The 72,089-nt window shown below is 46.8% G+C and overlaps 2 protein-coding genes and 1 long non-coding RNA gene across 3 annotated transcripts; all 3 read right to left on the bottom strand.

Annotated features, from left to right (window-relative positions):
• Window positions 1–2,839: 2,839 nt before the first annotated feature.
• Window positions 2,840–3,911, bottom strand: LOC109740424 (transcription repressor OFP1-like). The gene has a single exon (XM_020299489.4). The coding sequence runs from the start codon at window positions 3,808–3,810 to the stop codon at window positions 3,043–3,045; it is 768 nt and encodes a 255-aa protein (XP_020155078.1). The 5' UTR covers window positions 3,811–3,911; the 3' UTR covers window positions 2,840–3,042.
• A 25,355-nt stretch (window positions 3,912–29,266) lies between these two features.
• Window positions 29,267–33,766, bottom strand: LOC141041173 (uncharacterized). Its single transcript, XM_073507289.1, has 3 exons — window positions 33,166–33,766; window positions 32,623–33,027; window positions 29,267–29,421 (listed from the first exon to the last, which is right to left on the bottom strand). Exons 1-3 carry the CDS (start codon window positions 33,764–33,766, stop codon window positions 29,267–29,269), a joined length of 1,161 nt encoding a protein of 386 aa, XP_073363390.1.
• A 2,963-nt stretch (window positions 33,767–36,729) lies between these two features.
• Window positions 36,730–37,630, bottom strand: LOC120974647 (uncharacterized). The gene is made up of 4 exons (XR_005769995.3): window positions 37,511–37,630; window positions 37,116–37,431; window positions 36,936–37,037; window positions 36,730–36,860 (listed from the first exon to the last, which is right to left on the bottom strand). It is a non-coding gene; the product is annotated as an uncharacterized lncRNA (long non-coding RNA).
• Window positions 37,631–72,089: the final 34,459 nt, after the last annotated feature.

Raw genomic sequence — 72,089 nt, 5'->3', positions numbered from 1 at the left:
TGGCGTGAGTTGTGAAACTATTCCACATTGTTTTAAATGAAGGCCAAACTCGTAACTCAAATATTCGCCTCCACGATTAGATTGTAGAAACTTTATTTTCTTGTTACGATGATTCTGCACTTCACTCTGAAATTCTTTGAACTTTTCAAATGTTTCAGACTTATGTTCCATCAAGTAGATAGACCCATACCTACTCAAATCATTTGTGAAGGTCAGAAAATAACGATACCCGCCGCGTGCCTCAACACTCATCGGACCAGATGCATCGGTATGTATTATTTTCAATAAGTCATTACCTTGCTCCATTGTTCCGGAGAACGGAGTTTTAGTCATCTTGCCCATGAGGCATGGTTCGCAAGTATGAAATGATTCATAATCAAGTGATTCCAAAAGCCCATTCGCATGGAGTTTCTTCATGCGCTTTACACCAATATGACCTAAACGACAGTGCCACAAATATGTTGCACTATCATTATCAACTTTGCATCTTTTGACATCAATAATATGAATATGTGTATCACTACAATCGAGATTCAAAAAGAATAGACCATTCTTCAAGGGTGCATGACCATAAAAGATATTATTCATATAAATATAACAACTATTATTCTCTGATTTAAATGAATAACCGTCTCGCAATAAACAAGATCCAGATATAATGTTCATGCTCAATGCGGGCATCAAATAACAATTATTGAGGTCTAAAACTAATCCCGAAGGTAGATGTAGAGGTAGCGTGCCGACGGCGATCACACCGACGTTGGAACCATTCCTGACGCACATCGTCACCTCGTCCTTAGCCAATTTTAGTTTATTCCGCAGCTCCTATTTCTAGTTAAAAATCTTAGCAACTGAACCAGTATCAAATACCCAAAGGCTACTACGAACACTAGTAAGGTACACATCAATAACATGTATATCAAATATACCTTTGTTCACTTTGCCATCCTTCTTATCCGCCAAGTATTTGGGTAGTTCCGCTTCCACTGACCATTTTCTTTGCAGTAGAGGCACTTAGTTTCAGGCTTGGGCCCAACTTTGGGCTTCTTCATGGGAGCGGCAACTTGCTTTCCATTCTTCTTGAAGTTCCCTTTCTTTACCTTGCCTTTTTTCTTGAAACTAATGGTCTTGTTAATCATCAACACTTGATGCTCTTTCTTGATTTCTACCTTTGCCGATTTCAACATCGCGAAGAGCTCGGGAATCATTTTCGTCATCCCTTGCATATTATAGTTCATCACAAAGTTCTAGTAGCTTGGTGATAGTGACTAGAGAATTTTGTCAATCACTATCTTATCTAAAAGATTAACTCCCACTTGATTCAAGTGATTGTAGTACCCAGACATTCTAAGCACATGCTCGCTAGTTGGGCTATTCTCCTCCATCTTGTAGACAAAGTACTTGTCAGAGGTCTCATACAACACTCGTCGGCGAGGCCCGCCGCAAATGTTGTTATACACCTGTCTAGCAAGGGTTGTCTTACCTAACCCACCAGTTCCAATAGTAGAGACAACTTTGACCTGATTTGTAGATTCACCTCCCTTATCAATCAACAACCTCACAAGCTCGTCTCTTGGGGGATCGATTTCGACAAGATCTGATGCATCATTATATATTGTGCAAAGTCGTGGGTCAAAGGTTAAGGGAGATTTCAATGGGGGGGGGCATTGCCCCCCAGCCTTGGACAGATCGGTGAAGAAAAAAATAGATGAAAATTTAGCCTTTTGCCCCCATGTGTTCACATTTTATCTCCCCCACCCCACTAGAAATTATGGCATAGCTCAAGGAAGGAGAACGGTGCCGGAAGACGTCGCCTTTGGAGTGGCCGCCGCGGCGGCCAAGGGTTTCCCCCGGAAACACGCCCAGCCACCAGATCCGCCCGGTGGAGCACCGGGGACGATGACCGCAGCCACCAGAGGGCAGGGCCGGCACGGATCCGAGTAGATCGGGGTCGGGGAAGGGTCTTCTCCAAGATTTGCCAGCAACCACCGCGGGGATGCCGGACCGCCGACGACAGCCACCCCCCCCCCCCCCCCGCCGCCCACACGGCCAGGGAGGTAGCCCACACAACAATCGTCGGCGAGGCCTGCCGCAAAGGCCACGCTGCGCGCCATCCGTCGGAGCCGCCGCCCCGGGCGCCGAGGCTCACCAGCAAGCCGGATCCGCCAGATCCCCGTCGCCACCTTCCTAGGTGTCACGCACCCGCGCCAGCGAGCACCTCCGGTGGCGGCGGAGGGAGAAGATGGGGAGGGGGAACGCGGCGGCGGCCTAGGGTTGGCCCTCGGGTCGCCTCAGAGGAGGCGCCGCGAGGGAGGGGTTTCCCGTTCCAAAGTCCAATGTGTGATGAGACTTGGTGCTAGCCTCTTTAATTTGCTCTTGATGTCCTTGACATCCTTGATGATCTTATGACGAGTCTTGATGTTCAATATGTTTTTCTTGATTTTGCGAAGAATCTCCTTGAAGCTTTCCGACTTAGAGCTGGACTCATGGGATTGCAAGAAAAATCTGCTAGGATTCCCGAAGATACTAGGCCTCCTTCGGTCCATGGGATTGGAAAATCATGGGAATAGAAAAGTCAAAGAGAATGAGATGACATGTATCTCAGTTCCTATGGAAAAGAGATGTCACTTGGTTCATAGGATAAGAACTTTTTTCATCAGGTCTAAGCTAATGTTTTTTTCCATCGAAATGTGAAGGATGGGAATCAATGTTACATAGGAACAAAATCTATTCCTACAAACCAAATGGCTCTTTAGGAAATTTTCCTTTAGAAATCATATCAATACAGAATTACTACAAAACTCCTACAAACCAGGTGTTCGGGATAGTTATCAGAAAGCAAAAGTTGAATATATATTTTCGGAAAGCCCCTTACACTGTTACACATATCGATTTATTACCACTACAAATTAACACAATGACAAATACAGTAGCAAGTAGGACTATCAGTATATCACACACAGATAACTCAAGCGGCACATACACATTATTCACAGATCTGTACATCCCAACAACACTTGATTTACAGCCCGCAATTGTTCCTCATATCTCAACACCGTCACGGATAATCTGGAGCCAGATTCCCCTGAACACCTCCGTGATTACTCCATGGTACTCCCTCGAGTTGAACGACAGATAGCAATCAAGGAGGTCCCTCAGAGCCTCTGCTCCACGCATGTCGGTCCCGACGATCATCTCCACCATGCTCTCCCTGAAGTCCTTGTGCGGGTCCGTCGACGCCACCACGACGGCGATGCTCCTCCTCGCGCTTCTCCGGCGAGCAGTGCACCTGGCGCTAACTCTGCCACAGCCACTGCTGGATAGACGAAGCCTTCTGCTCCTGAGCCTCGGCGAGCTCGGGCACGTACTGCTCGCGGTCGTGCTGTGGTGCGCACTTCTCGACGCGATCGGCGCTGGCCTTGTGCGAATTGGACGTAGTTGCAAGCCTTGAAAATCGTCGACGACGGCGGCGGCGGCACTTCTCGATGATGGTGACTGATGACGATCGTTGGGGAATCGGATGCTTGTTGCCCTTGGGCTGAGGCAGAGAGGAGAGAGACGCAGCTTCTCCGGTGGCATTTTCTTTGCTTGTAAGTAGGAGGAGTAGGATTGGTGAGGGGGTAATGGAAGAGGTTTTGGGGTGCTGGCTCCATGGCAGTAGTAGTGGCTTGATGATGATCTCCTTGGTGTTCTTGTAGCTGTAGAGCTTCTTGGTTGGCTTGGCGGTCTGGGTCTCTTCATGTCCCTCAGCTTGTAGAACCAAGAGTTTGGCACGAGATGGGACAGTCTGAACCTGTAATGGCTGCCCATCTCTCCTCTCTCTTCCTCTGTTCAGAGCATTGGTGTCTTTGAACACTGCATGTGATCGAGCTCTATCTATCTTGTAAGGAGGGCATGATAACTGGCATTGGCAAGTGGATGTGGGCAGATGGTTCTGGCATAAACAAAGGATAAACCGGTGAATTAAGAAATGAGCAAAGAGGTTAACACATGCCTACCATTGTACCAAGAACTGGTCCAACAAGTTCGCTTCCATTGAAATTAATTTGAGCTGTCAACTGCTTTGCAATGGCAACTGGATGTGATCAGATGCTTCTGGTATAGAAAAGTAAAACTGGCGAATTAAGAAATGAGCAAAGAGGTTACACATGCGTGCCACTGTACCATGAATCAGTCCTGCAAGTTTGCTTTCCTGGAAATTAACTTGAGCTGTCAGCTGCTTTGCACGCGGTTTTAGTGCTGTACCGATTCCATCATTATGTGATTGTAGTTGCAATGATGGGCAGTGATCATGAGATTGTGTACATAATATAAAGTGTACACTAAGTTCATACACGATTGAAAGTGCTAAGAAAATCATATATGGCCCCAATGATTCTGCCTGGTTTGCTAAGTAACGAACATGATATGCTTGTTACCCCGCAAAAAAAACATGATATGCTTGTTTACTTGGGTATGTTCTCCAACAAACTTATGGAATTACAGAATGTTATAGAATAGGGCGAAGTTTGTGAGTGAGGGGGTTTGGAGCTCGAGCTCCATCGCGCCTTTTTTAAAGTAGGTGCTGCAATTTCTGTGTTCGGACCCCGCGTCGCCTCCTCTGGCGACTCGGGGGAAACCCTAGTCGCGCCGCCGCCGGCCACTCCCCACCCCTCCCCCTGCTTCACCGCCGCCGGAGGGAACGCAGGCGAAGCCGTGCGTGACCCAGGGAAGGCGGCGGCGGGGCTCTCTTCGTCGGCTCTGTTGCCGCGCCGGTGTCGCAGCCGCCAGGTGGTTCTAGATCCGCGCCGTTCCGGGGCGGCGACCTCTCGTCCTGGCGGGAGGGCCGCGCGACAGAGGGCGTCGGTGGCGGTGCTGCTCGGCGGCTGTTGCCCTGTGGCGGGCTGCGGGGTCAGATCTGGACCCCTCAAGGTGCGGCGCCCTGCGCGAGTTCGTGGCAGCGCTGGGGGCTCTCCACGGCCATGGGGGCGCGGTGCATGCCGCCCGTGCTCCGGTGGTGCTGCCCAGGGCGCGCGCCGGCGTCGCCCTGTGGCTCGCGTTGGGGATCCGGGCAAGGCGTGCTTGGCGGCGGGGATGGATCTGGCTGGTGGTGGTCGGGGTGAGATGGTCAGGATACGGCATGACTGGATCTCCACTCTGGTCGACGCTGGTGCTCGCGGTGAGCGATGGCGTCACCAGAGGTACCTTTTTGCTTGCTCCGGCGGGGACACTCGTCGACGAGTTGCAGGAGGTGGTAAGGTCTCGTGCTCTTTGCTTTGCCAGACTGGGCGGCCGGCGTAAGCGGTGAGGTTCGAGGTGCGATGCTTCAGGCGAAAGCCTGGTGTCGGCCTTGTGTCGACAGCGGTGACGGTGACGCCTTTGGGCGCCATTTTTTTCCTTCTTGGAGGAGTCATTGTGAAGCTCCCGCAGCTCATCCTTACAATGTGCTCCGGGCGAAAGCCTAAGATCCACGGTTGGATCGGACTACGACGATGTCATTGATGTCGTTACCCCCTTGGGGGCGCAGTCTTGGAGCCATTGATCCGTTGTTGGTCGTTTCTAGTCTTGGCTCGAGCACGATTGGTCAGGCTGGGGATGTGGGGTGTCTGGTGGTGGTGGTCGAAGCGATCTATGGGTATGGCTACTGCCTTGGTCATCCTGGTGCTATCTGCTGACCTCTCTTTTGGGGGCTCGTGGCGTCGGTGAAGTCTCGGAGCTCAGTGCCCTTCGGCGACGCATGAGGTTTGGTTGCCTCGCATAGTGTTCTGGTTCTCTCTATTTGTGATGGTGGCCGTGGTGTGGCTCAGAGGAGGTGTAGGGCTATCTCGGCGAAACATTGCCCTTCGGCGCGGTCGGCGGCTCTCTCTATCGCGTCGTGCCTCGGCAGTGGGATGCCCTTCGACGGTGGTTGCGACTCTCCTAGCTCTTCAAGGTGCAGAGTGATCGCAATGCAGCAGGCAACTTCTTCTCTACGTCTACTCGGTGTTGATTCTCCCTTCGACTGATCCAACAATGCTAGTTTCCCGTTTCTTCTCGGTCTGCTTAATGGTGTTGGGTGCTAAGTTCTTGGTGTTGGCTAATTGTCATAGCTTGTTTCTGGTTCTTCTCTGTTGTTCCTTATTCCTTCTTGTGTGTGTTGGGTGCTACTTCCTGTAGCCGTTGTGTTGTATCTCAGTCCCTCTTATGATAATGAAAATGGTTCAGGCAGGCGTAAGCCCGCCGTAGCACCGTAAAAAAAAAGTCTTTAAAAATTTCACATGTACATACTTTATTTATGTATGTTTAAAATTTCAAAGATGCTTTAACAAATTAGTAACACAATTGTGGATTTCAAAATAGCAAGCAGTGTGCTATTACAAATCCAGTCTGTCTTTCTCTCCTTAGTTCTCGCCAACCAGCTCCATCCATCTTCTGGCATGTGGAGCAGGTGAGGCTACGTGTCATTCTTTGTACAGTATAGATACATCACTAAACCATTATCCAACGGTTATTGACTTTGCCGTGGGCACGACCAACCTGAACAGCGAGGTTTGAGTTTCAGCGAGCAATCGAAGGACCAGCAAAAACTATGACAATGCAATCTGAATTGCCGATATAGATTAAGTGCGGGGTAAAGGTGGGGTTCTTGATAGAGAATCTGAATAAGGAGGTACTCTTATACGTCTCGCAGATGTGAATTGTAGCAAAGCTAAACAATATCTAAACAAAAATAAAGTCTAAAACTCATGAATGTGAGAATATATATGGAGCCCTAAGACAAGGGTGAATCCTTACTTTTTTTTTAGGCAAACCCACAAAGCTTTATTAAGAAAAAGGGTTTCCCCCCGCTTTGTATTACAAAGCAACCATCCGATACAACCAACGACAGGGGCTGGGGCGGAAGCAGCACAAACACACCCAAAAGAAAGGAAAGAGAAAAAAGAAAAGAAATAAATGCCGATAACGGCGGATCGACAAAAACGACGAAGCCTCGTGACCGCTGCGTCCACCGAAGATCGCGCACCAAGCTCCGAGACTCCAAAGTGCCGGTACCCGACAAAGCTTTATTCACCCGTCACGAGGTTTACAGGGACGAAAACAAGATCTCCGGGCTGGCCTAACCAAGCATGGCGGCCAGTACCCAGCGTTAAAGCATGCTTTGCAAGTTTGTGAGCCTCGACATTGGAGGTTCTAAACTCATGACTAAACAAACTTTACTGTGAATGATTGTCGACCAAATGCACAAGGAGCTGCGCAAGGCGTTGTGAGATGGGTCAGCCCATTTTAATCTACTATATGTTTCACATATCCCGGTTTGGCAAACTTTTCGATGGTTACAGACGGCTTTTTACCAGTCTTTTCCCTTCCCTGGTTTTACTTGTTTCTTTGTAGTTTTTTGTTACTTTTTTCATCAAATCACAATTTTTTAAAAAATCAAAGATTTAAAAAAAATCAAAAAATGGTTGGATTTATAGAAAAAACAATTTTTCCAAACATTATTCATGTTTTTGAATTTTTTGGGGGAATTTCAAAAAACATGTCACATTTTTTGAGAATGTTTGGAATTTCAAAATGTTCATGTTTTTTTTAAATTATGGTTTCTAAAAAATCACAATTCATAAAATTGTTTACAAGTTTCAGAAAATATTCACAAATTTATAAAAATGTTCTCAAATTCAAAAAGATTTCAGAATTTCAAAATTGACTGTGTTTTTCAGAAAATGTATGGAATTTTAAATTTCAAAAAAAATGTGCTTCGGAAAATGGTATTTTTTTCAATTATACAGTTCCTATAGTTAACTACGCGTGGAGATAAATCGCTAACAGGGAACTAATACAGTATCACGCGCTACAGTACTGCGGGTTGGCCCAGTCGGTCTCCCATGTGGTCATGCACCCTATTGAACGAAGCGAGCAACACATAGGAGCCCTCCCTCTAATACAAGCAAATCCTTAAACAGATCCTTATTAACCCCTCAAAAAAGCGGATCCTTATTATTATTATTATTATTATTATTATTATTATTATTATTATTATTATTATTATTATTATTATTATTATTATTATTATTATTATTATTAAGGATGATCGGTGGCTTGACCTCTTGAAATATGGTCTATCAAGCTAGCCAACTCAGCCAGCATTAGTTGTTGTCAATAATGTCCAGATCTTTCTTATATGACTGGTTAGGAAGTTTTTTTACCACATTGAATGCAACGTTGGAAAAATGTTTTTATTTCTTTTCTTTTTTGTTGACCCAAATTTTCTTTCTCTTGTTTGAACATTTTCTTTCATCTTTTCTAGTTAGAAGACATGCTAAAAGTCTAGATAACTTACGCCTAAAAACATCGTGGTAATTTTCACCTGGTAAAAAAATGTTCAAACATATCCCAATAAATTATGTGTAAACATCATACTAGTTTACGCACCATAGACCTGATAACATTTGACCCAGAGAAAAATGTTTGTTAAAACATAACCCGATAATTTCTATGTAAGTAACATTGACGAAGTAAATGCTCTATTTGGAGAGGAGGGGGGAGTTATTGAAAACATACCCCTCGTAACTACTGTGTAAATAACTTGGTAATATACAAACCACAGACCTGATAACTTACTTGTCAACACTCGTGGTAACTTTGAAGATTTTTGTTGTTGAAATATACCCCAGTGGCTTATATGTAAATAGTACGGTAACATACAAAATGCAGTCCGATAACTTAGATACAAACAGTATGGTAACTTTTGACCCGAAGAGAAAAGTTATGGAAAATATACCCTAAGCAACATATGTGTAAAATACATGGTAAATTACGCACCATAGAGCGTGGTAACTTTTTTGACAGGAAGAGAAAAGTTGTTGAAAACATACCCTCGATATTTCTCTGTAAACAACATGGCAATATACGCACCGCAAACTTGATAAATTATGTACAAACATGAGATCTAGTTTAGAAGATCTCGTTGTGACAGTTGGAGAAAACATTTTGTATGTCCTGATAATTTTCTCTGTACATCATGATAATTTATGTACCACAAACGTGATAACTTACATAGCACAAGCATGGTAACTTATACTTCAAAAAACATTGAAACATATCAACATGAGCACAAGCGTGGTATGTTCTGTGTGAAGAGCATGGTAATTTGATTTTCATATTTGAAATAAAAGTTGTACAGTAGCGCGATCCCAACCAAATGACAGCATAATCCAGTTTAAGAACAATAATTAAATCAATTTTTAACAGTACTAAATAGACGCAGATAACATCATTTAAGTTCAACAATGTACTTATTGACATGGTTCAACAAAGTATCAAAAAGAGGCAAATTAACACATGTACAAGTTCGACTAAATAGAGGTGGTAATAACATGAGATCTGCCATGCAACCCTACTAGCTAACTAGACATATCTGCGGGCAGACTGAGGGTCATAGTCTGGAGTAAGTGAACCATTGCTGCAAGCAGGCCTATAGTAGACCATGATCTCGTCACGATCATACTCGAGGTAGAACGTGCTCTTTCCCCAGCTTCCACCTCGTAAGCAGTTGCAAGGGCTCTCCAACAAGGGCAACTAAAATAAGTGGTGTTTAACTCGTTAGTGACAAGACAATTGAAGTGTTGGGCCGTCATCATCTTCATGAGAGTGCACTGGAATGTAATGGTGGCATCAAGCGGAACCTGAAACCTCTCTAAGAAGTTACGCCTTGCCCCGCAAGGGATGACCTGAGCAAAATTGAAAGAAAGAACTAGAAGTTAGACAATTTTGGGCGCAACCGTATACCGTAAGAAACTCAATCAAAACATGTTGAACTAAAACATACCGTCTTAGTGAGGAAGTCATTCGAAAGATCTATGAAGAACTTCTTATCCTTTTGACATCTCACTGAACCACATATCTCATATGGGGCATCCATTTACTGCTTTCATCATGTTGGCCAAAATAAGCATATAGAACACATGCACAGATATAATGCAACATAAAACACATGTACCTAGCTAATTAAGCAACTACTATGAACTAGCCCTACTCGGGCATCTAGATATTTACACATACTTGTAATTAAGCAATTCTACAAACCATGCATAGTTCAAACATAAAACATGCATAAAGTTAAACAGTTCATACGAAATAGGTAGTGCTGCCCATCTAGCAAGCTAGTGGCCAGAGGGAGCGGCCTCATGGTCGTCCATGGTGGACCTACGACGCCCCTGCTGACCCTCCTCCTCATGCTCCAAGGCATCCCAGTCTATGGGATCCTCATCTGCGCTCTTCTTGGTTGCATACTGAAGTAGCATCATCTTGTTAGTCTCCACATGTTTCTCATCTCTCGCAAACTCCCTCACCAATGGGTCGAGGAACTGCATCTCGGCCTGGTTGTTCCCCTTCTCCTCAGCCATAGTGCATATCCTTTTGTACTCCAACGCGAAGAACTTCGCGTACTCACGACACTCAGGGAAGTTCAGAATCACCTCTTCCTGATATAATTCAACATCTTTGGCATCATAGGTGCGTGCCGCTAACTCTGGACGACATTGTTATTCCTAATGGTCGCATAGTACTTAGTCCCCTTCTGTCGGAGTCATCTGTGACGGTGCATATATATACCTAACGAGTTAGTAAAAAATTTGGACATATTGACGACCACCTGCAAAACGTACAATCTACAATGTAATTAAACATACACTACAACTACACTAAAATCTTACACTACAACTACACTAAAATCTTACACTACAACTACATTAAATTTTGACACTACAACTACACTACACAGAACTACACTAAAACTACACGAAAAACTTATATTATAATCTTACACTAAAAATTCTGCACTACTCATACACTTAAAGTTGTACAGTACTCTTACACTACAACTACACACTAAAATTTACTTGTGTCCTCAACAACTTTAGTGAGGTTCTCAATCTCACTACTTCCGTTAGTTGCAAAAAGTTATTTTTTTGGAAAGGAGGACCCCGGCCTCTGCATCAATCGATGCATGCAGCCATATTATTAAATAAAAACGTAACCAAGTCATGAGGTCCAACAAAGCTCATAAAATGAGAATAATTTGGAATAAAATCTGAAAAACGCCACAACCAGTGATAAAGAACTGAAAAATGCCACATCCGGCGATACAACAACAAGCTACGATGCCTACACACCTAGCCTATTATTAGCTCACCACCCAAATCGGCTGAATATAGCCCGTGCTACCGTCTCCCAACGATTGCACCCAATAACCAAAAGCTCCCTGAAGTCCACATGAGTGACTAAGGACCACATACGGATCCAAGTTGTACCTCTGAAGATAACCTGCAAAAAATTGGTGAATTGTGTCCCATTAAAAATCATATCATTTATAGTGTTCCATATAGCTCAGAGTAGTGCACATACTCCTATCCGAATATGTTTAGGTAAGTGTGCGTCCACTCCATTAAGCCACGTCCCAAATAACGTATTTATACTCCTTGGGTGTTGAATGTTAAAAGCTATATGAATTGATCGCCATAATAATTTTGCTAAAGGACATTCGAGAAAGTGGTGTTTAACCACTTCATTTTGATCACAAAAACAACACCTAGAACTGCGAACCCAATTCCGTTTTGCCAAGTTATCTTTGGTTAGAATGACTTCTTTATAGACAAACCACATAAAGATTTTAATACAAAGCGGAACTTTAATCTTCCAAATATGTAACGAGCTCGACAATGGCCCGGAATCAATTAGATCCGAATACATGGTTTTCACTGAGAATATTCCATTCGTAGTTAACTTCCAGTGAATTGTATCTGGCTGATCCGCTAGGTGAACCTCCATCAACATACGAACCAGGTGCAACCAAGCATTCCAACGTTCCCCTACTAGTGATCTCCTAAATTGGAAATTAAGCGGTATCGAGTTTAATACTGTAGCGACATAATTCTCCTTACGTTGCACAATATTATATAAGGAGGGATATTGCAAAGCCAAAGGCATCTCCCCTGGCCATGTATCCTCCCAAAATCGAGTAGTATGACCATTACCAACTAGGAACTTCACTCGTTGGAAAAAAGTTGCTTTCGTCCTCATTAATCCCTTCCAGAAGGGTGAGTCTGTTGGCCTAGCGGTGACTTGGGCCAAAGTCTTAGAGTGTAAGTATTTATTCCACAAGATTTGTACCCACATACCCTCGGTCTTAGTAGATATTATGTATAGCCACTTGCTAAGCAGACATCTATTTTTGACCTCGAAATTCTCGATCCCTAACCCACCCTGGTCTTTTGGTCTGCAAATAATATCCCATCTAGCCAGTATGTACTTCTTTTTGGCCTCATCACTTTGCCAAAAGAATCGGAATCTATAAAAGTCAAGTCTTTTCCGTACCCCTACCGGTACCTCAAAGAAGGATACGAGGAACATCGGCAAACTCGTCAAAACAAAATTTATCAAAACCAACCAACCTCCATACGACATGAGCTTGCCCTTCCAGCAGCTCAGTTTCTTTTCAAATCGATCCTCTATAAATTTCCATTCCTCGTTCATTAAACGTCTATGATGAATTGGGATCCCTAGATAATTAAAAGGTAAGGATCCCATTTCACAACCGAACAAATTTCTATAGTCATCTTGTTCCTCTTGGGCTCTCCCAAAGCAGAACAATTCGCTTTTATTGAAGTTAATTTTGAGCCCAGACAGTTGCTCAAAAAGACATAATACAAGCTTCATATTCCTAGCTTTTGCAAGATCATGTTCCCTGAATATAATAGTATCATCCGCGTATTGTAGGACGGAAACTTCCCCCTCTACAAGGTGAGGGACTTGTCCTCCTACTTGGCCACTCTCTTTGGCCCGGCCAATTAGTACTGCCAACATATCCGCTACAATGTTAAACAGCACAGGAGACATGGAATCTCCCTGTCGTAACCCCTTACGTGTCTGGAAAAAATGTCATGTATCGTCGTTGACTTTTATTCCGACACTACCTTTTTGTATGAATGAATCCACCTGAGATCACCAAGATTCATTGAACCCCTTCATATGTAAGGCTTGCTGCAGAAAGGGCCATTTGACCTTATCATATGCTTTTTCAAAATCCACTTTGAAGATAACGCCATCTAATTTCTTCTTATGGATTTCATGTAGAGTTTCATGTAAGACCACAACCCCTTCAAGGATATGTTGTCCTGGCATGAAAGTAGTCTGTGTTGGTTGCACAACCGAATGGGCTATCTGTGTCAACCTGTTCGTGCCAACCTTTGTAAAAATCTTAAAGCTTACATTGAGAAGGCAGATCGGTCTGAATTACTCAATGCGGATAGCCTCAACCCTCTTTGGAAACAACATTATTGTTCCAAAATTAAGGTGAAGGAGGTTTAGGTGGCCATCGAACAAACCATGGAACATAGGCATCAGATCTCCCTTAATGATATGCCAGCATTTCTGGTAGAATTCGGCCGGGAACCCATCCGGCCCAGGAGCTTTATTATGCTTCATTTGCGTTATTGCATCAAACATCTGTTTCTCCTGAACGGAGCAGACACCAGCTTGTTCTCTTCTAAGTTAAGCTGAGGTATGTCCCCGGTCGCACTCTCATCTAGAGCAACAAAGCTTTCTTCTGGTGCTCCAAAAAGTATCTTATAATATTCAAAGATGTACAATTTGAGGTTCGCGTGTCCTACAATTGTACCCTCTTCTTGTTCGATTTGTATTATCTTCTGCTTTCTATGTTTCCCATTAGCTATCATATGAAAAAAATGTGTATTATCATCTCCTTGGACGATCTTAGAAACCTTTCCTCTAAGCGCCCATTTCATCTCCTCCTCTCTCATAAGGGCTTGTAATTTTTTCTCGGCCTCATTCTTAATATCTCTCTCCGACATATTAAGAAGGGTGGATTCCGCTTTCACATCAAGTTCATTAATAATTTGTGTTAGCCTCTTCTTTTCAGCTTTATAAATACCACTTTGGTTTTCGGCCCATCCCCTCAGGAATTGGCGCAAATGTCTAATTTTGTTTTGCCATATTTCCACATGTGAAGTCCCACTAGACCCTGGCCCACTTTGTGGCAATAAGATTTAGGAAACCCTTCTTCTCGAACCATCCTAGTTCGAAAGAGAACATATTTCTGTTGCCCACATGGGTAGATTCCCCGGAATCAACCAGCAATGGGGAATGGTCCGAAGTGGCCCTCTGTAGAGCACGAACCGTTACCAGTGGAAATTTCTGTTCCCACTCAACACTAGTGAGGACCCTGTCCAATTTCTCATAAGTAGGAATTGGTAAGGAATTAGCCCACGTGCATTGCCTACCACAGAGTTCAATCTCCCTCAAGTTAAAACTTTCAATGATCATATTGAACATGAATGACCACCTTCCATCGAAGTTGTCATTATTTTTTTCATCTTGTCTTCTAATGATATTGAAATCTCCTCCAACCATGATAGGCAACCTCTCATCCCACAATTTTTTACTAAATCTGCAAGGAAGTCAGGCTTAAGGTCTGGCTGCGTTGCACCATATACGGCCACCAAAGCCCACCTGAAGCCATCGATTTTCGATCTCACTTGAAATTTGACAGCAAATTCTCTGTGAACCACATTTAGAACTTCTAAAATTTCGCACTTCACCCCAAGTAGGATCCCTCCAGATCGCCCCCTTGGAGGTAGACAGTGCCAATTGAAATCAACCCCCCCTGAAATGGTGTTTAGAAACTGGGAGTAAAATTATCTCTGCCAGTCTCTAATAAAGCCATGAAATCCATTTTTTGCTCAATCCATGTATCACTAAGGAATCTTCTTTTAGCCAAGCCGCTAGACCTCTGCTATTCCAGAATATTCCTTTCATATTTCATCATGTAATTTTTTCTTTTGTTTAACTCTCGCACCCCTACGCACCGCTGATGTGGGATAAACTTTCCTCTTCCAGGTTCTTTTGGGTTTATCTTTCATCACCTCAGTGAGAAGAGGGTTGGTGTCAGTAGAAACAAAGGCATCTGGTTGCAAAGGAGCCATATACCCCCTCGGCAATCACATCCTCATCCTTGCCTTCTAAGCCCTCCATGGTGACTAAATCCTCACAGAGACTCTGAAGCGCTGATACTCCTAGATCCTTAATATCAGTATCATTCATGGGTTTTACCGCCGCTAAGTTTGAATTAAATCCAGAGCTCTACCTCTTTCCAAATCTAATAGATCATTGATGGATTTAGCGGTTTCTTTGCCATTACTACCGAGAGATATCCCTAAATTGCTGGGTTTATCAAGAATTTCATGCTCAGAAAAGTGCAGAATGGAACAACTTGTATTAACTGACATACCTGTATGCGCTTCGATGTCTCGAAGCTTGGCGGCCCTCATAGCATGCCCCATCTGTATGTCATCCGCGTTCGGCCGACCCTGTATCCGGTGACTGGACCATCTGTCACCGGACATAGGATCTGGAATACCTCCAAAAGCGATGACGTCCTCTACAGTGACTCCATCCGGGCTGTGACCGCCTGTCGTATGCCCGAACGAGTCCGAAAAAGTGGGAGGGATGGACCTCCCAGCCTGATCCACCGCGGTACCATTACCCGTGACGGTCGAAGCACTGATCACCGCCGATCTGCTATCATCACTGACCGACCTGGACACCACCTGTGTCGAGCTGGTCGGGCATGGCGACGAAGAGCAAGATGGATGCGTAGAACTCTCCACTGTGGGAGAGGGAGACATCGCCGTCGGTCGTCCCTCCATCGCTACCACCGCCATAGACACATCCGTCTCCACGAGGAAGTTTGGGCGCCGATGCGGCGTCAGCTGCGGTGAAACCTCATCCACCATCTGTCGGTGCTCCTCCACCACCACCACCTGTGCTGGAAGATCATCATCAGAGTCCTCCATCTCCACGCGTGAAAGATCGTGGATGTCGCCTCGAGGGGGGGTGAATAGGCGCTTTAAAATAATTACGGTTTAGGCTTGAACAAATGCGGAATAAACCTGGCGGTTAATTGTCAAGCACAAAACCTACAACAACTAGGCTCACCTATGTGCACCAACAACTTATGCTAAGCAAGATAAACAACTAGGTGATAGCAAGATATATGACAAGAAACAATATGGCTATCACAAAGTAAAGTGCATAAGTAAAGGGCTCGGGTAAGAGATAACCGAGGCACGTGGAGACGACGATGTATCCCGAAGTTCACACCCTTGCGGATGCTAATCTCCGTTTGGAGCGGTGTGGAGGCACAATGCTCCCCAAGAAGCCACTAGGGCCACCGTAATCTCCTCACGCCCTCGCACAATGCAAGATGCCGTGATTCCACTAAGGGACCCTTGAGGGCAGTCACCGGACCCGTACAAATGGCAATCCTTGGGGGCAGTCACCGAACCCGTACACTTTGGCAACCCTGGGGGCGGTCACCGGAACCTGTCAAATTGCTCGGGGCAATCTCCACAACCTAATTAGAGACCCCGACGCTGGCCCGGAGCTTTACACCACAATGATTGAGCTCCGAACAGCACCAACCGTCTAGGGCGCCCAAGCACCCAAGAGGAACAAGCTCAAGGGTACCAAGCACCCAAGAGTAATAAGCTTCTCAACTTGTAACTTCCACGTATCACTGTGGAGAACTCAAACCGATGCACCAAATGCAATGGCAAGGGCACACGGAGTGCCCAAGTCCTTTTCTCTCAAATCGTACCGAAGCAACTAATGCTAGGGAGGAAAACGAGAGGAAGAACAAGAAGGAGAACACCAAGAACTCTAAGATCTAGATCCAAGGGGTTCCCCTCACATAGAGGAGAAAGTGATTGGTGGAAATGTGGATCTAGATCTCCCATCTCTTTTCCCTCAAAAACTAGCAAGAATCCATGGAGGGATTGAGAGTTAGCAAGCTCGAAGAAGGTCAACAATGGGGGAAGAACACGAGCTCAAAGGATAAGGTTCATTGGGGAAGAAGACCCCCTTTTATAGGTGGGGAAAAATCCAACCGTTACGGTCACAGCCCGCACCGAGCGGTACTACCGCTCCAAGGAGCGGTACTTGTTGGAAATATGCCCTAGAGGCAATAATAAAATGATTATTATTATATTTTCTTGTTCATGATAATTGTCTATTGTTCATGCTATAATTGTGTTATCCGGAAATCGTAATACATGTGTGAACATATAGACCATAACATGTCCCTAGTGAGCCTCTAGTTGACTAGCTCGTTGATCAATAGATGGTTACGGTTTCCTGACCATGGACATTGGATGTCATTGATAACGGGATCACATCATTAGGAGAATGATGTGATGGACAAGACCCAATCCTAAGCATAGCACTAGATCGTGTAGTTCGTTTGCTAAATCTTTTCTAATGTCAAGTATCATTTCCTTAGACCATGAGATCGTGCAACTCCCGGACACCGTAGGAATGCTTTGGGTGTACCAAACGTCACAACGTAACTGGGTGGCTATAAAGGTGCACTACAGGTATCTCCGAAAGTGTCTGTTGGGTTGGCACGGATCGAGACTGGGATTTGTCACTCCGTATGACGGAGAGGTTGAAGGATATATGCCCTAGAGGCAATAATAAAGTATTATTTATTTCCTTATATCATGATAAATGTTTATTATTCATGCTAGAGTTGTATTAACCGGAAACATAATACATGTGTGAATACATAGACAAACAGAGTGTCACTAGTATGCCTCTACTTGACTAGCTCGTTAATCAAAGATGGTTATGTTTCCTAGCCGTAGACATGAGTTGTCATTTGATTAACGAGATCACCTCATTAGGAGAATGACGTGATTGACTTGACCCATTCCGTTAGCTTAGCACTCGATCGTTTAGTATGTTGCTATTGCTTTCTTCATGACTTATACATGTTCCTATGACTATGAGATTATGCAACTCCCATTTACCGGAGGTACACTTTGTGTGCTACCAAACATCACAACGTAACTGGGTGATTATAAAGGTGCTCTACATGTGTCTCCAAAGGTACTTGTTGGGTTGGCGTATTTCGAGATTAGGATTTGTCACTCCGAGTGTCGGAGAGGTATCTCTGGGCCCACTCAGTAATACACATCACAATAAGCCTTGCAAGCATTGTGACTAATGAGTTAGTTGCGGGATGATGTATTACGGAACGAGTAAAGAGACTTGCCGGTAACGAGATTGAACTAGGTATCGAGATACCGACGATCGAATCTCGGGCAAGTAACATACCGATGACAAAGGGAACAACGTATGTTGTTATGCGGTCTGACCGATAAAGATCTTCATAGAATATGTGGGAACCAATATGAGCATCTAGGTTCCGCTATTCGTTATTCACCGGAGAGGTGTCTCGGTCATGTCTACATAGTTCTCGAACCCGTAGGGTCCGCACGCTTAACGTTACGATGACAGTTTTATTATGAGTTTATGTATGCTGATGTACCGAAGGAGTTCGGAGTCCCGGATGAGATCGGGGACATGACGAGGAGTCTCGAAATGGTCGAGACGTAAAGATCGATATATTGGACGACTATATTCGGACTTCGAAAAGGTTCCGAGTGATTCGGGTATTTTTCGGAGTACCGGAGAGTTACGGGAATTCATATTGGGCCTTAATGGGCCATACGGGAAAGGAGAGAAAGGCCCCAAAGGGAGGCCGCACCCCTCCCCATGGACTAGTCCGAATTGGACTAGGGAGGGGGGGCGCCCCCTTCCTTCTTTCTCCTTCTCCCTTCCCTTTTCCTACTCCAACAAGGAAAGGAGGAGTCCTACTCCCGGTGGGAGTAGGACTCCCCCCTTGGCGCGCCTCTCCCCTTGGCCGGCCGCCTCCCCCTTGCTCCTTTATATACGGGGGCAGGGGGGTACCCCATGGACACACAATTGGATATATGATATTTTAGCCGTGTGCGGTGCCCCCCTCCACCATATTACACCTCGATAATATCGTTGCGGAGCTTAGGCGAGGCCCTGCGTCGGTAGAACATCATCATCGTCACCACGCCGTCGTGCTGACGAAACTCTCCCTCAACACTCGGCTGGATCGGAGTTCGAGGGACGTCATCGAGCTGAACGTGTGCTGAACTCGGAGGTGTCGTGCGTTCGGTACTTGATCGGTCGAATCGTGAAGACGTACGACTACATCAACCACGTTGTGTTAACGCTTCCGCTTTCGGTCTACGAGGGTACGTGGACAACACTCTCCCCTCTCGTTGCTATGCATCACCATGATCTTGCGTGTGCCTAGGAAATTTTTGAAATTACTACGTTCCCCAACAGAGGTATCTCTGGGCCCACTCGGTATTGCATCATCATAATGAGCTCAATGTGAGTAAGTAGTTAGTCACGGGATCATGCATTACGGAACGAGTAAAGTGACTTGCCGGTAACGAGATTGAACGAGGTATTGGGATACCGACGATCGAATCTCGGGCAAGTAACGTACCGATTGACAAAGGGAATTGTATACGGGATTGATTGAATCCTCGACATCATGGTTCATCCGATGAGATTATCGTGGAGCAAGTGGGAGCCAACATGGGTATCTAGATCCGGCTGTTGGTTATTGACCGGAGAGTTGTCTCGGTCATGTCTACGTGTCTCCCGAACCCGTAGGGTCTACACACTTAAGGTTCGGTGACGCTAGAGTTGTAGAGATATTAGTATGCGGTTAACCGAAAGTTGTTCGGAGTCCCGGATGAGATCCCGGACGTCACGAGGAGTTCCAGAATGGTCCGAAGGTAAAAATATATATATATAGGAAGTCCAGTTTCGGCCACCGGGAGAGTTTCGGGGGTCACCGGTATTGTACCGGGACCACCGGAAGGGTCCCGGGGGTCCACCGGGTGGGGCCACCTATCCCGGAGGGCCCCATGGGCTGAAGTGGCGTGGGAACCAGCCCCTGGTGGGCTGGTGCGCCCCACCCAAGGGCCCAAGGCGCCTAGGGTTGGAAACCCTAGGGGGCCGTTGCCCCCCGAGGGGACATGCGCCCCCTGGTTGGAAACCCTAAGGGGGTCGTTGCCCCCCGAGGGGCCGCCCCCCCTCTAGATGGGATCTCCAAGGGGGGCATGCGCCCCCCTAGCCCCTATATATAGTGGAGGGGAGGGAGGGCAGCCGCACCCTAAGCCCTGGCGCCTCCCTCTCCCTCCCGTGACACCTCTTCCTCCTCCAGTAGCGCTTGGCGAAGCCCTGCTGGAATCCCGCTGCTTCCACCACCACCCCGTCGTGCTGCTGGATCTCCATCAACTTCTCCTTCCCCGTTGCTGGATCAAGAAGGAGGAGACGTCTCTGCTCCGTACGTGTGTTGAACGCGGAGGTGCCGTCCGTTCGGCGCTAGGATCATCGGTGATTTGGATCACGACGAGTGCGACTCCATCAACCCCGTTCTCTTGAACGCTTCCGCTCGCGATCTACAAGGGTATGTAGATGCACTCCTCCCCTCTCGTTGCTAGTAAACTCCATAGATTGATCTTGGTGATGCGTAGAATTTTTTTAATTTCTGCAACGATCCCCAACAGTGGCATCATGAGCTAGGTCTATGCGTAGTTTCTATGCACGAGTAGAACACAAGTTGTTGTGGGCGTCGATTTTGTCAATTTACTTGTCGTTACTAGTCTTATCTTGATTCGGCGGCATCGTGGGATGAAGCGGCCCGGACTGACCTTACACGTACGCTTACGTGAGACAGGTTCCACCGACTGACATGCACTAGTTGCATAAGGTGGCTAGCGGGTGTCTGTCTCTCCCACTTTAGTCGGATCGGATTTGATGAAAAGGGTCCTTATGAAGGGTAAATAGAAATTGGCATATCACGTTGTGGTTTTGGCGTAGGTAAGAAACGTTCTTGCTAGAAACACTATAGCAGCCACGTAAAAATTTGCAACAACAATTAGAGGACGTCTAACTTGTTTTTGCAGCATGTGTTATGTGATGTGATATGGCTAGAAGAATGTGATGAATGATATATGTGATGCATGAGATTGATCATGTTCTTGTAATAGGAATCACGACTTGCATGTCGATGAGTATGACAACCGGCAGGAGCCTAGGAGTTGTCTTAATTTATTCATGACCTGCGTGTCAACTGAAACGTCATGTAATTACTTTACTTTATTGCTAACCGTTAGCCATAGTAGTAGAAGTAATAGTTGGCGAGAGAACTTCATGAAGACACGATGATGGAGATCATGATGATGGATATCATGGTGTCATGCCGGTGACGATGATGATCATGGCGCCCCGAAGATGGAGATCAAAAGGAGCAGAATGATATTGGCCTTATCATGTCACCATTTGATTGCATGTGATGTTTATCATGTTTTACATCTTATTTGCTTAGAACGACGGTAGCATAAATAAGATGATCACTCGCTAAAATTTCAAGAAAGTGTTCCCCCTAACTGTGCACCATTGCGAAGGTTCGTTGTTCCGAAGCACCACGTGATGATCGGGTGTGATAGGTTCTAACGTTCGCATACAACGGGTGTAAGCCAGATTTACACACGCAATACACTTAGGTTGACTTGACGAGCCTAGCATGTACAGACATGGCCTCGGAACACAAGAGACCGAAAGGTCGAACATGAGTCGTATAGCAGATACGATCAACATGAAGATGTTCACCGATGATGACTAGTCCATCTCACGTGATGATCGGACACGACCTAGTTGACTCGGATCATGTATCACTTAGATGACTAGAGGGATGTCTGTCTGAGTGGGAGTTCATTAATAATTTGATTAGATGAACTTAATTATCATGAACTTAGTCTAAAATCTTTACAATATGTCTTGTAGATCAAATGGCCCACGCTAATGTCAACCTCAACTTCAACGCGTTCCTAGAGAAAACCAAGCTGAAAGACGATGGTAGCAACTATACGGACTGGGTCCGGAACTTGAGGATCATCCTCATAGCTGCCAAGAAAGCATATGTCCTTGAAGCACCGCTAGGTGAAGCACCCGTCCCAGCAAACCAAGACGTTATGAACGCCTGGCAAACACGTGTTGATGATTACTCCCTGGTTCAGTGCGGCATGCTTTACAGCTTAGAACCGGGGCTCCAAAAGCGTTTCGAGCAGCACGGAGCATATGAGATGTTCCAAGAGCTGAAAATGGTTTTCCAAGCTCATGCCCGGGTCGAGAGATATGAAGTCTCCGACAAGCTCTACAGTTGTAAGATGGAGGAGAATAGTTCCGTCAGCGAACACGTACTCAAAATGTCTGGGTTGCACAACCGCTTGTCTCAGCTGGGAGTTAATCTCCCGGATGACGCGGTCGTTGACAGAATCCTTCAGTCGCTCCCACCTAGCTACAAGAGCTTTGTGATGAACTTCAACATGCAGGGGATGGAAAAGACCATTCCTGAGGTATATTCAATGCTGAAATCAGCGGAGGTGGAGATCAAAAAGGGACATCAAGTGTTGATGGTGAATAAAACCACTAAGTTCAAGAAAGGCAAGGGTAAGAAGAACTTCAAGAAAGACGGCAAGGGAGTTGCCGCGCCCGGTAAGCAAGCTGCCGGGAAGAAGACAAAGAATGGACCCAAGCCTGAGACTGAATGCTTTTATTGCAAGGGAAACGGTCAGTGGAAGCGGAACTGCCCCAAGTACTTAGCGGATAAGAAGGCCGGCAATACCAAAGGTATATGTGATATACATGTTATTGATGTGTACCTAACCAGCGCTCGTAGTAGCTCCTGGGTATTTGATACCGGTGCGGTTGCTCATATTTGTAACTCAAAGCAGGAGCTGCGGAATAAGCGGAGACTGGCGAAGGACGAGGTGACGATGCGCGTCGGGAATGGTTCCAAGGTCGATGTGATCGCCGTCGGCACGCTACCTCTACATTTACCTACGGGATTAGTTTTAAACCTCAATAATTGTTATTTAGTGCCAGCTTTGAGCATGAACATTGTATCTGGATCTCGTTTGATGCGAGATGGCTACTCATTTAAATCAGAGAATAATGGTTGTTCTATTTATATGAGAGATATGTTTTATGGTCATGCCCCGCTGGTCAATGGTTTATTCTTAATGAATCCCGAACGTGATGTTACACATATTCAAAGTGTGAATGCCAAGAAATGTAAGGTTGATAATGATAGTCCCACATACTTGTGGCACTGCCGCCTTGGTCACATTGGTGTCAAACGTATGAAGAAACTCCATGCAGATGGACTTTTGGAGTCTCTTGATTATGAATCATTTGACACGTGCGAACCATGCCTCATGGGCAAAATGACCAAGACTCCGTTCTCCGGAACAATGGAGCGAGCAACCAACTTATTGGAAATCATACATACTGATGTGTGCGGTCCAATGAGCATTGAGGCTCGCGGTGGCTATCGTTATGTTCTCACCCTCACTGATGACTTGAGTGGATATGGGTATGTCTACTTAATGAAACACAAGTCTGAGACCTTTGAAAAGTTCAAGGAATTTCAGAGTGAGGTTGAGAATCAACGTGACGGGAAAATAAAGTTCTTACGATCAGATCGTGGAGGGGAATATTTGAGTCACGAATTTGGCACACACTTAAGGAAATGTGGAATTGTTTCACAACTCACACCGCCTGGAACACCTCAGCGTAATGGTGTGTCCGAACGTCGTAATCGCACTCTATTGGATATGGTGCGATCTATGATGTTTCTTACGATCTACCGCTATCATTCTGGGGTTATGCTTTAGAGACTGTCGCATTCACTTTAAATAGGGCTACGTCGAAATCCATTGAGATGACACTGTATGAATTATGGTTTGGAAAGAAACCTAAGCTGTCGTTTCTTAAAGTTTGGGGATGCGATGCTTATGTCAAGAAACTTCAACCTGAAAAGCTCGAACCCAAGTCGGAAAAATGCGTCTTCATAGGATACCCTAAGGAAACCATTGGGTATACCTTCTACCTTAGATCCAAAGGCAAGATCTTCGTTGCCAAGAACGGGTCCTTTCTGGAGAAAGAGTTTCTCTCGAAAGAAGTAAGTGGGAGGAAAGTGGAACTTGATGAGATGACCCCTCTCGAACCAGAAAGTAGCGCAGCACAAGAAAATGTTTCTGTGGTGCCTGCACCGACTAGAGAGGAATTTAATGATGACGATCATGATCAAGTTACCACTGAACTTCGTAGGTCCACAAGGACATGTTCCGCACCAGAGTGGTACAGCAACCCTATCATGGAAATCATGTTGTTGGACAACGGTGAACCTTCGAACTATGAAGAAGCAATGGCGGGCCCAGATTCCAACAAATGGCTTGAAGCCATGCAATCCGAGATAGGATCCATGTATGAAAACAAAGTATGGACTTTGACAGACTTGCCCGATGATCGGCGAGCGATAGAAAATAAATGGATCTTTAAGAAGAAGACGGACGCGGATGGAAATGTTACCATCTATAAAGCTCGACTTGTCGCTAAGGGTTATCGACAAGTTCAAGGAGTTGACTACGATGAGACCTTCTCACCCATAGCGAAGCTGAAGTCCGTCTGAATCATGTTAGCAATTGCCGCATTCTACGATTATGAAATATGGCAAATGGACGTCAAAACGGCATTCCTTAACGACTTCCTTAAGGAAGAATTGTATATGATGCAGCCGGAAGGTTTTGTCGATCCTAAGAATGTTGACAAGGTGTACAAGCTCCAGCGCTCAATCTATGGGCTGGTGCAGGCATCTCGGAGTTGGAACATTCGCTTTGATGAGATGATCAAAGCGTTTGGGTTTACACAGACTTATGGAGAAGCCTGTGTTTACAAGAAAGTGAGTGGGAGCTCTGTAGCATTTCTCATATTATATGTGGATGACATACTATTGATGGGAAATGATATAGAATTCTTGGAAAGCATAAAGGCCTACTTGAATAAGTGTTTTTCAATGAAGGACCTTGGAGAAGTTGCTTACATATTAGGCATCAAGATCTATAGAGATAGATCGAGACACCTCATAGGTCTTTCACAAAGCACATACCTTGATAAGATATTGAATAAGTTCAATATGGATCAGTCCAAGAAGGGGTTCTTGCCTGTATTACAAGGTGTGAGATTGAGCACGGCTCAATGCCCGACCACGGCAGAAGATAAAGAAAAGATGAGTGTCATCCCCTATGCCTCGGCCATAGGGTCTATTATGTATGCCATGCTGTGTACCAGACCTGATGTAAACCTTGCCGTAAGTTTGGTAGGAAGGTACCAAAGTAATCCCGGCATGGAACACTGGATAGCGGTCAAGAACATCCTGAAGTACCTGAAAAGGACTAAGTATATGTTTCTCGTTTATGGAGGTGACGAAGAACTCGTCGTGAAGGGTTACGTCGATGCTAGCTTCGACACAGATCTGGACGACTCTAAGTCACAAACCGGATACGTGTATATTTTGAATGGTGGGGCAGTCAGATGGTGCAGTTGCAAGCAAAGCGTCATGGCGGGATCTACATGTGAAGTGGAGTACATGGCAGCCTCGGAGGCAGCACATGAAGCAATCTGGATGAAGGAGTTCATTGCCGACCTAGGAGTTATTCCCAATGCATCGGGGCCGATGACTCTCTTCTGTGACAACACTGGAGCTATTGCCCTTGCCAAGGAGCCCAGGTTTCACAAGAAAACTAGGCACATCAAGCGTCGCTTCAACTCCATTCGTGAAAATGTTCAAAATGGAGACATAGATATTTGTAAAGTGCATACGGATTTGAATGTCGCAGATCCGTTGACTAAACCTCTTCCACGGGCGAAACATGATCAACACCAGAACTCTATGGGTGTACGATTCATCACAATGTAACTAGATTATTGACTCTAGTGCAAGTGGGGGACTGTTGGAAATATGCCCTAGAGGCAATAATAAAATGATTATTATTATATTTCCTTGTTCATGATAATTGTCTATTGTTCATGCTATAATTGTGTTATCCGGAAATCGTAATACATGTGTGAACACATAGACCATAACATGTCCCTAGTGAGCCTCTAGTTGACTAGCTCGTTGATCAATAGATGGTTACGGTTTCCTGACCATGGACATTGGATGTCATCGATAACGGGATCACATCATTAGGAGAATGATGTGATGGACAAGACCCAATCCTAAGCATAGCACTAGATCGTGTAGTTCGTTTGCTAAAGCTTTTCTAATGTCAAGTATCATTTCCTTAGACCATGAGATCGTGCAACTCCCGGACACCGTAGGAATGCTTTGGGTGTACAAAACGTCACAACGTAACTGGGTGGCTATAAAGGTGCACTACAGGTATCTCCGAAAGTGTCTGTTGGGTTGGCACGGATCGAGAGTGGGATTTGTCACTCCGTATGACGGAGAGGTATCTCTGGGCCTACTCGGTATTGCATCATCATAATGAGCTCAATGTGACTAAGTAGTTAGTCACGGGATCATGCATTATGGAACGAGTAAAGTGACTTGCCGGTAACGAGATTGAACGAGGTATTGGGATACCGACGATCGAATCTCGGGCAAGTAACGTACCGATTGACAAAGGGAATTGTATACGGGATTGATTGAATCCTCGACATCATGGTTCATCCGATGAGATTATCGTGGAGCAAGTGGGAGCCAACATGGGTATCCAGATCCTGTTGTTGGTTATTGACCGGAGAGTTGTCTCGGTCATGTCTACGTGTCTCCCGAACCCGTAGGGTCTACACACTTAAGGTTCGGTGACGCTAGAGTTGTAGAGATATTAGTATGCGGTTAACCGAAAGTTGTTCGGAGTCCCAGATTAGATCCCGGACGTCACGAGGAGTTCCGGAATGGTCCGGAGGTAAAGATTTATATATAGGAAGTCCAGTTTCGGCAACCGGGAGAATTTCGGGGGTCGCCGGTATTGTACCGGGACCACCGGAAGGGTCTCGGGGGTCCACCGGATGGGGCCACCTATCCCGGAGGGCCCCATGGGCTGAAGTGGCGTGGGAACCAGCCCCTGGTGGGCTGGTGCGCCCCACCCAAGGGCCCAAGGCGCCTAGGGTTGGAAACCCTAGGGGGCCGTTGCCCCCCCCCCCCCGAGGGGACATGCGCCCCCTTGGTTGGAAACCCTAAGGGGGCCGTTGCCCCCCGAGGGGCCGCCGCCCCCCTCTAGATGGGATCGCCAAGGGGGTCATCCGCCCCCCCTAGCCCCTATATATAGTGGAGGGGTGGGAGGGCAGCCGCACCCTAAGCCCTGGCGCCTCCCTCTTCCTCCCGTGACACCTCTTCCTCCTCCAGTAGCGCTTGGCGAAGCCCTGCTGGAATCCCGCTGCTTCCACCACCACGCCGTCGTACTGCTGGATCTCCATCAACTTCTCCTTCCCCCTTGCTGGATCAAGAAGGAGGAGACGTCTCCGCTCCGTACGTGTGTTGAACGCGGAGGTGCCGTCCGTTCGGCGCTAGGATCATCGGTGATTTGGATCACGACGAGTACGACTCCATCAAACCCGTTCTCTTGAATGCTTCCGCTCGTGATCTACAAGGGTATGTAGATGCACTCCTCCCCTCTCATTGCTAGTAAACTCCATAGATTGATCTTGGTGATGCGTAGAAAATTTTTAATTTCTGCAACGATCCCCAACAGTACTACCGCTCGGGCAGTAGTAGCCCTTTGAAACACAATAGCGAGGAGGCAAAAAAGCCAGAAGAACCGTCGGAGCGGTAGTACCGCTTGACCTCACAGTACTACCGCTAGGGGTAGCGGTACTACTCCTAAGGTTAGCGGTACTACTGCTTGCGAGCGGTACTAAAAAATTACATCCGTGCCTACCACGGCTGGACTTGTGACGAGTTTTTGGTCCCGAGCGGAAGTAGACACGGTAGTAGCCGCGGTAGTACCGCTCCCAAGAGCGGTATAAAAAATTACATCCCCTCCTGTCCGCGGTAGTACCGCTGCAGCCTTTTCAGAACACCAAAACTGACACAACTTCTGCAAACGGACTCCGAATTCGACGAAACCAAATTTGTTGGAAAGCTAGCGACAAGGGCTAACACAATCTTGATAGAAATACCAATAAGAAGCAAATGAGAAAAGGCCCAAAAGAAAATGGTGAGAACCCTTCCTCAGATAAGACCGGTAAAACCTCCAACATCGAAAACATCATAGAAGACGCATGCAAACTCCGTTTTCGATGAACTCAAGCTTGTCATCAAGATGACCATAAGCTCTAAGACTCACAAAGAGAACCAAACAAGAACCAAGAAACATGATGCAAGGATGCAATGGTTTGAGCTCTCGACGAACGATACGATCAAGCTACTCACTTGAGAGCCCCCCTTGATAGTACGGCTATCGATCCTATAACCCGATCTCCCAACTACCACCATGAGACCGGTAAAATAGAAAACCTATCAAGGGCAAACCTTTGCCTTGCACATGGTCCACTTGAGCTAGATGATGACGATCTTGACTCCCTCAAGTTGGACCACCTTTCTTGATTGCGTTGGCTCGATGAAGACTACATGATTACTCCCCCATAGTCCACTATGGGTGAGCCACTCTTCGGCACATCTTCACAAGTCCATTGTCACCACAATGGACGGCAAGCTTCAAGCACTTGATCTCTTCGTGATGCTCCACTTGAACTTGCACACGGCAATCTTGATGACGATCACCACCTGATGTCATCCTCTCCATGGGTTGAGTGATATCTTCCTCTTGACGCAAGCCCATGAACACGTACCTAACCCCACATAGAACTCTCACATAGACCATGGGTTAGTACACAAAGCACAATGGACAATGCTTACCATACCATGGGATCACTCGATCCCTCTCGGTACATCTTCTACGCTTTGTGAGTTGATCAACTTGATTCACTCTTGCCTTAGTCTTGATCAACCTAGTATCTTTCCAACTCTCTTCATTTGGATGATGTCTTGAAGGTAAACATGAATGATCACACAATCTTCTTCTTCAAGAAATGCTTGCAATAAGCTCAACTCTCACATGACCAATCTTTGGATAATTCCTTAATAGCACCTTGGTGAACACAAGCTCTCCTTGAAACCAACACATGTACTCCAATAAAAGCCTATGGACAAAACCTTCAAATATAACTCAAGGTAACCATTAGTCCATAGAGATTGTCGTCAATTACCAAAACCAAACATGGGGGCACCACATGTTCTTTCAACGCGGTCACCCCAGAGACGGCTTGGTGCGGACACCGCCTGGAATGAACCGAACCAGAGAGATGCCGCCGGAGTGGAGAGGAGCGCCACCCACTTCTCAGTCCTCGGCTCAGTCGACTGTGTGGGTTTTCTGGCCAGTTTGTCCTTTCCACTATGGTCGCCGCGGTTGCCCTCCATCCCTGGGAAACCACTACCATATCCACCATCAGTCATATCAACATCAGTAGTTCCAGAATTATTATTTGCATGCTAAACCTCCTCAACCACAATATCTACATCATAAGACATCCCATCATAAGTCCGTGGTACAAAGTCTGGAATATAATCCGCATTCACAACACCGACAAGTAGCCTCGCCAGTCCATGCAGGCGTGTAAATGGCATGTCCACCTTCTCTGTTTTACCTAATAAAGAGCCAAGACTCGGAACAATAAGATAGTCATTAAGCAGAGTTTCTGGAACTCCTAAGAGTTTGACCCAAACCTTTTCTAGCGGTATTCCATCGGCTCAGGTTTTTTGCACTCATCAAACTCAAGAATGCACTTACTCCCGGGCACCTTACTGAGTCCACACTTCAGCAGGTGGTTATGATCCTCCCTCCTAGGGAACTCCACTCTGTAAACCCGATCCTCCAACCTGACGAGAGACCAGTGAAAAGACTCAGACACTAATCGTTTGAGCTGCTGACACACCTGTTCCTCTATCAAAGTCCCCTGAGTAACCCTGACCAAACCAAACTTCGAACTGTCCACCGCAGGAGTCACAGAGATCGTGCGTGGAGTCTAAAAGAACATAAGCTTGGTATTACAGACACCATAAATGTTCACCACAGGTGTAGGTACCAAAAGCAACAGACAATCGTCAGATGAGTGTCCCGACTTTAGACATATATCACATAGTACCGCCATGCAGTCAAAAACAAAATGGCCTGGCACACCACAACGATAACAGGTAATCTTCTCTTTCTTACGTTCCGTCTTATTAGCCCTCACATTATCAGCTTTGTCGCTACCTTTGTCACCCATCCCATCTCTGTCATTAGTAGGTGTCGCGGCCGGAACAGCCACTGCCGCCAACGCCTTAACCGCCGCCACCACAGCCTCAGGTAAAGTAACTGTGGACGTAGAAGCAGCGGACACGGCCGTCTTCGCCACTCCAACGTTAGTCTTTGCCGGTTTGACAGTCTGCATTTTAGGATTAACCTTGGGACCATACGGGCGACGTGAAGGAGGATTGCGTCCATCCCCTCCCCGACCACCACGCTGACGATAATGCGGTCCGGTGGCACCCTCAATGAACTCGCCGGGAGGTGGATTGAAGTTCCGCTGCCACTGGTTGCTGCCGAAACCTCTTCCTCCCCCGTCATTCCACTGGTGTGTAACTTATATTTGAAGTGTATTTTTATTTTTATTAACTTGCACAAAATATAAATGCATGTCAAAGTAAAGTAGTGTCTGTGTTTATCAAGGAAGTTGGACTAACGTTAATAAGTTCACTGGTAACATCTCTCCAAATTAAGACGGTGCAGAAATGTAAGTATAGATATGTGTAACAGATGATCAAACATTTATGAAAAAATATGACATGTGTTGCGATTATTTTATATAAATTGTACATCCATATATCTATTGGCCGAAATCCATTTGCAAAATATCTAGCTAATACTCCACCGCGAGACAGCCACCAAGGCATGCATCTCAATGTATTAACTAATAAGACATATCACTGCATTAAGTAAGATGACATGTTGTTGATAATAATGTTCCCCTCGCCGCTAGCTCATCACCTGGTGAACGAGTCAACTATTTTTATATTAAGTGGCCCAAATATAATTATAAGCTTCCTCTTTTTCTGTCACCAAAATTTCCACTTATAGAGATTTACCTCATATGATGCACACCCCTCCCCGTCTACTCATCTAAACTCACCAGTGACCAAAACCGTTCGGTATTCTAAAAATTGTACATGGTTTTTTAAAGTGTTGATGTATTTTAGAAAAGAAAACATGCAATTTAAAAATATGGTCATGCATTAAAAACATTCACATTTTTAAAAATTTCATCCACTTAAAAATAGGCATGTATTTTTTCTAAAATGTGACAAAGGAGACCAACACCTCCTCTTTAGTGCCTTACACGCCCGAAGAGTAAGTTGGCGCTCATGCATGCCCTAGCGGGTCGGCGCCAAAGTAGCTCGCTCGCTTACCTTGGCATTGTTCGCTCAAGCCATCGCTAGTTCTGATTTTTTTTCTTGCCTGCTCTGAGTCTACTGTGTCAGAAAAAAAACCAGCTGATTTTCTCGGGTTAATTCTGGAAAAAAATGTTCACAAAATATTTTTTTTAGAATTTCAAAAAATGCTTGAAAATTTGGAAAAATCTACAGAAATTCAAAAAACTTTTGCAGATTTTAAATAAATTAAGGATCTGAAAAATGTTCCTGAATTCAAAAAACGTTCCCGACTTTGAAAACAAATGTTCATGTATTTTTTTTAGAAAAATGCGAATTTTAAAAAAATGTTCAGAAATTCAAAGTTTTGTTGCAGATTTAAAATATTCTAAGATTTTAAAAATGTTCCCAAATTTAAAAAAACTTCAAAATTTTGAAAAATCTCATGAATTGAAAAATGGCCGCAAATTCAGAGATGTTCAAATAGACTCTAAATTTTTTCATGGAATTTAAAATGTCCAGGGGTTCGAAAAAAAAAGTATCTGGAAAAAGTTCATGGATGGGAAACATGTTCATGATTTTTTAATTGAAAATGTAAAAATGAGAAATAACTGAAAACCAAAGAAAAATCGGTCCAAGAAACCCAGAAAAACCCAACCCGAATAGCCAAGGGGGTCTTCTCCCAAGACAAATAAAGGGAAACTAAAAACATGGGCGGGCTCATGAGTGGTGGTATGAATGCCATATGTATGGAAAAGCCCGGAACCGGTGCCTTAAGTGTTGAATAGGGTATTCCGTCCGCGCTACGCTAAGTGCCACACGTGTGACACGAAGCAATTTCACCCTGACGTTTTTTGATGACAAATTTAATTATCCGTTGATGACAACTTTAATTGTGAAACATGACAACTTTCTGTTTGGATCGCAAGTTTCAGTTTTTTTGGGTTGTTTTTTTAACGTAAGAGCAGTGTTAGGCCAACTCCACCGCGCGACCCCGAACGGACGTCCGCTCTGTCCGGAATCGGTCTGTTTGGGTAGGGCAATGGGGTCGTGTCCGGACCTGACCTGAGATGTGGTGGCCGTGCGCCCAGCGCGGGGTCGCATCCGTTTGCCCCATCCTGTCCGCCAGAGCAAAAAATGCCCATATTTTCATATCCAAACAAGTTTGCACGTCCAAATATTAACTGTCTGAAAATAAAAATTGTTTTACAACCCAATCGAAATTATCTCTAATAAAATAGTTTTACAACCAAATCGAAATTGTCTTGAATGAACATAAAATGAATCAATACATCCATTGGTTGCCAATGTGATCCCACACATGCTCAACCAAGTCATTTTAAAGATCCAAATGAGTGTGCCAATCACGCACTCATGATGGAATTGAACAAACTGTTCAAATGTGGCCGGTTTTTGGTGCAGGGGCTCAATATTTTCACCTTGATAATCAAATCCTTGGTTGAAGATACTCTCATCACGCTCGTCCTCGACGATCATGTTGTGCATGATCACACAAGCAGTCATCACCTCCCAAAGCTTCCTTTCATCCCATGACAGTGCAGGGTTTCGAACGATACCCCACCGAAATTGAAGCACACCAAAAGCACGTTCCACATCCTTTCTAGCACTCTCTTGCATTTGGGCAAATCTCTTTCTCTTCTCACCTTGGGGGTTCGAGATTGTGTTCACAAAAGTTGACAACTGAGGATATATACCATCAGCTAGATAGTATCCCTTGTTGTACTGGTGGCCGTTGATCTCAAAGTTGACAGGTGCGGAGTGGCCTTCTGCAAGCCTCGCGAAGACTGAAGAACGCTGCAGCACGTTGATATCATTGTGAGAACCTGCCATGCCGAAGTAAGAATGACATATCCAAAGATCCTGCGAAGCCACCGCTTCTAATATGAAAGTGCACACTTTGACATGCCCCTTGTACTGGCCCTGCCAAGCAAATGGACAGCTCTTCCACTCCCAGTGCATACAATCTATGCTGCCAAGCATGCCTAGAAAGCCTCTAGTTGCGTTGGTCTCCAACAATCTCTCTGTATTAGCGACAGTTGGCTGCCTCAAGTACTCCGGGCCAAACACCTCGATCACAGCCTGACAGAACTTGTACATTGACATCAGACATGTTGTCTCACTCATACGCATATACTCATCCACCAGATCGCCTGGAATTCCATATGCAAGCATGCGGATGGCCGCGGTGCATTTCTGGTAACTGAAGAATCCAAGCTTGCCAAGGGCATCTGCCTTGCACTCGAAGTATGGGTCATGAGAAACCACTCCCTCTCGGATGCGATTGAACACACGCCTTGCCATTCGAAAACGGCGACGGAATTTATCCGGCTTGAAGAGCGGGGTGTTCGCAAAGTAATCGGCATAGAGCAGGGCGTGGCCTCTCTCCCTGTTGCGGTTCAGGTTGGGAGCACGGCCAGGGAGTGACCCCCTGTACCGAGGAAGCTGCCGTTCAATGTGGTCGTGAACGACCAGTGCAGCCATCACAAGATCTTCATCATCCGACGACGAATCTTCCGATGAACAAATGAAGTGGTGGAAGAAAAACTCATTTCCACTGTCCATACCTTTGTGGGCAAAGTGTCGAACACCTTGCAGTCGTGGTGGCAAAGAGGCCGCGATGATCACCTCGATGCAGTAGGGGTGGTTGGCGGCCGGCTACTGGCCGCTCTGGAGCACTCGTCGGAAGCTGCCGCGGCCGCCGTGGTACGTCGCCGGCGGTCGTATCCCCTCTGCCGCCGGCTGCGACGGCGGCGGCCACACCTCTTCCGATCGACGGCCAAAACTACGGCAAAAGCGCGGGCGTGGTGGCGGCCATGTCGAGACGTGGTTTGGTATGGACGGCCGGGGGCTGCAGGTGAGGAGGCGGCCGGAGAATAGCGGCGGCGCCGGCGGCAGGGCGGGGCGGGGAGATGGGGTGGAAGCGTTGGAAGCGAAGGGACAAGTGCGTGCGGCGAGCCCGTCCGCGCGATGTTCGTTTCACCCTAAACTTGGCGCAAGTTTAGGCCGGGGATGGGTCGAAAATGAACGGAATTCGGACATTTATTCGTTTGGGGCCACGCGTTGGGCCGCGCTATTCGTCCGTTATATCTCAAACGGACGCACCCGGACAAGATGGGTCGTGCGGTGGAGTTGGCATTACTTCATGCCACATGTGTGACACTTATGATTTGAGAAAAAAAATATTCTATTCCGCCCGCGCTAAAGCGAGCAGTGAAAGGATCAAACGCTACCTCCTCACCAGCAGACGGAGGGCTCATCTCATATCCACCAGTCTCGCCTATTCAGTCTTCAGGAATCAGGATCGGACATGGGGATCACATCACGCCAGCCATCAGGGTCATCTCAACCCTCAAGTGCAACTGACAGGAGGAGATCGGATTAGATATGGAGTATAAGCTACTCTACTCCTCCTTTTCGATCTGGTAGACCGGTACTAGTAGTATGTATCGATCGATCGATCGACATGGACTATGGGTCTATGGGAGGCAGCATGCCATGATGAGAAATCTTAGCCGCTGGATCTCCTCCGTCATCCCTCCCATTGCTGTCTCTTGTCTCGTCTGTTGGCCCTTCCTTTTGCCCCGCGGGTTCACGTAGTACTAGTAGTAGTACTACGCTAGGCCGGCCAGCCACGGCGAAAAGGATCTGCGACCCGTATGTCTTGTCAGCCAGGCTACCCATGATTCTTGCCACCGAAACGGAATATAATCCTCCGCGTACATGCAGGCAGAGATTGGACGTGGACGTCCGGAAGGAGCTTTTTCACGGGGTTCAACTCAAGTGAGCAGACGCTACTCGCTCGCTGTGCAAGCGCTGATGCGCAATGCATGGGTGTTCTTCGGACGGCGCGTTTACGTCACGCGCGCTGGCACTGGGACACGGCAACGGCATGCACGACATGTCCCGTCCACGGGCGGGCGCGTGCTCTCCTGCGGCCCGCGCGCTCCGGTGCACGCGCCGGGCCGCGCACGCACGTCCGTGACGAGCGTCTGCAACCTGAACAACGTTGGGGGAACCGGCCGACCGGCACGCATGGGCGCAGTCGCACCCCGCATGATTTGACGATCCGATGCGAGAAGCCGACGCCGCCGTGCCGCGCGCGGGCGGGTACGGTGGACGGGGGGCAGGCGCGTGCGCCGTGCCGGCCACCGTACGGGTGCCGTGTGCGCGTCCGTGCGTGCGTGGAGGCGACCGGCAACGAGCGAAACGTCGTCGCCTGTCGTGCGTGCGTGCGATCGTGTCCGTGTCGCCGAGATGATGCTGCCCCTCCGCGGGCAGCGACCCGCGTAGGGCAAATTTAACAATTTTGACCTGAAAACGAAATAAATTCACAGAATGAACTGGGTGCGAAACTATTTCACACCCCTGACCCTTTTGTGTAGCGCCCGCCACGTCGGCGCCACACCCTACGGTGCAGCGCCTAGCTCCGGGGCGTTGCACCTCTGTCCACCGTGGCAGCCCATGGGCCCGCACCCAGCAGTGCAACGCCTCCGAGCTAGGCGCCGCACATGTAATGTGCAGCGCCTAGCCGCTAGGCGCTGCACTGTGACTTATCCAGCCACTTGGCTGGGCACCAGAAGTATGGCTAGTTACAGACATATGCAGCGCCTAGCACGGAGGCGCCACACTCTATAGTGCAGCGCCTGCGTGCTAGGCGTTGCACTGTAGAGTGCGGCGCCTCCAAGCTAGGCGCTGCATATGTCTGTAGCTATCCAGAAAGCAACAGAAGTATGGCTAGTTACAGACATATGCAGCGCCTATCACGGAGGCGCCACACTCTACAGTGCAACGCCTAGCTCGCAGGCGTTGCACTGTAGAGTGTGGCGCCTCCGTGCTGCACAAACACTTAGCAATTTTTTTGCCTGAAACATGAGGCCTACCTACTGTGCCTCCTCCCCCTCTCTACTAGGTCTTTTTCAGCCACAGTTCAACAATTCGTATAACAAACATTCAAGTTCAAAAAGGGTTCATAAAAGACATCATTTCTTAGAAAGGACCATCACAATAAGTTCCAGTGTACCATAGAGCTACCACCACTCCAAGTTCAACGGCATAAAAGGTACGACCACTCCAAGTTCAACGACATAACAAATCGCACTCGAAGTTCAACATTATAAAAAAACTAAGATGACTAGTGCTTTCCACGCTTGCTGGGTCCTCCCCCCTCTTGACGCTTATCTTCTTCACCTTCCTAGGAAGAGGAACCCGCTCCGGCTCCAGCTCCGCCTCCGGTTCGACATCGTCATCCAAATAGTCATCCAAAGCCGCCATCCGCGAGGGCCGACCGTCTTTTTGCCTCTTTGGGTGAAGTCTTCAGGTGTGTACTTGTTGATTCCCCTCCTAGGCTTCAACTCGTATGCAGACCGAGCCCGGTACGTCCCCAAGGTCATATCATCAGCAACCTATGCATCAACAAAAGATATGAAAAGACCGTGTGTGAGGATATAGTTAGCAATGCATCAACAAATGGATATATATCGTCATGGCATACCTCTTGGGTGACCACACCCACATCCTCATCCTCGAAAGGTTCACCATGGCTCTGCCCCGAAGCGGGATCTGATGGTGTCGCCGACCTAGACCGTTCTGGTGATACATACTCGGGGTCACGACAACCGAAAAGGTTTGATAGCCGCCTTAACTTTTGGCCCTGGCGCTGCAACATGTACAAGTGAATGAGACATGGAACATACCAACAAATGTTAAGTGCTAGTTTGAAGGAGATGTGAACCTTAATGAATTCTCGAAGTGCACCTTCCCCATCGCTTTTGCCAGCCGGGGTTGTTTCCAGAATAGTCTCGGTCTCGTCAGCTGCTTTCTTGATCTGGGCACGCTATGAACAGAAACGATATCAAAGTGTTAGGCAAGCGAAGATGTGAAAAGTGCGAATGGAAAAGCAAAAAGGGCTCACCACAAAGTTCATCATTGGAGCTGAAGGGATCACCGAGTTGCCTTTCCTGACTAATGCGTTGTACTGGTGCTGGGCTACCTCATCAAAAACGGTGGGTTCTTCCAGAATCTCCTCAGCATACGCCGGCTGGCATACCTCCACGCGGGTACTTGCAAGAAACCATGCGAGATAGTTGTTGAACGCGATCGGGCAGTGCTCACGAAGCTGGGCTCGTTTTCCAGCCCTTGCTTGCTCCACACTAAGAGCGAACTGCACGACTTACTTCCTGTGATGGCTGGCCCAATCCTTGATCTTCCGCTGCTTTTTCCTATCCAACCTGCAAGTTAGAAACAGAATATTAACATCATCGAAACCGTCGAGAAGCTGCTAAGTGCTCAAGGTTAATTATATCTTACGCGTGTAGCAACTTGTCCGTGTCCTCCCACTCCGACGGGTGTGGCTGGAACAAACCAAACTGGCGGAACACCCGATGTGGCAGGTGAAGCTCAACCGCCCAGTTGCATATCAGTGGGCACCACATATGCCAGAGATCCCTATCCCTAATGCACATCGGATTAAGCCTGAACTCTATAGGGTTACCAAAACTCTCTCCTTTTCCATACGGCTCCCATTCCACCTGTAAAATGGGATTGAATGCAAAATTGATATCGAGTGAAGATACAAGCATGATAATCACTTATGCAAGGTCGGTTCACCTGCTCAGGCGTGATCGCGTCCAGCTCGCTCTTGTACAACTTGTACATTACTGAGGGATCATCCGTCGTCTCATTTAACACATCCCACTTGTAAGCCTAAGTGGGGAGCCGTAGTGGGTCGTCTTTATCGTCCCAATCCTCGTACTTCACGGTCTTAGGTCGTCCAACCGGCAAACGCTCCCAGCTCCATATGGAAAATGCGAGCAGACAACCACCAATACCTCCAGTGTGCCTACAACTGGCATCGTCCAACTGCACATAAAAAAGAACATGGTCAAATTTGCCGCAAGAGCGCATTGATAATGTATCAATGAAGTGAAAAGGAAACAACTTCATACCTGTCGATACAAGTAAGCTAGTGTCGCCGAACCCCAACTCCATTTGCTATCGAAGACGGTCAACGCCTTCAGCCACATCCATGGAGCATTCTTGCCTGTGCCATCAGCAAACATTGTCCTCGATATCACGTACCACATGTAGACACGAGCATATGTCTTCACCATGTCCTCATTAGCATCATCGGGGCAATGACAGAAGTTCGATGATATCCACGTGAAAGTAGCGCCCGCTGCGACTCTTTCCTTCTTCTTATGTTCTGCTTCTGGCTCCCGAGGCTCCGGAGGAACCATACCGATAAGGCCTTGCATCTGCGCGCGCCACCCTTCAGAATCGGTGTTCATACATAAAGGATTGCCATCGATAGGAAGACCGGTGATCATAGCAATATCCTGCAGCGTCACGGTCATCTCCCCGGTCCGAAGATGGAAAGTGTGTGTCTCCGGCCTCCAATGATCAATAAGCGCGGTGAGTGCTGCAGCATTGTTGGGTGGCGTCGACTGGCGGACCAACTCAATGAAAGGGAGAAGTCCTGCCTCCCTAACATAAGGTGTGTACCGCTCATCATAGCGCATCCCTCCAAGGCTGATCCCGTGAGACCGAAGCTTCAGAGGTGCAAGCTCCTACAAACAAACAAATCATAACATTACATATGGGGCATTTGTGTTTGAAAAAACATACGAAATTCATAACACCGGCCACTTTCAGTATTACCCACTGCTGCACCGACATAGCGTAGGATCGGTGTTGTTTGTCCCAATGAATATCGAGAAGCCAAACCATCCTAACAATTTCAACAAAGCATTCTTGTCAACACGATTATCTTTTCAATTCAAAAAAACTAAAGTAGACCTACTACATGCAAGATTCAAAGCATATGTATCCAAAGCATTTTTCTCAATACGAGTATAATTTTAGTACAAATAAACTAAACTAGGCCTACTTCATACAAATAACTTCTCCATAGAAATAACATGTCAATCTATGTATCCAAACTATATAAATAACATGTCAACCTATCTATCCAAACCACATTCTAATCTAACAAGGGTTCCCCAAATCTAATATATGCAAGATTCAAACAAAAGTTGCCCAAATCTAATACATGCAAGATTCAAACAAGGGTTCCCCAAATTTTCAAAATATAATATTTTCTATGGATAGAAAGAAGGGGATCGGAGGAGAGTACCTTCTACGATGGATTGGTGAAGAAATGCACGGACCAAATCGTCGGATCGGAAGGATTTGGGAGAGGGGATTGAGAGGGGGAGTGCAGATGGCCGCCGCCCTGTTTTTCTGTAACTGCCAATGGGGAGGGTGGGGGAGGAGAGGGCTGGCGCGTTTGCAGATAAGTCACAGTGCAGCGCCTAGCCGCTAGGCGCTGCACATTACATGTGTGGCGCCTAGCTCGGAGGCGTTGTACTGCTGGGTGCGGGCCCATGGGCTGCCACGGTGGACAGAGGAGCAACGCCCCGGAGCTAGGCGCTGCACCGTAGGGTGTGGCGCCGGCGTGGCGGGCGCTACACAAAAGGGTTAGGGGTGTGAAATAGTTTCGCACCCAGTTCATTCTATAAATTTATTTCGTTTTCAGGTTAAAATTGTCAAATTTGCCCCCGCGTAGTACGTGGGACCGGCCCGGCCTCCGAAAGCCTGGGCAACCGGCGCCCGCACCGCCATTACAAAAGCGCAGACTGCATGCACCACTCGCCCGCCCCGTCCACCTTATCGGATTGGATCTTGGTCGCTTCCCTTGCCTCCTCTCAGTCACGGAGATCGCGTCTATGTCGCCGTCCGTGTGACAAACAAACTAGTACTACTACCACGAGTGGTACGCACACAGGCAGAACGCAGGAAACTGTCAAGAAGAGAGAAATTTAAGATATTTGAGCTAGCAGATACGTACCTTAAATCTGGAGCTCGAAAAGGCTGCAAATAAAGTAACAATATCGGCAGTACTACATCACACGTCTCTCAGCCACCCGTGGAAAGGCTATACATAGGCCTCAAGGGAGGGCCAGATAGCCATCTTGGGAGAGGTAGCGGCCGGATACGGGGATATGCGTCATGATGGTCTGGTCGCTAGGCCGGTCGAGCGTGAAGAAACAAGGGAACCCGGGGCCGAAGCTGGAAAGGCCGTTTAATTTGGAGGCATTCGAGCGGCTCATGATTCTCATACACAAGGTGCACGCATACATAGACGCAACTGAAAAGCAAGAGAAAGGAGACGTGATGATGCCGATCGAGTTCGAGGACCATCGATCTGCTCACTAGAGTGATTGGTTCATGATAGAAATGGCTTATAGAAATGACCTCCTAAACATAACCAAATCTAATGAAGCTCCATTAGACACAACGGTGGAATCAAAAGCACCAACTAAGTGCAACTCCAACGCCGACCCGCAAACCTCCCGCACTTCTCCACCGCCCGCTGCATGATTGACTGAACACGCCTCCTTGCCGCATTCATACGCCTTTCATTAAACCCGCGTGGAAGCCAAGAAACCTACTCCGACCACATGTCCGCTGATGAGCAGGCCGGCATTAAATCCCGTCCGCCCTCTATTTAAACGAGGCAAGACGCCGGGACAAAATCACACCCCTTCGCCGCTCCGCCATCTCCTCCTTAACCACTCTTCTGATGGCTTCCGAAGAACAGTTCTCTGGCATACAAGCCGTCTAGGTGGTCCGCCGAGCCCGCCGGATATGAGCGAGGTAGTTCGCTGCTCCGCCTCTCGCGCCTGACCAACGGAGCAAGTTGTCGCCCCAAGCTGCCGCGTGGTTCGGCAACTCACCGCTCCAGGCCAACTCGATGAGGAGTGGCGATTTGCTCCACACGGGCACGGCGGGGAGCACGACGGCATGGGCATCGCCGCATCTAGTGCATGCAACCGTGCCATCCACCGTCGACGTGCGCGTAGCCGCACCATGCACGCAGAGAAAGAATTCGGCTGCACAGATGTCGACGAGGTGGTGGCCTGCACGGCCGCGCCCGTCGCCATCATCGAGTAGAAGTAGAACATGGGAGGCCGCCGCCGCTTGGGTCCCAGATGAGGCCATGTCGGCATACACAGCTGGTGTCCTTCTCGGCTCTTCTCATGCGAGGACCTCCGTCGATCCCACATGGTCTCCAGGGAAGCGGAGCTGCCGCCTTCCCCTCCTGTTGAAGCATCAGCCGGGGGTTCCACTCCGGTGAGCCGTGGGGAAGCGAGCCGTACTTTGCGCTGAAGTATATACCTCCGGGGCTCCCAGCAGTTCGGTGATCGGACTGCCAAACATGAGGAAGACAGAGGGATTCGCGGGCGGCCATTTAGACTAAGTATTATTATACCTCCAGAACCGGACTGGCACCGCTTACTTGATGTAAATATAATGAAATCTTGTTGGGGAACGCAGTAATTTCAAAAAAAAATCCTACACACACGCAAGATCATGGTGATGCATAGCAACGAGAGGGGAGAGTGTAGTCCATGTACCCTCGTAGACCGTAAGCGGAAGCGTTATGACAACGCGGTTGATGTAGTCGTACGTCTTCACGATCCGACCGATCCTAGTACCGAAAGTACGGCACCTCCGCGATCTGCACACGTTCGGCTCGGTGACGTCCCACGAACTCTTGATCCAGCTGAGTGTCGAGGGAGAGCTTCGTCAGCACGACAGCGTGATGACGGTGATGATGAAGCTACCGGCGCAGGGCTCTGCCTAAGCACTGCAACGATATGACCGAGGTGGATTATGGTGGAGGGGCACCGCACACGGCTAAGAGATCAATGATCAACTTGTGTGTCTATGGGGTGCCCCCTCCCCCGTATATAAAGGAGTGGAGGAGGGGGAGGGCCGGCCCTCTATGGTGCGCCCTGGAGGAGTCCTACTCCCACCGGGAGTAGGATCCCCCCCTTCCCTAGTTGGACTAGGAGAGAAGGAAGGGGGAGAGAGGGAGGAAGGAAAGGGGGGCGCCGCCCCCCTCCTAGTCCAATTCGGACCAAAGGGGGAGAGGGCGCGCGACCTACCCTGGCTGCCCCTCTCTCTCCACTAAAGCCCACTAGGGCCCATATACTCCCCGGGGGGTTCCGGTAACCCCCCGGTACTCCGGTATATGCCCAAACTCTCTCGAAACCTTTCCGATGTCCAAACATAGTAATCCAATATATCGATCTTTATGTCTCGACCATTTCGAGTCTCATCGTCATGTCTGTGATCATATCCGGCACTTCGAACTACCTTCGGTACATCAAAACACATAAACTCATAATACCGATCGTCACCGAACGTTAAGCGTGCGAACCCTACGGGTTCGAGAACTATGTAGACATGACCGAAACTCATCTTTGGTTAATAACCAATAGCGGAACCTGGATGTTCATATTGGTTCCTACATATTCTACGAAGATCTTTATCGGTCAAACCGCATAATAACATACGTTGTTCCATTTGTCATCGGTATGTTACTTGCCCGAGATTCGATCATCGGTATCTCAATACCTAGTTCAATCTCGTTACCGGCAAGTTTATTTACTCGTTCTGTAATGCATCACTCCTCAACTAACTCATTAGTCACATTGCTTGCAAGGCTTATAGTGATGTGCATGACCGATAGGGTCCAGAGATACCTCTCCGACAATCGGAGTGACAAATCCTAATCTCGATCTATGCCAGCCCAACAAACACCATCGAAGACACCTGTAGAGCACCTTTATAATCACCCAGTTATGTTGTGATGTTTGGTAGCACACTAAGTGTTCCTCCGGTATTCGGGAGTTGCATAATCTCATAGTCATAGGAACATGTATAAGTCATGAAGAAATCAATAGCAAATAAACTAAACGATCAAGTGCTAGGCTAACGGAATGGGTCAAGTCAATCACATCATTCTCCAATGATGTGATCCCGTTAATCAAATGACAACTCATGTCTATGGCTAGGAAACCTAACCATCTTTGATTCAACGAGCTAGTCAAGTAGAGGCATACTAGTGACACTCTGTTTGTCTATGTATTACACATGTACTAAGTTTCCGGTTAATACAATTCTAGCATGAATAATAAACATTTATCATGATATAAGAAAATATAAATAACAACTTTATTATTGCCTCTAGGGCATATTTCCTTCAAATATGTCATGTTTGTATGAAAATCCGTCATTTTTATATGAAACCCGGCCGTGTTTGCACAAATTTTGTCTGACTAGTTCGAGTTGTTGTGAAAATGTATGCGGCTACGATTAGATGGCGTCCTCCTGCATCCGTGTCCGTGGACCGACCCCCCCCCCCCCCCCCCCCTTGTCCGTGGATGAATGCGGGAGGAAATTTGCGGGTTTCCGTTGGAGATGCCCTAAGCTAGCTGAGCACAAAAGGCGATGTCAACTCAACGTGCTCTGGGGGGTACGTAGCTCAACCCAGATAGCTTACATATATGTACCATTTTTTTCGAAAAGGATCCAAAAACAATTGAAAATGTTCTCCACAAGTATAAAACATCTCAAACATGATAAAATTTTCATTGAGGTCCCTAGACCACTAAACTCAAGAACTCTAGAGCTCTATAAACCACAAAAACAAATGTATGGATGACAGTGATAATGGGCCAAATTAATGCCCAAACTTAAATTAGGTACTACGTAGTTATTCCTCATTTTAGTTTATTGAGCTATAACTCAAATCTTGATTTGAAATTTTGTGGGGTAGTACATCCATGTCAAAAATATCAAAAAAAAGGAACATTTATGACGTTCAACCGGTGTAGGGCGCACGGGGTGCACCAAATACATTTCCGTTCAACCCGGTGGTACCGGTAAATAACCGATAGAGGAAAGCAATGACATACACCATGTTTGTCTCTTGTGAATCTGGGACAAAAAGAGGCGTTCGTGTCTTCACGTCAAGTCCACCATGACATGACATGAAACATCAAGAATGAGCCGTGAAAGGTGGGCAAAAGACATAAATTTGACCTCAGGGCGAAACTATTTCACAAACTAAACTATGTTTGAAAGTATTTCACCCAGCTGACCCCTAATGTGCAGCGCCTAACAGCAAGACGCTACACTCTATTGTGTAGCGCCTAACACATAGGCGCCACACTGTGCAGCGCCTAACTGTAAGGAGTTGCACTACACTGTGCAGCGCCTAGCTGTAAGGAGTTGCACAGTAGAGTGCAGCGCCTTACTGTTGGGAGCTGCACAAAAGGGTCAGCGGTGTGAAATATTTTCAAAAATAGTTTAGTTTGTGAAATACTTCCGCTTTGAGGTCAAATTTGTCAATTCTGCCGGAAAGGTGAAGTATGTGGGGAATATCATACTGGAGAGTAGGTTTTAATTTTCACCATTTATGTTTGACAGATTTTTACTCCTTTCCTTTCTAGGGGATATGTTTACCCTTCTTAATTAAAGAAGAGCCCCCCTGCAATTTCTCGTGGAACTTTTAATAGCTAGCCCCGGTTAAGACCAATTGGGGTGAAACTGATGGTGATGGCCTACTTAGACATGTATGGGTGAAACCATATTGCTACCCCATAAGGAATGAAACTGCCCAATACCATACGTTTAATTGCAAACAAGCCACTCAACTTAAATTGCTTTAAATATATCACCAGTTCATGGGATTATTCATCTTTTTAGAAATTGGTCACGGAGCTAATTTAAACTAGATAACACCCAGCACATTACTACAGAAATTTATAGCACTGAAGTGGCGTTCCCTATTCTCGCCATGTCAACGTATCCGACATAGAAGTAAGTAGAGGGTGATCGCATGTTACAGTGCTTCATGACCTTCTACTTCAGTTGCTGAAAAAATAATCATGTGGTAGAGTCAATAATTTTCTATTAGGAATTACTGAACTCAATCACTTGTTGTCGTTACTCAACAGTTTTCCGTTGAGGTCTATCCTGTAGAGATAGTCAAATTGGATCATCGGTTTCTAGGTTTCGCCATAAACCTAATTGGTTACTTCAAATTATATAGATCAATAGTTCAAACCACACTCAAAGGCCGGGCATTTCTCATTGATATAGGAGCTTTTGTACCATAAGCAATAGTACCTCAAATTATAGCCCCTCTGGGATATAAAATATATCTCATTGCATGTGATTGATGCTGTGGACTGTGGAGGGCTTGCATCTCCTGAAAAAATGAGTTATGGATGTTTTGAATGCCCTTGATGATGTTCGAAATAGGATCACCTACTTAGATATGTAGAATTAGTCGTTATTTTCTCGAATTCTGATTGTGAGTGAAGTTCTGCAACATATCATGTGTTTGCAGATTTGGTTATGTAAACACGACATTATATTTGACAAACGAAATTAAGAACAGATTGGAGTCCACCGCAAGTTATGGCTATGCATGAGCTGTCGGCGATCCTAAAAATCCACTACAACAATTGCAGGACAAGAAGCTGATGATGTACGAAGTTGGAGCTGGTTATCAAAGATTTGTGTCTTTGTTTGGGCTACATCTTCAACACAGGATATGTAGTTCTTGTTTTCACGTTTTCATTGCATGACACATTTTGAGTTATTTATCTTTTTCATTTGGTTCAATATATTGTAATGAGAGCAATGTGTGTATTGCTCAAGATGAGTTATATTTTTTCGACAAAGAGCGCTTTTATTAACTCAAACTGCAGCATCAAGATGAGCTATACTCATCATCTAAATAAATAACATGTCACTTAAAAACAATTGAGGGGAAAAAGAGGAGGTGGTGTCGACAGCGCCCTCCTCTCCCTCTTCTGGTGCCCCCCTGCAGCAAACGGACAATGGGGCTGTCTATCCGAGCAATGATGTCCATTTTTCTTTTGGCAAGATGAGTAGACTATGAAAACAAGGACTAGACAGGGACGAAAAAGTGAGAGACCAAAGGATCAGACAAAGAAAATGGTTGCACACTTGCACACGCAAGAACACTCAGCCTACGATCCCTACCTAGGTGCTGGCTACCCGCTCCCTGTACAGTACTGGTCTACCACTTTGGGTTTCTATTCTTTTCTTGCTGCATCTCTAGACTGTACACTGTGGACTGTGGTAGTAGACTCCCAGTATGCATGTACTGCTGTCTGTTCGTCTCTCTGCGGTCCTCCCTTTCCAGGGAAACCAAACCATGCAGAAAGACTTGGCAACGGAACTGTGCAACGCCGCTGCTCCGCACATGCTTCCTGTCCCTCTCCCTCCCTCCGTCTCGACATAGACCTGGGGTTGGGCCTGATCTACGCGTCCTACCCAAGGTCACTGTCTTAGAAACAAAGAAGTTCAAGAGGCAATAGGGAAGGCTCAACAAAGGTGACGAGTGCAATCCACTCGACCTACCATTCACTCAGAGACCCCTCCTTCTTTAGGTCACTCGACCACTCAAGCATTCGACCATGCAAGAAACCACTCGACATACCGAAGATCAAAAGTCGCTCAGCACAACAACGGTCGGACGTTTATTCATAGACTTAATGATCATTTATAGCACTTTATTACGGACGTTACCTGTAACGCTTCTTCTTTATGTATATTGAACCCTTGATAACGGGGGATGGCCGGGGTCCTGGCGCACTCTATATATGCCACCCCTCTCCTCTGAGACAAGGGTTTGCACCCCTGTAAACACACACATACATAATCCAGTCGACCGCCTCCGGGCTCCGAGACGTAGGGCTGTTACTTCTTCTGAGAAGGGCCTGAACTCGTAAAATTCGTGTGTACAACTTCGCCATAGCTAGGATCTTGTCTCTCCATACTTACCCCCCTACTCTACTGTCAATCTTAGTACCACGACAGTTGGCGCCCACCGTGGGGCAGGTGTCTTAGCGACTTGTTGGAGAAGTTGCGATTTTTCCGATCCCCATCATCATGGTTTCTGGCGGAGGATTGGCCGAGGGCCGCGAGATCCGTCTCGGGGCGCTCGTGTTCGTCGCCGACGACTCCGCTTGGCTCCAAGAGGCTCCACTCGACGTCGAGGCGCTCCCCGTCCGCGGGGCAACGCACTTTCGCGCGTGCGTCCGCGGCGTCCTTCTTCGGCAGCCGTCGACTCGGTATCGGTCGGCTCCTGTGGCGTCCTCGCTCCCTGCTGCTCGTCGGCGCAAGCGTTCCGGTCGGTCGCGACTCCAGCGGTGGGTGAGGCACGCGGTGGCTCGCCAGTCGGCCACCCCACAAGTCGCGGCAATCGAGCTCGACGAAACTCTCTACGGCCTGTTCGACTGGCTCCGTCGAGACTGCATCCAAGTGCGACAGCAGTGACCCCGTGGCGGAAGTCCTGATGGTCAACGGGCCGCGCAGTCCTCCTGGCTTCCCCCGCGACGACGGTGGCGATGGCGGCGGCGACCGTCGCACGTCCACGAGGAGTACCGCCTCGAGCCCCTCTCTTTGCAGCAGAGGGAAGAGCTTCGCCGCCGTAACATGGATGCACTTCACACTCCTATTGTTGGAGAAACCCCCGAGGCCCAGGCCTTGGAGGAGGCGCGCCTGGCCAACTTGGCCGAGCGCACTCGACTGGAGAACCTCCAGCACGCACTCGACGAGCGTGCTCGGCAGCGGATTCCTGAGTCCAGTCGACGACATCTTTTTCCGCCTCCAACTCAGGTATACCGAACTCCGATTCAGAATCTCACAGCTGCAGCCCGAATAGCAGAGTCGATTCAGCCTTGCCAGTCGGAAGCTGGCAGAGGTTTGATGCAGATCCGGGCTTTACTTAGGGCCGCAGGAGAGCAGAACACAGCAGTATCACAGTCACGGAATAGGATTCATAGCAGATCTGTGATGGCAGACACAGTTCAGTCGGCTCACAGCCCAAGATCGCCCCCGAGGCATGAGGGACGTGGAGACCGGCGAGATCAGTACAGAAATCGTGAGCAGTATGATCACCGACTCGACCATGATGATCGTCGTCGAGTGCCCACTCCCCCCCCCCCCCGAGGAGTGGGTCATACGTGCCTCGACAGCATGATGACAGACACCCCTCACAGTGGTGGGCGAAGAATTCCAGTCGACCCCCGAGAGCCGGGCTTTGATGCGAGATCTATTCTCGTTCAGGGCTTGGTTGACAGGAACAGAGCCCACACAGAAGGTCATGACAGAGATTATCCGACTGGCAGCAGAGTGCATGTCTCAGGTCCAGAGTGTTTCAACAGAGCCATCAGGGCTGCGGTGATTCCTCCCAACTTCAGGTTGGCGACTGGAGTCAGCAAGTTTACTGGTGAGTCCAAGCCTGACACTTGGCTTGAGGACTACCGAGTGGCTGTTCAAATTGGCGGCGGCAATGATGTAGTGGCCATGAAGCACCTTCCTCTGATGTTGGAAGGCTCAGCCAGAGCATGGTTGAATCAGCTAGCACTTGGCAGCATATATAGTTGGGAAGAACTTGCCCGAGTGTTCGTTAGAACCTTTGAAGGTACATGCAAACGACCAGCAGGCTTAACAGAGTTGCAATCCTGTGTGAAGAAACCAAATGAAACCTTGAGGGATTATATCCAAAGATGGATCACGTTGCACCACACAGTGGAGAATGTGTCAGATCACCAAGCAGTTTGTGCCTTCAAGGAAGGTGTCAAGTATCGAAAATTGAACCTGAAGTTCAGTCGGACCGGGGATATGTCTCTGAGTCGGATGATGGAGATTGCCACCAAGTATGCTAATGGTGAAGAGGAGGATCGACTCCGGAGTGGCAAGCACAAAACAGTCGCCCAAGAAACCGGAGGAGGGAATTCCAGTCGGAAGCAGAAGCGCAAAGCCGAGCCAGCTGCTCCTGGTGAAGCCTTAGCCGTGACTCAAGGAAAGTTCAAGGGGAAGCCCAAAGGGTCGTGGAACCCCAAGAAAGTGAAAGATCAAGATGGAAATGATGTGTTGGATTTACCATGCCACATTCACACCAAAAAAGATGAAGAGGGTAATTTCATTTACCCTAAACACACCACTCGACGGTGTCGGCTCCTGATCTAGCAGTTCCGAGAGAAACAACCCAAGGAGAAGGAAAAGGAGTCGGACAAGGGTGAGGATAAGGAAGAAGATGATGATGGTTTCCCCAACGTCAATTCCACTCTGATGATTTTTGCTGATGTTGAGAGCAAAAGTCGACTGAAAGTCATTAACAGAGAAGTGAACATGGTCGCTCCGGCGACACCCAGTTATTTGAAGTGGTCTCAGACTGCCATTACATTCGACCAGTCTGATCACCCAGCGCGCATAGCCACCCCTGGGAGGCAAGCGTTGGTGGTCGACCCAGTTGTTGAAGGCACTCGGCTGACTAAGGTGCTGATGGATGGTGGCAGTAGCCTGAATATCCTTTATGTTGAAACCTTGAAAGGGATGGGCATTCCGATGTCCAAACTTAGTGAAAGCAATATGAGTTTCCATGGGCTTATACCTGGCAAGAAGGCTGAATCACTCGGCCAGATCACCCTCGATGTGGTTTTCGGTGATTCCAAGAATTACCGCAAGGAAAAGTTGACATTTGAAGTCGTGGATTTCCAGAGTGCTTATCATGCTATTCTAGGTAGGCCTGCTTATGCATGTTTTATGGCTCGGCCATGTTACGTGTACCTCAAATTGAAGATGCCTGGTCCCAGAGGAGTGATCACTATCACTGGCAATCGGCAGAAGGCAGAAGAGTGCTTCCAAAAGGGCTCAAAGATCGCCGATGCACAAATGGCACTAGTAGAATTGCAAGAGTATCAGAAAAATGCAGATCCGAGTGATTTGCTGCGAGCCAAGAAGCCTGCCACGGACTCTGCATTTCAGTCGTCCGGTGAAACGAAGCCGATTCATATTCACCCGACCGATTCCAATGCTGCTCCGACTCACATCTCAACAACACTCGACAGCAAATAGGAAGAAGCGCTCATCCAGTTCCTCCGTGAGAACTGGGACATCTTTGCATGGAAACCTTCTGACATGCCGGGTGTTCCCAGGGGGCTGGCTGAGCACCGTTTACGAGTCGACCCAAAAGTGAAACCAGTCAAGGAACATCTTCGACGGTCCGCCGTACAGAAGAGAAAAGCAATTGGTGAATAAGTGGCTCGGCTCCTGGCAGCTGAGTTCATCCGAGAGATTTACCACTCCGAGTGGCTCGCCAATGTTGTCATGGTCCCCAAGAAGGACGACTCGCTTCGCATGTGCATTGACTTCAAGCATATCAATCGGGCCTGCCCGAAAGATCATTTTCCTCTCCCCCGCATCGATCAAATAGTCGACTCGACTGCGGGGTGTGAGCGATTGTCCTTTTTGGACGCCTATTCCGGGTATCATCAGATCCGACTGTGTGGACCCGATGAGATAAAAACAGCTTTCATCACTCCATTCGGGTGCTTCTGTTATGTCACCATGTCATTTGGCCTCAAGAACGCCGGAGCCACATTCATGAGAATGATTCAGAAGTGTTTACTCACCCAAATCAGTCGAAATGTGGAAGCTTATATGGATGATACTGTGGTCAAGTCGCGTAAAGGTACCAACCTGCTGGCTGACCTTGCTGAAACCTTTGCCAACCTCAGAAGGTATGATATCAAACTTAATCCATCAAAGTGCACATTCGGAGTTCCTGGCGGAAAATTACTCGGCTTCCTCATTTCCGAACGAGGGATCGACGCTAACCCAGAGAAAGTTGGTGCTATACTCCGGATGAAATGCCCTGTGCGTGTGCACGATGTCCAGAAGCTTACTGGTTGTTTGGCCGCCTTGAGTCGATTCATTTCTCGCCCTGGTGAAAAGGCATTGCCTCTTTACCGACTGATGAAGAAGTCTAATAAGTTCGAGTGGACTCCTGAAGCTGATGCAGCATTTGTAGAGCTCAAAGCCCTGCTTTCCACCCAGCCGGTGCTCGCTGCCCCAATCAGCAAAGAGCCTTTACTGCTTTATATTGCAGCCACTGGACAAGTTGCCAGTACATTACTCACGGTCGAGCGGGAAGAAGAAGGAAAAACCTATAAAGTTCATTGCCCAGTGTACTATATGTCTGAAGTCCTGACTCCATCCAAACAAAGATATCCGCATTATCAGAAGCTTGTCTATGGGATTTACATGACCACGAAGAAGGTTGCACACTATTTCTCTGATCACTCCATTACAGTCGTCAGTGACGCACCATTATCAGAGATTCTGAACAACAGAGATGCAACTGGTCGAGTGGAAAAATGGGCAATTGAACTCCTTCCCTTGGATATCAAGTTTGAGGCAAAGAAAGCTATCAAGTCCCAAGCAATAGCAGACTTCCTCGCCGAGTGGATCGAACAGCAACTACCGACTCAAGTTCACTGGGAGCATTGGACCATGTTCTTTGACGGATCCAAGGTGCTGAATGGTTCCGGTGCTGGGGTGGTATTGGTATCCCCCCGAGGAGACACGCTCAGATATGTCCTCCAGATTCACTTTGATTCCTCCAACAACGAAGCTGAATATGAAGCACTTTTGTATGGGTTGCGTATGGCCATTTCACTCGGCGTCCGTCGCCTCATGGTCTACGGTGACTCGGATTTGGTAGTTAATCAAGTGATGAAGGAGTGTGATGTTAGAAGCCTATGACTGGTTACTATAGTGAAGTGAGAAAGTTGGAAAAGAAGTTTGAAGGGTTAGAGCTCCACCATATACCCCGACTGAAAAATCAAGCAGCTGATGATTTGGCAAAGATAGGTTCCAAGAGGGAGGCCATTCCTAGTAACGTGTTTTTGGAACACATTCATACACCTTCAGTTCAAGAAGATCCTTTCACTGAAGAGCCCCCGCAGCCTAAGAGTGCCACAGATCCGACTGAAGTCGAAGTTCCAGTCGTGGTCGATTTGATCATGGAAGTTTTGGTCATCACTCCCGACTGGACAGTGCCATACATTGCGTACATACTTAGGAGGGAACTCCCAGAGGATGAAGAGGAGGCTCGACAGATTGTCCGTCGATCCAAAGCCTTTACTGTGATAAGAGGGAAGCTGTTCAGAGAAAGTGTAACTGGAGTCAACCAGAAATGCATAACACCAGAAGAAGGTCGAGTGATCCTCAACGACATCCACTCGGGGACCTGTGGCCACCATGCGTCCTCTCGGACCATTGTGGCCAAAGCATACCGAGCGGGATTTTATTGGCCACGAGCAAATGAAATGGCGAAAGATATAGTCGACAAATGTGAAGGCTGCCAGTTTTACTCCAACATGTCCCACAAGCCCGCATCAGCCCTGAAGACCATTCCACTCGTCTGGCCCTTTGCTGTTTGGGGATTAGATATGGTTGGACCCCTGAGGACCGGTAGGAGCGGCTTCACTCATGTGCTTGTAGCAGTCGACAAGTTTACCAAATGGATTGAAGCCAAGCCTATCAAGAATCTTGAAGCCAGTACTGTCGTCAGCTTCATCAGAGAGTTGACATTCAGATATGGGGTTCCGCACAGCATCATCACTGACAACGGGTCGAACTTCGATTCTGATGAGTTCAGAGCCTTCTGTGCTTCCCAAGGCACTCGAGTCGACTATGCTTCAGTTGCCCACCCCCAGTCGAATGGACAAGCGGAAAGAGCAAATGGCTTGATTCTCAAAGGACTGAGACCCCGATTGATGCGTGATCTCAAGCATGCAGCAGGCGCCTGGGTCGATGAACTTCCATCAGTTCTTTGGGGATTGAGGACAACTCCCAATCGGTCGACTGGCCGAACTCCATTCTTCTTGGTCTATGGAGCTGAAGCTGTTCTACCGAGTGACTTGCTTCACAATGCACCCCGAGTCGAGCTTTTCTCTGAATGTGAAGCAGAACAGGCCCGGCAAGACGCAGTTGATCTCCTAGAAGAGGAAATAGAGATGGCCTTGATCCGGTCGACCATTTATCAGCAAGACTTACGTCGATTCCACGCCAGAAACGTGAGGGGTCGAGCATTTCAAGAGGGAGACTTGGTTCTTCGAGTGGATCAGCAGAAACCACACAAGCTAGCCCCTACTTGGGAAGGTCCCTTCATCGTCACCAGAGTGCTCCACAATGGGGCATACCATCTTTACAATGTCGAACATTAGAAAGACGAGCCACGGGCTTGGAATGCGGAGCTGCTCCGCCCCTTTTATACTTAAGCACTCATTCTATTGAGTTGTAATAAGAAATACCTTTGTAGTCTGTTTATTAGAGACAAGAGTTTTACAGTCTTCTAAAAATGATTGTCACTGCTTGTACTTGTGTCTGAAATCCCCCAGTGGGTGACTTAGCCGCGAATCCGTTCGCCTAAGTTTATAAAATCCTACCGAGTGGTGAGCAACCCTCTCACTCGGGGGCTTAGCCGCGAATCCATTTCGCCTAAGTTTATAAAATCCTACCGAGTGGAGAGCAACCCTCTCACTCGGGGGCTTAGCCGTGAATCCGTTTCGCCTAAGTTTATAAAATCCTACCGACTGGTGAGCAAGCCTCTCACTCGGGGCCTTAGCCGCGAATCCGTTTCACCTAAGTTTATAAAATCCTGCCGAGTGGTGAGCAAGCCTCTCACTCGGGGGCTTAGCTGCAGTCCAGTACTCGCCTAAGTTTGAAAATCATGCCGAGTGGTGAGCAAGCCTCTCACTCGGGGGCTTAGCTGCAGTCCAGCACTCGCCTAAGTTTGAAAATCCTACCGAGTGGTGAGCAGGCCTCTCACTCGGGGGCTTAGCTGCAGTCCAGTACTCGCCTAAGTTTGAAAATCCTGCCGAGTGGTGAGCAAGTCTCTCGCTCGGGGGCTTAGCTGCAGTCCAGTACTCGCCTAAGTTTGAAAAAATCCTACCGAGTGGTGAGCAACCCTCTCACTCGTGGGCTTAGCTGCAGTCCAGTACTCGCCTAAGTTTGAAAAAATCCTACCGAGTGGTGAGCAACCCTCTCACTCGGGGGCTTAGCTGCAGTCCAGTACTCGCCTAAGTTTGAAAATCCTGCCGAGTGGTGAGCCACCCTCCCATTCGGAGGCTTAGCTGCAGTCCAGTACTCGCCTAAGTTTGTAACACATCCTCATCCGCAAGGACGATGAGGTGCAGGTCGACTGCAGCTTCTTCTTCAGAGCTGCGTCACAAGTACAACGTACGCTCCATCCTCATCCGCAAGGACGACGAGGTGCAGGTCGACTGGAATCCCCTCCTCAGAGCTGCATCTCAAGTACAAAGATTATTCCGAGTGAAGAACAAATTCCATTCGAAGGCAAACACAAGAATATTCAAAGATAAACCAAGTTCAGATAAACCCTAAGGTTCCGGGCTGCGAATCAAAAGTACTCGAGCATCAAGCCCGAAGAAGTTTAACGATTACACAATCACTCGGCATTCCGAGGCAAATAAAGGTGAGGCATAATGTTTTTTGGTCACTCGTCAGGAGAAGGACTGGCTGGGTTGCAGAAACTGTCAAGATCTATGCTGTCTGCAATACGAGTGGCTGCATCAAGAAAAGTGTCCATGAAGGACTGGAAAGTGTGCCTTTTTGTGTTGGCAACCTTGAGCTCCGCCAGCTTGTCTTCTTTGACATCCTTGCAGTGCACTCGGACCAGAGACAGGGCGACATCAGCGCCGCAGCGAGCAGATGACTTCTTCCATTCTTGCACTCGGTCAGGTATTTGGTTCAGTCGGACCATCAGAGACTCGAGGTCTTGAGACAGTTCCGCCTGAGGCCAGAGTTCGGCATCAACCCGAGTCATCGCAGCCTTCAGGCGGGCAAGATAAGCGACCGCGCTGTCTATGCGAGACTCCAACCGCAGCACATTCATTGCAACATCATCCTTGACTGGGCAATTTATGGGATTGACACCCGTCTCGACCCGCCCAGTTTCCGCTTCAAAGTCCTGGCAAAGTTCTGCACAGTCGAATGAATGGTGAGTCGACAATATAAAAAGATCTGTCAATCGACCATAACAAAGTCAGTCGAACATAAGTACCTTCAAGCTTCAATACCAGTTTCGCAGCAAGCTGGCCCAGATACGATTCCAAATCGCCTTTATTGGCTTTGAGGCTCCCAATCTCGTCAGTCAGCCGGTCATTGTCTTTCTTCAGTCGTTCGACCTCCCGGTTGGCGTCAGAGACAACAGTCTTCAGCTTGGAGTTCTCTTCTTCTAACTTGCCGACTGAAGCAAGCTTCTTGTCTGCAAGTGCGGTTTTCTTTCGCGCTTCCTTCTGCGCGGCAGCCAGGTCCAGATCCTTCTTCTCCAAAGCCTGCTTCATTTTCTCTAAAGAAATAACATTCTTCAGACGAGCTTGGAGTTGACGATTTTCACTACATACATCTGCTTGAGTGGAGTCACTCGGTTCAAAAAATGGAAAGGAAAAGTGCCAGTCGTAAGATGGACAGTTGACGATTGGTTACCTCCCATGGCAGCTACTTCGTCACGAGCAGTCTTGAGATTCTTCTTGGCCAATTCCAGATCAAGGTTGAGGCTGATTTGCTGCTTGTTCATTGTAGAAATTTGAGCCCTAAGATCACAAGATTTCTGCAGTCAATGTATAAGCCATATCAGTCAACTGAAATAAAAAGACATCACAGTGACAGCTACTCTAAGACTACCGCCGAATCAAACATTTTCAATGGCAGTCTCAGGGACTAACCCAGTGGGTGCACTTAGCGTGCCCCCACTGGTTTGAGTAAACACTCGACATGGTCTGCCCAGCGCGAGTTGTAAAAAAAATAGTTCTCAGACCATAGTCGACTGCCCTCAGTCAACCACGGTCTCGGGGACTACACCCAGTGGGTGCACTTAGCGTGCCCCCACTGGTTCTGGTTCCATTCGACCTGGTCCGCCCGGACCGAGTGACAAAATTCAGATTCTCAGACCACAGTCGACTGCCCGCAGTCAACTATGGTCTCGGGGACTACACCCAGTGGATGCACTCAGAGTGCCCCCACTAGTTCAAAGATTCAATCCAAGTCGATTCAAATTGACTTATGCAACTTCAAAAAAACAGTCACACCCCAGTGGGTGATCGGACGAGAAATATGATCAATCGGAAATCAACTAACCTGGACATTGGTCTGCAGAGCAGCTCCAGTGTTGAAGGCCACCTGACTGGCCTCATGCACCACTTTCATTTGCTCCATCACAAGATTCAACTGAAGAAGAGCTTCCTTGGCGGCACTTGGTGGGTCGTCTGGAGTTCGATACGCAGTAAAAAGCGATGATGGCAGAACAGTTGAAGTAGCTGCTGGGTCTGATGTGTGGAGTTGTATCGGAGCAGCAGGGGTCTGAGCAGCTGATCCTGGTGGACAATCAGTCGACAGCGGGATAGCAAAAGTGACATTGGTGCGAGCTAGATCTGTTGATCGCTCGACCGCTGTCCTAGGCACCAGTGTCGACTGAGGAACCTGAACCTCAGGTTCTTTCCCGCTCGGTCCCTTGTGTTGGGGAACAAAGTAATTTCAAAAAAATTCCTACGCACACGCAAGATCATGGTGATGCATAGCAACGAGAGGGGAGAGTGTTGTCTACGCACCCTCGTAGACCGAAAGCGGAAGTGTTAGCACAACGCGGTTGATGTAGTTGTACGTCTTCACGATCCGACCGATCAAGTACCGACGCACGGCACCTCCGAGTTCAGCACACGTTTAGCCCGATAACGTCCCTCGAACTCCGATCCAGCCGAGTGTTGAGGGAGAGTTTCGTCAACACGATGGCGTGGTGACGATGATGATGTTCTACCGACGCAGGGCTTCGCCTAAGCACCGCTACAGTATTATCGAGGTGGACTATGGTGGAGGGGGGCACCGCACACGGCTAAAAGATCAAACGATCAATTGTTGTCTCTCTAGGGTGCCCCCTGCCCCCGTATATAAAGGAGCAAGGGGGGAGGTGCGGCCGGCCAGGAGGGGGCGCGCTAGGAGGAGTCCTACTCCCACCGGGAGTAGGACTCCCTACCTTTTCCTTGTTGGATTAGGAGAAGAGGGGGAAGGAGGTGGAGGAGAAGAAGGAAAGGGGGGGCGCCGCCCCCTCTCCTTGTCCTATTCGGACTAGGGGGAGGGGGCGCGGCCCTTGCCCTGGCCACCTCTCCTCTTCTCCACTAAGGCCCACTATGGCCCATTAACCCCCGGGGGGTTCCGGTAACCCCTCCGGTACTCCGGTAAAATCCCGATTTCACCCGGAACAGTTCCGATATCCAAATATAGGCTTCCAATATATCAATCTTCATGTCTCGACCATTTCGAGACTCCTCGTCATGTCCGTGATCACATCCGGAACTCCGAACAACATTCGGTACATCAAAACATATAAACTCATAATATAACTGTCATCGAAACGTTAAGCGTGCGGACCCTACGGGTTCGAGAACTATGTAGACATGACCGAGACACGTCTCCGGTCAATAACCAACAGCGGAACCTGGATGCTCATATTGGCTCCCACATATTCTACGAAGATCTTTACCGGTCAGACCGCATAACAACATATGTTGTTCCCTTTGTCATCGGTATGTTACTTGCCCGAGATTCGATCGTCGGTATCTCAATACCTAGTTCAATCTCGTTACCGGCAAGTCTCTTTACTCATTCCGTAATACATCATCCCGCAACTAACTCATTAGTTGCAATGCTTGCAAGGCTTAAGTGATGTGCATTACCGAGTGGGCCCAGAGATACCTCTCCGACAACCGGAGTGACAAATCCTAATCTCGAAATACGCCAACCCAACAAGTACCTTCGGAGACACCTTTAGAGCACCTTTATAATCACCCAGTTATGTTGTGATGTTTGGTAGCACAAAAGTGTTCCTCCGGTAAACGGGAGTTGCATAATCTCATAGTCATAGGAACATGTATAAGTCATGAAGAAAGCAATAGCAACATACTAAACGATCGAGTGCTAAGCTAACGGAATGGGTCAAGTGAATCACATCATGCTCCTAATGATGTGATCCCGTTAATCAAATGACAACTCATGTCTATGGCTAGGAAACATAACCATCTTTGATCAACGAGCTAGTCAAGTAGAGGCATACTAGTGACACTCTGTTTGTCTATGTATTCACACAAGTATTATGTTTCCGGTTAATACAATTCTAGCATGCATAATAAACATTTATCATGATATAAGGAAATAAATAATACCTTATTATTGCCTCTAGGGCATATTTCCTTCAGTCTCCCACCTGCACTAGAGTCAATAATCTAGATTACGCAGTAATGATTCTAACACCCATGGAGCCTTGGTGCTGATCATGTTTTGCTCATGGAAGAGGCTTAGTCAATGGGTCTGCAACATTCAGATCTGTATGTATCTTGCAAATTTCTATGTCTCCCACCTGGATTAAATCTCGGATGGAATTGAAGCGTCTCTTGATGTGCTTGATTCTCTTGTGAAATCTGGATTCCTTCGCCAAGGCAATTGCACCACTATTGTCACAAAAGATTTTCATTGGACCCGATGCACTAGGTATGACACCTAGATCGGATATGAACTCCTTCATCCAGACTCCTTCATTTGCTGCTTCCGAAGCAGCTATGTACTCCGCTTCACACGTAGATCCCGCCACGACGCTTTGTTTAGAACTGCACCAACTGACAGCTCCACCGTTCAATGTAAACACGTATCTGGTTTGCGATTTAGAATCGTTCGGATCAGTGTCAAAGCTTGCATCAACGTAACCATTTACGATGAGCTCTTTGTCACCTCCATAAACGAGAAACATATCCTTAGTCCTTTTCAGGTATTTCAGGATGTTCTTGACCGCTGTCCAGTGATCCACTCCTGGATTACTTTGGTACCTCCCTGCTAAACTTATAGCAAGGCACACATCAGGTCTGGTACACAGCATTGCATACATGATAGAGCCTATGGCTGAAGCATAGGGAACATCTTTCATCTTCTCTCTATCTTCTACAGTGATCGGGGATTGAGTCTTACTCAACTTCACACCTTGTAACACAGGCAAGAACCCTTTCTTTGCTTGATCCATTTTGAACTTCTTCAAAACTTTGTCAAGGTATGTGCTTTGTGAAAGTCCAATTAAGCGTCTTGATCTATCTCTATAGATCTTGATGCCTAATATATACGCAGCTTCACCGAGGTCTTTCATTGAAGAACTCTTATTCAAGTATCCCTTTATGCTATTCAGAAATTCTGTATCATTTCCAATCAGCAATATGTCATCCACATATAATATTAGAAATGCTACAGAGCTCCCACTCACTTTCTTGTAAATACAGGCTTCTCCAAAAGTCTGTATAAAACCAAATGCTTTGATCACACTATCAAAGCATTTATTCCAACTCCGAGAGGCTTGCACCAGTCCATAAATGGATCGCTGGAGCTTGCACACTTTGCTAGCTCCCTTTGGATCGACAAAACCTTCCGGTTGCATCATATACAACTCTTCTTCCAGAAATCCATTCAGGAATGCAGTTTTGACATCCATTTGCCAAATTTCATAATCATAAAATGCGGCAATTGCTAACATGATTCGGACAGACTTAAGCATCGCTACGGGTGAGAAGGTCTCATCGTAGTCAATCCCTTGAACTTGTCGAAAACCTTTTGCAACAAGTCGAGCTTTATAGACAGTAACATTACCGTCAGCGTCAGTCTTCTTCTTGAAGATCTATTTATTCTCAATTGCTTGCCGATCATCGGGCAAGTCAACCAAAGTCCACACTTTGTTCTCATACATGGATCCCATCTTAGATTCATGGCCTCAAGCCATTTTGCGGAATCTGGGCTCACCATCGCTTCTTCATAGTTCGTAGGTTCGTCATGGTCTAATAGCATAACCTCCAGAACAGGATTAACGTACCACTCTGGTGCGGATCTTACTCTGGTTGACCTATGAGGTTCAGTAACAACTTGATTTGAAGTTCCATGATCATCATCATTAACTTCCTCACTAATTGGTGTAGGCGTCGCAGAAACCGGTTTCTGTGATGAACTACTTTCCAATAAGGGAGCAGGTACAATTACCTCATCAAGTTCTACTTTCCTCCCACTCACTTCTTTCGAGAGAAACTCCTTCTCCAGAAAGATTCCGAATTTAGCAACAAAAGTCTTGCCTTCGGATCTGTGATAGAAGGTGTACCCAACAGTCTCCTTTGGGTATCCTATGAAGACACATTTCTCCGATTTAGGTTCGAGCTTATCAGGTTGAAGTTTCTTCACATCAGCATCGCAGCCCCAAACTTTAAGAAACGACAACTTTGGTTTCTTGCCAAACCACAGTTCATAAGGCGTCGTCTCAACGGATTTTGATGGTGCCCTATTTAACGTGAATGCAGCCGTCTCTAAAGCATAACCCCAAAACGATAGCGGTAAATCAGTAAGAGACATCATAGATCGCACCATATCTAGTAGAGTACGATTACGACGTTCGGACACACCATTACGCTGTGGTGTTTCGGGTGGCGTGAGTTGTGAAACTATTCTGCATTGTTTAAAATGAAGACCAAACTCATAACTCAAATATTATCCTCCACGATCAGATCGTAGAAACTTTATTTTCTTGTTACGATGATTTTCAACTTCACTCTGAAATTCTTTGATCTTTTCAAATGTTTCAGACTTATGTTTCATTAAGTAGATATATCCATATCTGCTTAAATCATCTGGGAAGGTGAGAAAATAACGATATCCGCCACGAGCCTCAACATTTACCGGACCACATACATATGTATGTATGATTTCCAACAAATCTGTTGCTCTCTCCATAGTTCCGGAGAACGGTGTTTTAGTCATCTTGCCCATGAGGCACGGTTCGCAAGTACCAAGTGATTCATAATCAAGTGGTTCCAAAAGTCCATCATTATGGAGTTTCTTCATGCGCTTTACACTGATATGACCTAAAAGGCAGTGCCACAAATAAGTTGCACTATCATGATCAACTCTGCATATTTTGGCTTCAATATTATGAATATGTGTATCACTACTATCGAGATTCAACAAAAATAGACCACTCTTCAAGGGTGCATGACCATAAAAGATATTACTCATATAAATAGAACAACCATTATTCTCTGATTTAAATGAATAACCGTCTCGCATCAAACAAGATCCAGATATAATGTTCATGCTTAACGCCGGCACCAAATAACAATTATTTAGGTCTAAAACTAATCCCGAAGGTAGATGTAGAGGTAGCGTGCCGACCGCGATCACATCGACTTTGGAACCATTTCCCACGCGCATCGTCACCTCATCCTTAGCCAATCTTCGCTTAATCCGTAGCCCCTGTTTCGAGTTGCAAATATTAGCAACAGAACCAGTATCAAATACCCAGGTGCTACTGCGAGCATTAGTAAGGTACACATCAATAACATGTATATCACATATACCTTTGTTCACCTTGCCATCCTTTTTATCCGCCAAATACTTGCGGCAGTTCCGCTTCCAGTGACCAGTCTGCTTGCAGTAGAAGCACTCAATCTCAGGCTTAGGTCCAGACTTGGGTTTCTTCTCCTGAACAGCAACTTGCTTGTTGTTCTTCTTGAAGTTCCCCCTCTTCTTCCCTTTGCCCTTTTTCTTGAAACTGGTGGTCTTATTGACCATCAACACTTGATGCTCCTTTTTGATTTCTACCTCTGCAGCCTTTAGCATTGCGAAGAGCTCGGGAATCGTCTTATCCATCCCTTGCATGTTATAGTTCATCATGAAGCTCTTGTAGCTTGGTGGCAGTGATTGGAGAATTCTGTCAATGACGCTATCATCCGGAAGATTAACTCCCAGTTGAATCAAGTGATTATTATACCCAGACATTTTGAGTATGTGCTCACTGACAGAACTATTCTCCTCCATCTTGCAGCTGTAGAACTTATTAGAGACTTCATATCTCTCAATCCGGGCATTTGCTTGAAATATTAACTTCAACTCCTGGAACATCTCATATGCTCCATGACGTTCAAAACGTCGTTGAAGTCCCGGTTCTAAGCCATAAAGCATGGCACATTAAACTATCGAGTAGTCATCAGCTTTGCTCTGCCAGACGTTCTTAACGTCGTCAGTTGCATCAGCAGCAGGCCTGGCACCCAGCGGTGCTTCCAGGACGTAATTCTTCTGTGCAGCAATGTGGATAATCCTCAAGTTACGGACCCAGTCTGTGTAATTGCTACCATCATCTTTCAACTTTGCTTTCTCAAGGAACGCATTAAAATTTAACGGAACAACAGCACGGGCCATCTATCTACAATCAACATAGACAACCAAGATACTATTAGGTACTAAGTTCATGATAAATTTAAGTTCAATTAATCATATGACTTAAGAACTCCCACTTAGATAGACATCCCTCTAATCCTCTAAGTGATCACGTGATCCATATCAACTAAACCATGTCCGATCATCACGTGAGATGGAGTAGTTTCAACGGTGAACATCACTATGTTGATCATATCTACTATATGATTCACGCTCGACCTTTCGGTTTCCGTGTTCCGAGGCCATATTTGTTATATGCTAGGCTCGTCAAGCTTAACCTGAGTATTCCGCGTGTGCAACTGTTTTGCACCCGTTGTATTTGAACATAGAACCTATCACACCCGATCATCACGTGGTGTCTCAGCACGAAGAACTTTCGCAATGGTGCATACTCAAGGAGAACACTTAGACTTTGATAATTTAGTGAGGGATCATCTTATAATGCTACCGTCAATCAAAGCAAGATAAGATGCATAAAAGATAAACATCACATGCAATCAATATAAGTGATATGATATGGCCATCATCATCTTGTGCTTGTGATCTCCATCTCCGAAGCACCGTCATGATCACCATCGTCACCGGCGTGATACCTTGATCTTCATCGTAGCATCGTTGTCGTCTCGCCAATCTTATGCTTCTACGACTATCGCTACCGCTTAGTGATAAAGTAAAGCATTACAGGGCGATTGCATTGCATACAGTAAAGCGACAACCATATGGCTCCTGCCAGTTGCCGATAACTCGGTTACAAAACATGATCATCTCATACAATAAAATTTAGCATCATGTCTTGACCATATCACATCACAACATGCCCTGCAAAAACAAGTTAGACGTCCTCTACTTTGTTGTTGCAAATTTTACGTGGCTGCTACGGGCTTAGCAAGAACCGTTCTTACCTACGCATCAAAACCACAACGATAGTTTGTCAAGTTGGTGCTGTTTTAACCTTCGCAAGGACCGGGCGTAGCCACACTCGGTTCAACTAAAGTTGGAGAAACTGACACCCGCCAGCCACCTGTGTGCAAAGCACGTCGGTAGAACCAGTCTCGCGTAAGCGTACGCGTAATGTCGGTCCGGGCCGCTTCATCCAACAATACCGCCGAACCAAAGTATGACATGCTGGTAAGCAGTATGACTTATATCGCCCACGAATCACTTGTGTTCTACTCGTGCATATAACATCAACGCATAAAACCTGGCTCGGATGCCACTGTTGGGGAACGAAGTAATTTCAAAAAAATTCCTACGCACACACAAGATCATGGTGATGCATAGCAACGAGAGGGGAGAGTGTTGTCTACGTACCCTCGTAGACCGAAAGCGGAAGCGTTAGCACAACGCGGTTGATGTAGTCGTACGTCTTCACGATCCGACCGATCAAGTACCGAACGCACGGCACCTCCGAGTTCAGCACACGTTCAGCCCGATGACGTCCCTCGAACTCCGATCCAGCCGAGTGTTGAGGGAGAGTTATGTCAGCATGACGGCGTGGTGACGATGATGATGTTCTACCGACGCAGGGCTTCGCATAAGCACCGCTACAGTATTATCGAGGTGGACTATGGTGGAGGGGGGCACCGCACACGGCTAAAAGATCAAACGATCAATTGTTGTCTCTCTAGGGTGCCCCCCTGCCCCCGTATATAAAGGAGCAAGGGGGAGGTGCGGCCGGCCAGGAGGGGGCGCGCCAGGAGGAGTCCTACTCCCTCCCTTTTCCTTGTTGGATTAGGAGAAGAGGGGGAAAGAGGTGGAGGAGAAGAAGGAAAGGGGGGGCGCCGCCCCCCTCTCCTTGTCCTATTCGGACTAGGGGGAGGGGCGCGCGGCCCTTGCCCTGACCACCTCTCCTCTTCTCCACTAAGGCCCACTATGGCCCTTTAACCCCCGGGGGGGTTCCGGTAACCCCTCCGGTACTTAGGTAAAATCCCGATTTCACCCGGAACACTTCCGATATCCAAATATAGGCTTCCAATATATCAATCTTCATGTCTCGACCATTTCGAGACTCCTCGTCATGTCCGTGATCACATCCGGAACTCCGGACAACCTTCGGTACATCAAAACATATAAACTCATAATATAATTGTCATCGAAACGTTAAGCGTGCGGACCCTACGGGTTCGAGAACTATGTAGACATGACCGAGACACGTCTCCGGTCAATAACCAATAGCAGAACCTGGATGCTCATATTGGCTCCCACATATTCTACGAAGGTCTTTATCGGTCAGACCGCATAACAACATATGTTGTTCCCTTTGTCATCGGTATGTTACTTGCCCGAGATTCGATCGTCGGTATCTCAATACCTAGTTCAATCTCGTTACCAGCAAGTCTCTTTACTCGTTCCGTAATACATCATCCCGCAACTAACTCATTAGTTGCAATGCTTGCAAGGCTTAAGTGATGTGCATTACCGAGTGGGCCCAGAGATACCTCTCCGACAATCGGAGTGACAAATCCTAATCTCGAAATACGCCAACCCAACAAGTACCTTCGGAGACACCTGTAGAGCACCTTTATAATCACCCAGTTACGTTGTGACGTTTGGTAGCACACAAAGTGTTCCTTCGGTAAACGAGAGTTGCATAATCTCATAGTCATAGGAACATGTATAAGTCATGAAGAAAGCAATAGCAACATACTAAACGATCGAGTGCTAAGCTAACGGAATGGGTCAAGTCAATCACATCATTCTCCTAATGATGTGATCCCGTTAATAAAATGACAACTCATGTCTATGGCTAGGAAACATAACCATCTTTGATCAACGAGCTAGTCAAGTAGCGGCATACTAGTGACACTCTGTTTGTCTATGTATTCACACAAGTATTATGTTTCCGGTTAATACAATTCTAGCATGAATAATAAACATTTATTATGATATAAGGAAATAAATAATAACTTTATTGTTGCCTCTAGGGCATATTTCCTTCACCTTGTCCCCCCCCCTCCTCTCCCTCAGTGGCACTTCTTCTTCATCGTCCGGAAGCACAACAACGTCCCGTAGAGCTGCAACAAACAGAAAAAATCAGAGAGACAACTGACGGACAATCCAGTTGACCAAATAAATTTGAGTCGGGCAGACTTACTGGCTTTGGAGGTAGCTGCATCATCGGTTTCTTCATCGTATGGGACATTGTCAATGTCCATGTCAGTCGCGGCAGAAGCCGGGCTGGAAAAGTTCATCATTCACTCGGTCAGGACGGGAGAGTCAGTCGGAACAAGAAAACAGGGGGAAAACGCTTACCCAGAAGCAACAGGAACATCCATCTTGATTCTAGGCAAGGTCTTCCGAGCCTTCGGGGGATTGATTTTGGGCTGCTTGGTGACTTTCTCAGCCAATTCTGAAGTCAAAGATCGAGCGCGCTTTTTAGATGGAGCGCTCGAGGCCGCAGCCTTACCGCGCCTGCCCGCGGGATCATGATGCTGCTTGGATCGACGTTCTAAACGAGGCGGTGACTCGACTACCTCCTCATCGTCCGACTCGTTGCTCTCATCTTCGTCATCGTCGGCTGGTGACTCCCATTCGCCGCTCTCCTCCGCGCTGTCCTCGCCCTCCTGGTCCTGCTCCAGAGCTTGTTCGCCATTGGGCATTGAGTACATCTCTGTATAAATCTACAAGACAATAAGCCGAGTGGAAATCAGTCAGATTAGCAAATAGCCGGGAAATACGTCCAAGTACAATCGGTGATAGCTGTCAAACCTTGTCTGGCTGGTTGCTGTCGCTGTAAGGGTTGACTCTCGTGGCGCCCCTGGGGTTGTCCTTGTTCCCGGTGATGCCCCTCAGCCATTCGGCCACGGTTTTGGACGGCACCTCCTCTAGATGAACACGAGTTGTGTCACCGGCCCCGGAGTACATCCACATGGAGTGGTCACTGTTGGGGAACGTAGTAATTTCAAAAAATTTCCTACGCACACGCAAGATCATGGTGATGCATAGCAACGAGAGGGGAGAGTGTTGTCCACGTACCCGCGTAGACCGACAGCGGAAGCGTTATCACAACGCGGTTGATGTAGTCGTACGTCTTCACGATCCGACCGATCAAGTACCGAACGTACGGCACCTCCGAGTTCTACACACGTTCAGCTCGATGACGTCCCTCGAACTCCGATCCAGCCGAGTGTTGAGGGAGAGTTTCGTCAGCACGACGGCGTGGTGACGATGATGATGTTCCACCGACGCAGGGCTTCGCCTAAGCTCCGCAACGGTATTATCGAGGTGCAATATGGTGGAGGGGGGGCACCGCACACAGCTAAGAGATCTCAAGGATCAATTGTTGTGTCTCTGGGGTGCCCCCCTGCCCCCGTATATAAAGGAGCAAGGGGGAGGCAGCCGGCCAAGGGGAGAGGCGCGCCATAGGGGGGAGTCCTACTCCCACCGGGAGTAGGACTCCTCCTTTCCTTGTGGGAGTAGGAGAAGGGAAGGGGGAAGGAGAAAGAAGGAAGGGTGCGCCCCCCTTCCCTAGTCCAATTCGGACCAGACCATGGGGAGGGGTGCGGCCACCTTTTGAGGCCTTTCTCTCCTTTCCCGTATGGCCCATTAAGGCCCAATACGAATTCCCGTAACTCTCCGGTACTCCGAAAAATACCCGAATCACTCGGAACCTTTCCGAAGTCCGAATATAGTCGTCCAATATATCTATTTTTACGTCTCGACCATTTCGAGACTCCTCGTCATATCCCCGATCTCATCCGGGACTCCGAACTCCTTCGGTACATCAAAACTCAATAAAACTGTCATCGTAACGTTAAGCGTGCGGACCCTACGGGTTCGAGAACTATGTAGACATGACCGAGACACGTCTCCGGTCAATAACCAATAGCGGGACCTGGATGCCCATATTGGCTCCCACATATTCTATGAAGATCTTTATCGGTCAGACCGCATAACAACATACGTTGTTCCCTTTGTCACCGGTATGTTACTTGCCCGAGATTTGATCGTCGGTATCTCGATACCTAGTTCAATCTCGTTACCGGCAAGTCTCTTTACTCGTTCCGTAACACATCATCCCGCAACACACTCATTAGTCACAATGCTTGCAAGGCTTATAGTGATGTGCATTACCGAGTGGGCCCAGAGATACCTCTCCGACAATTGGAGTGACAAATCCTAATCTCGAAATACGCCAACCCAACAAGTACCTTTGGAGACACCTGTAGAGCACCTTTATAATCACCCATTTACATTGTGACGTTTGGTAGCACACAAAGTGTTCCTTCGGTAAACGGGAGTTGCATAATCTCATAGTCATAGGAACATGTATAAGTCATGAAGAAAGCAATAGCAACATACTAAACGATCGAGTGCTAAGCTAACGGAATGGGTCAAGTCAATCACGTCATTCTCCTAATGAGGTGATCTCGTTAATCAAATGACAACTTATGCCTATGGCTAGGAAACATAACCATCTTTGATTTAACGAGCTAGTCAAGTAGAGGCATACTAGTGACACTCTGTTTGTCTATATATTCACACATGTATTATGATTCCGGTTAATACAATTCTAGCATGAATAATAAACATTTATCATGATATAAGGAAATAAATAATACTTTATTATTGCCTCTAGGGCATATTTCCTTCAGTCTCCCACTTGCACTAGAGTCAATAATCTAGATTACACAGTAATGATTCTTACACCCATGGAGCCTTGGTGTTGATCATGTTTTGCTCGTGGAAGAGGCTTAGTCAACGGGTCTGCAACATTCAGATCCGTATGTATCTTGCAAATTTCTATGTCTCCCACCTGGACTAAATCCCGGATGGAATTGAAGCGTCTTTTGATGTGCTTGGTTCTCTTGTGAAATCTGGATTCCTTTGCCAAGGCAATTGCACCAGTATTGTCACAAAAGATTTTCATAGGACCCGATGCACTAGGTATGACACCTAGATCGGATATGAACTCCTTCATCCAGACTCCTTCATTTGCTGCTTCCGAAGCAGCTATGTACTCCGCTTCACCTGTAGATCCCGCCACGACGCTTTGTTTAGAACTGCACCAACTGACAGCTCCACCGTTCAATGTAAATACGTATCCGGTTTGCGATTTAGAATCATCCGGATCAGTGTCAAAGCTTGCATCAACGTAACCATTTACGATGAGCTCTTTGTCACCTCCATAAACGAGAAGCATATCCTTAGTCTTTTTCAGGTATTTCAGGATGTTCTTGACCGTTGTCCAGGGATCCACTCCTGGATTACTTTGGTACCTTCCTGCTAGACTTATAGCAAGGCATACATCAGGTCTGGTACACAGCATTGCATACATGATAGAGCCTATGGCTGAAGCTTAGGGGACATCTTTCATCTTCTCTCTATCTTCTGAAGTGGTCGGGCATTGAGTCTTACTCAACTTCACACCTTGCAACACAGGCAAGAATCCTTTCTTTGCTTGATCCATTTTGAACTTCTTCAAAACTTTGTCAAGGTATGTGTTTTGTGAAAGTCCAATTAAGCGTCTTGATCTATCTCTATAGATCTTGATGCCCAATATATACGCAGCTTCACCGAGGTCTTTCATTGAAAAACTCTTATTCAAGTATCCCTTTATGCTATCAAAAATTCTATATCATTTCCAATCAGTAATATGTCATCCACATATAATATCAGAAATGCTACAGAGCTCCCACTCACTTTCTTGTAAATACAGGCTTCTCCAAAAGTCTGTATAAAATCAAATGCTTTGATCACACTCTCAAAGCGTTTATTCCAACTCCGAGAGGCTTGCACCAGTCCATAAATGGATCGCTGGAGCTTGCACACTTTGTTAGCTCCCTTTGGATCGACAAAACCTTCTGGTTGCATCATATACAACTCTTTTTCCAGAAATCCATTCAGGAATGCAGTTTTGACATCCATTTGCCAAATTTCATAATCATAAAATGCGGCAATTGCTAACATGATTCGGACAGACTTAAGCATCGCTACGGGTGAGAAGGTCTCATCGTAGTCAATCCCTTGAACTTGTCGAAAACCTTTCGCAACAAGTCGAGCTTTATAGACAGTAACATTACCATCAGCGTCAGTCTTCTTCTTGAAGATCCATTTATTTTCAATGGCTTGCCGATCATTGGGCAAGTCAACCAAAGTCCATATTTGTTCTCATACATGGATCCCATCTCAGATTTCATGGCCTCAAGCCATTTTGCGGAATCTGGGCTCACCATCGCTTCTTCATAGTTCGTAGGTTCGTCATGGTCTAGTAACATAACTTCCAGAACAGGATTACCGTACCACTCTGGTGCGGATCTTACTCTGGTTGATCTACGAGGTTCAGTAATAACTTGATCTGAAGTTTCATGATCATCATCATTAACTTCCTCACTAATTGGTGTAGGTGTCTCAGAAACTGGTTTCTGTGATGAACTACTTTCCAATAAGGGAGCAGGTATAGTTACCTCATCAAGTTCTACTTTCCTCCCACTCACTTCTTTCGAGAGAAACTCCTTCTCTAGAAAATTTCCGAATTTAGCAACAAAAGTTTTGCCTTCGGATCTGTGATAGAAGGTATACCCAACAGTCTCCTTTGGGTATCCTATGAAGACACATTTCTCCGATTTGGGTTCGAGCTTATCAGGTTGAAGTTTCTTCACATAAGCATCGCAGCCCCAAACTTTAAGAAACGACAACTTGGTTTCTTGGCAAACCACAGTTCATAAGGCGTCGTCTCAACGGATTTTGATGGTGCCCTATTTAACGTGAATGCAGCCGTCTCTAAAGCATAACCCCAAAACGATAGCGGTAAATCAGTAAGAGACATCATAGATCGCACCATATCTAGTAAAGTGCGATTACGACGTTCGGACACACCATTACGCTGTGGTGTTCCGGGTGGCGTGAGTTGCGAAACTATTCCGCATTGTTTCAAATGTAGACCAAACTCGTAACTCAAATATTCTCCTCCACGATCTGATCGTAGAAACTTTATTTTCTTGTTACGATGATTTTCAACTTCACTCTGAAATTCTTTGAACTTTTCAAATGTTTCAGACTTATGTTTCATTAAGTAGATATACCCATATCTGCTTAAATCATCTGTGAAGGTGAGAAAATAACGATATCCGCCACGAGCCTCAACATTCATCGGACCACATACATATGTATGTATGATTTCCAACAAATCTGTTGCTCTCTCCATAGTTCCGGAGAACGGTGTTTTAGTCATCTTGCCCATGAGGCACGGTTCGCAAGTACCAAGTGATTCATAATCAAGTGGTTCCAAAAGTCCATCATTATGGAGTTTCTTCATGCGCTTTACACTGATATGACCTAAAAGGCAGTGCCACAAATAAGTTGCACTATCATGATCAACTCTGCATATTTTGGCTTCAATATTATGAATATGTGTATCACTACTATCGAGATTCAACAAAAATAGACCACTCTTCAAGGGTGCATGACCATAAAAGATATTACTCATATAAATAAAACAACCATTATTCTCTGATTTAAATGAATAACCGTCTCGCATCAAACAAGATCCAGATGTAATGTTCATGCTCAACGCTGGCACCAAATAACAATTATTCAGGTCTAAAACTAATCCCGAAGGTAGATGTAGAGGTAGCGTGCCGACCGCGATCACATCGACTTTGGAACCATTTCCCACGCGCATCGTCACCTCGTCCTTAGCCAATCTTCGCTTAATCCGTAGCCCCTGTTTCGAGTTGCAAATATTAGCAACAGAACCAGTATCAAATACCCAGGTGCTACTGCGAGCATTAGTAAGGTACACATCAATAACATGTATATCACATATACCTTTGTTCACCTTGCCATCCTTCTTATCCGCCAAATACTTTGGGCAGTTCCGCTTCCAGTGACCAGTTTGCTTGCAGTAGAAGCACTCAGTTTCAGGCTTAGGTCCAGACTTGGGTTTCTTCTCCTGAGCAGCAACTTGTTTGCTGTTCTTCTTGAAGTTCCCTTTCTTCTTCCCTTTACCCTTTTTCTTGAAACTGGTGGTCTTATTGACCATCAACACTTGATGCTCCTTTTTGATTTCTACCTCTGCAGCCTTTAGCATTGCAAGAGCTCGGGAATTGTCTTACTCATCCCTTGCATATTATAGTTCATCACGAAGCTCTTGTAGCTTGGTGGCAGTGATTGAAGAATTCTGTCAATAACGCTATCATCCGGAAGATTAACTCCCAGTTGAATTAAGTGATTGTTATACCCAGACATTTTGAGTATATGCTCACTGACAGAACTATTCTCTTCCATCTTGCAGCTGAAGAACTTATTGGAGACTTCATATCTCTCAATTCGGGCATTTGCTTGAAATATTAACTTCAACTCCCGGAACATCTCATATGCTCCATGACATTCAAAACGTCGTTGAAGACCCGGTTCAAAGCCGTAAAGCATGGCACACTGAACTATCGAATAGTCATCAGCTTTGCTCTGCCAGACGTTCATAACATCTGGTGTTGCTCCTGCAGCAGGCCTGGCACCCAGCGGTGCTTCCAGGACGTAATTCTTCTGTGCAGCAATGAGGATAATCATCAAGTTACGGACCCAGTCCATGTAATTGCTACCATCATCTTTCAACTTTGCTTTCTCAAGAAACACATTAAAATTCAACAGAACAACAGCACGGGCCATCTATCTACAATTAACATAGACAAGCAAAATACTATCAGGTACTAAGTTCATGATAAATTCAAGTTCAATTAATCATATTACTTAAGAACTCCCACTTAGATAGACATCCCTCTAATCCTCTAAGTGATCACGTGATCCATATCAACTAAACCATGTCCGATCATCACGTGAGATGGAGTAGTTTCAATGGTGAACATCACTATGTTGATCATATCTACTATATGATTCACGCTCGACCTTTCGGTCTCCGTGTTCCGAGGCCATATCTGTTATATGCTAGGCTCGTCAA

Source organism: Aegilops tauschii, chromosome 2 (genome assembly GCF_002575655.3).
Source record: "Aegilops tauschii subsp. strangulata cultivar AL8/78 chromosome 2, Aet v6.0, whole genome shotgun sequence".
Taxonomy (NCBI): Eukaryota; Viridiplantae; Streptophyta; class Magnoliopsida; order Poales; family Poaceae; genus Aegilops; species Aegilops tauschii.
The sequence above is the reverse complement of the archived record's forward strand: the minus strand, read 5'-3'. Positions and strand labels throughout refer to the sequence as shown.

What these genes read in the sequence shown, in the direction of transcription:
- LOC109740424 (XM_020299489.4), bottom strand. Translation starts at nt 3,810, where the DNA reads ATGGGCAGCCATTACAGGTTCAGACTGTCCCATCTCGTGCCAAACTCT.
- LOC141041173 (XM_073507289.1), bottom strand. Translation starts at nt 33,766, where the DNA reads ATGGACAGTGGAAATGAGTTTTTCTTCCACCACTTCATTTGTTCATCG. An exon ending in CATGCTTGGCAGCATAGATT is followed by an intron (nt 33,028 to 33,165) that starts GTATGCACTGGG and finishes TCGGCATGGCAG; the next exon opens with GTTCTCACAATGATATCAAC. An exon ending in CCAAGGATTTGATTATCAAG is followed by an intron (nt 29,422 to 32,622) that starts GTGAAAATATTG and finishes GCTCTTTATTAG; the next exon opens with GTAAAACAGAGAAGGTGGAC.